The following is a 66,280-nucleotide window of genomic DNA, read 5'->3' as shown; positions in this document are numbered from 1 at the left end:
AGCTAGAATTGCGTCTTGGATCTCAGTAGTAACACCACCAAAATAAATTGAGCTCTTTGCTTGGTTAGCTTTAAGCCCAGAAGCACTAGAAAAGAGGTTAAAAGCATTGAAAAGTTGTCTTACAGAATCAATGTCTCCTCTGGCGAAGAGGAGAAGATCATCAGCAAAGAAAACGTGAATCAGATGAAGTCTTTTGCATCGGGGATGAAACTTAAAAGCTGAATTACTCCTCAACTCCAATAAGCACCTGTTAAGATACTCCATACACAGGGCGAAGAGATATGGTGAAATTGGATCACCTTGCCTAAGACCTTTACGAGCTTGAAACGGAATAGTCATATCCCCATTTACATTAAACGAATAAGAAACAGTGGTCAAACAAGCCATAACCCAACTGACGAATTGGAAAGGAAACCCCATCTCCAGCAATAAGAACTTAAGGAACGTCCATTCAACAGAATCATAAGCCTTTTGAAGATCAATTTTGAGCATACATCTAGGAGAAATACCCTTCCTACCATAACCTTTGATTAACTCATGGCTAAGGAGGATATTATCGAAGATAACTCTCCCTTTCACAAACGCTGATTGGCTTTCACTAATAAGATGATCCAAACAGAATTGCATTCTGTTAGTTAAAGCTTTAGAAATGATCTTATATAACACGGAGCAACAAGCAATAGGCCTAAAGTTCTTAACAGAGGAAGCATGAGGAACTTTGGGTAAGAGAGTACCATAAGTGCAGTTGATAGCCTTAGGCATGAAACCATACCTAAAGAATTCCTGTACTGCATTAATGACACTTTCACCAATAATATTCCAAGTGCACTTGAAAAAATGCACGTTATAGCCATCCATACCTGGGGCCTTCGAGGAGTCCATGCTGAATAGAGCTTGCTTTATCTCCTGAGGTGAAAAGGGGGAACAAAGATGAACTTGTTGATGCTGATCAAGAATAGGACCCCTCTGCACAATTTGTCTATCAATCATAGGAATAGTGTCTGCTGCACTCCCCATGAGCTGAGCATAGAAGGCTCTAATTTCCTCTTTAATGAGCTGATGAGTTTGTAACCTGGAACCATCATCCTTGATGAGAAGGTTAATAGCATTCTGGCTTTTCCTCTCTTTGGCATGAGCATGAAAAAACTTAGTATTTGAATCACCAAGTTGAATCCAATTTATTCTCGATTTCTGCTGCCAAATCCTCTCTTCTATGACACACCATTTAAATCTCTAGGAATAGGTCCATAGGTCCAATAGAATTCGTCGCACCATGAGGAATCAGGGCATCAAGAGGCGTAGCATCCCCTTTCTCCCTCGATTGAGAGTTAGAAGTTGCCGGTGTCAACTTCTGCAACTGTGGCTGTGTCGGATTCTTCTTTGGGCGTCCTCTCTTAGCCATAACAATGGCGGGCGTAGGATAGAAAAACACTCTACACTGCGCCGAGAGAAGTCATAGAATCGCTTTTGTCTTAATCAACCTTTTTTGTAAAACATTTATTATTTATATTTATTATTTATTATTTCTTATTTCTTATTTCTTATTTCTTATTTCTTATTTCTTATTTCTTATAATAAGAAAAGTCCAGACCAGACCAGATCAGACCAGATCAGACCAGACCAGCATGACTTAGATCAGACCAGATCAGACCAGACCAGCATGAATTAGATCAGACCAAACCATCAAAATGAAAAATCAGACCAGACCAGACCAGACGAAGAGAACAAATCCTTAACTTAAATGAACCGCTATTTCATTCAGCTGCTCACTTGCAAACGAAATCAAAAAAAAAAGCTCTTCCTGCGTTGTCATTCATCTGCTCCGGTCCGACGGTGGACGTCACTGTTTTTTTGCGACTACCAACAAATCAGTCGCAATTTATTTTTTGCGACTGCAAAAATCAACGGTCGCAGCTTAGCCGCTGATTTGCGACGGAATCTAATATCTGCGACGCATGTGCAGTTGCTAAGCCTTAAAATTTATAATTTGGTTTATAATAAAGTTTTGCGACAACTTCAATTTTTTCGTGACTTGTCATTAAGAGCCCACTACCACTTTTTAGAATTTGTTTTAATTAAAATCTAATATACATATATAAAGGAGGCATATTTGCTGAACTATTAGAGCGCCACCTAGGATTACTAATGGTTTCGGCCAATGAAAAATAAGATTTCTAATTTATTTTTGAATTAAAAAAATCGAGTGCCACGCGTAGATAATTAATTAGGTGCCACGTAGATATTTAAATTAATTAATTAATTACTAATATATACAATTTCATCAAAAATAAAACGCTCTAATAATTAAGAAATAATTACTAATATATACAATTCCATCCAAAATCAAATGCTCTAATAATTAAAAAATAAATCTAAAATAAAATTCATCCAAAATCAAACACTAATTTAAAATAAAATTCAATCCAAAATCAAACATTAATCCAATATTAGAGCTCCACGTAGGAAATCTAATGGTTTCAGCCAATGAAAAATAAGACTTCAAAATTATTTTTGAATTAAAAAGTCGAATACCACGTAGATAAATAATTAGGTGCCACGTAAATATTTTTATTAACTAATTATTAATATTTCTTATATAATTTCATCCAAAACCAAACACTATAATAATTAAAAAATAAATCTAAAATGAAATTCAATCCAAAATTAAAAAATCAATTTAATATAATATATAAAATATAGTAGTTGATATATGTAGGAGTTTTATTTTAACGTAACAATTTAATAGAAACCGTGCATCGCACGAGCTAAAATCTAGTTTCATAAAACAAGAAACCCACCCCTAATTATACCCCACTACCCAAACGACCAAACCTAAGGGGGCGTTTGGTTGGGGGTTTTCAGGAAAGGGAAAGGGAATGATGGGGTTTCATTCCATTTGTTGTTGTTTGTTTGGTAGTTTTTGTCATTCCCTTTACCCTATTTTCTTTTTCACTTACCCCCAAATCCCTCTAAATTGATACCCTACCACCCCCAAAGGTTTGCCATTCCCTTTCCCTTGACCACTCTCTATAAATAATAAATAATAATTAATAATTAATTATTAATTATTAATTATTAATTATTAATTATTAATTATTAATTATTAATTATTAATTATTAATTATTAATTATTAATTATTAATTATTAATTATTAATTATTAATTATTAATTATTAATTATTAATTAGTAATTAGTAATTAGTAATTAGTAATTAGTAAGTAGTAATTAATAATTAGTAATTACTAATTAATAATTAATACTTAATAATTAATAATTTGATACTTAATAATTAATAAATAAAATTAATAATTAATAATAAAAATTAATAATTAATAATTAATAATTAATAATTAATAATTAATAATTAATAATTAATAATTAATAATTAATAATTAATAATTAATAATTAATAATTAATAATTAATAATTAATAATTAATAATTAATAATTAATAATTAATAATTAATAATTAATAATTAATAATTAATAATTAATAATTAATAATTAATAATTAATAATTAATAATTAATAATTAATAATTAATAATTAATAATTAATAATTAATAATTAATAATTAATAATTAATAATTAATAATTAATAATTAATAATTAATAATTAATAATTAATAATTAATAATTAATATTTAATATTTAATAATTAATAATTAATAATTAATAATTAATAATTAATATTTAATAGTTAATAGTTAATAGTTAATAGTTAATAAGTAATAATTAATAATTAATAATTAGTAATTAGTAATTAGTAATTAGTAATTATTAATTACTAATTATTAATTAATAATAAATATAAACAATGAATAATAAATAATAAATAATAAATAATTAGTAATTAATAATAAATAATTAATAATAAATAATGAATATTAAATAATAAATAAATAATAAATAATAATTAATAATCAATAATGAAGAATAAATAATTAGTAATAAATAATAAATAATAAAAAATAAATAAAAAATAAAAAATATTTATTATTTATTATTTATTATTTATTATTTATTATCTTACTTAGGAGAGAGAGAGGGAGAAGAATGGACAAACCAAACAACATTCTTAAACAAAGGGTTTTCATTCCATTCTCCTTGATTCCCATTCTCATTCTCATTCCCTTTCCCCTTCTCCAACCAAACGGCCCCTAAGTATTTAAGCAAAACCCTATCCCCACTTCCACCATCCCAGCCGTCATCCCCTTCATACTTCTTCTCTTAGTAATTTTTATGAGGGGGTCTATCTCATTTCCCCCCTCAATAATAGAGCAAAAACACCAAATTTAAACTCTTAACATATTATATCCGATTATTTTCCAATGATTTTGGCATTAACCCCACAAGCTTTGCAAATCTCCAGTAATGAAGTGCAAGTTCTACAAAAGTACAGGAAACTAAAGCGGTAAATAAGTTGATTCTTGATCTTCTCTCTTCTTCTTAGCGGCGTACACCACAATCTAGATCTCCAATAATAAGTCCAGCAAGAGACGAATCGTTTTTCAGATACAAGTAATCAGATCTTCTCCTTGAATTTGTGGATACAAGTAATCAGATCTAGTTTAAATTAAGCATTGTTTTTTTTTTTTTTGTATAAATTGGTTAGTGCTTGAGTAAGTTGATTCTAATTTTGTAAATTCTAATTCTAATATCTATTTTTGGTCGTAAATTATGTTCTTCGATCTTTTTTATTTAGATAACTAGATCTGTAATCACTTCTAAATTTTTTGTGTATATATGTGATGGGATGAATAATACAGAATAATATTCTTCTTTAATTCGAGTTATTGTATTTATTTTGATATGGAAATCTTCTCGAAAATGAAATTAGCAACTAATTTTACTTGTTAATTTCTTTTTTTTAATTGACTGCCTTTCAGTAGCAAAAATTTGATGTTGGGTCGCAGATCCATAGTCGTAATGTAGTCGTTAATATCAGTCGCAAACAAATTGCTACTGCCATTTTAGTCGCAATAATTTTTTTGCGACAAGGGTTTCAGCTACGGACAACCTGCGACTGTTGTTCTGTCGCAAACCATTATTGCGACCGTTTTGCCCTTTTTTGCCCTTTTTTGCGACTAAACTAAGCAGTCGCAAAAATCAATATTTGTTGTAGTGTAATTTGCTAATGCCTCACACGTCTTCCGCCGACCACCTCTTGCGGTGGCTGAACGAAGGTAAAACCCTAACTTTTCATTTTGAAGTGACCTCTTGCGGTGGAATTCCGAAACCTTTTCAACCATCTTAGCGTCATCCATCCCTGCAGCCATCTCCTAGAGGCGAATTTCATCGAGGCAGGTAAACTAGCAGTTGAGTATTTGGTTTCGCGTGGATTGTTGTCTTCAAATGTGCTTCATGGCAAATATCAAAATGGAAATTTGAGAAATAATTATGAGTAAAGCAAACCGCCATTTGAGTTGGCGGTTTATACCATTGAACCACCAATTCAAATGGCGGTTTGTGTTAAAATAAAACCGCCATTTCAGTTGGCAGTTCTAAGCTGAACCGAGAAAAGAAAAAAATAAATAATTTTCTGTCTTCCATGCTGACGTGGACAATATAGAGGGAAATAAGTTTAAAAGTGGTTTATTTTGGAAATTATTGAATCTTTAAATAATACTTTCTCCGTTCATAAATACTCGTAACGTTTGTCACTTTCACGCATGCCAATGCATGCCAATGCACAATGTAGATCGTCAATATCTTAAATTTTCTTCAAACAAAAATTATAAAAAATTGATGTTTTAAAAATACGCATTGAGACGAATCTAATAAGATCCACGTGAATATGTTTTATTTGACCTATAGATCACCAACAATAGTTAAAGTGGAATATGTGAATAATGTTAAAATATCAAACGTTGCGAATATTGACATATAAATCGCTCAATAAAATTCAGCCAGAAATGAAAAATGTGAAGTTTGAGTAAGTAGAATTTTTTTTTTGGTGTTAGTACCCGGTTCACCCTTAGGGTTAATCCAGATTCGGGGCGAGTTCTGGGTGGATAGGTTCCAATCCCCTCCCAATTATTGTTGCGGGAGATCGAATACGAGTTCTCCTACCAAGTTCAGCCCCAATCACCACTGCACCAACCGTCAATTGGTTGAGTGAGTAGAATTAACTCCGAAAGAGGTCCGCCTAGAAAACGCAATTTACGGGCAAAAGAAGTCAAAAAAGGACCGCAGAAAGCAAAGCAGACACTAATCAATAAAAAATGTCGAAGCTAATCGAAATAGGGACGAAGATAATCTGCGTTGGTCGTAACTATGCTAACCACGCCAAAGAACTTGGCAATCCGATCCCCAAAGAACCTGTTCTGTTTATGAAACCAACATCTTCTTATTTAGTCAATGGAGGTACCATTCAAATCCCATCTTCTATGCAACATCTTCACTATGAAGCTGAACTTGCTGTCGTTATTGCCAAGAAAGCTCGCGATGTTCCTGAATCTTCCGCCATGGATTACATTGCAGGTTTTTTATCCGGATTTTTTTTGGTATTTTTTTTTGGTATTTTTGTGCTTGATTTATTCATTTATTAGTAGATTCATTGCAGTTGAGTAATTTCTATTAAGAAATGATATCGGATTAGAATATTAATTGAAGGGTATTCTGCTTTTTGTTCCTTGTGGCATAAATAAGAGTATAATTGATTTGGGAAATTTTCAACTTTTGAAAGTTTTTACAATTGGAGCTTCTGTACTTGGATGATTATGTAATTTATTTATGTGCTGGAAGAAGTAGAACTGTTGTTTAGAGTATCCATAAGAGGAAGTTGAACAATTTCTGTAAATTTCTACTTTGTTGGATCCTTTCTTTATAGGGTACTTGATGATACCTTCAGAAGAAATAAGCTGGGTTTTCTCGGTGAGCGAGTTGGCATATTGCCTATGATGTTAGATGTTTCTTGATCGTCTTCTGAGATTTTATAAAGTGCAACGCTAGCTGATCCTGTGTGGAAATTGATGTATAATATTTTCATTTTGTTGTTTTCAATAGTGCTTTGTTTGTTTCCTTAGATTTGCATACCTAGGGGGTTTTTGTTTTATGGGAATTCCTCAATTCCTAGGGGGACCATACGCCCATTTCTACCTACCAAACGCCCCGCTATTGGATTGAGTTTGCAGGAAATTGTTATTAACATGCCTACAAATAATTGTTATACTCCAACCTAAAAGTCAGGTATTGAAATTTGTGATATCAAAAGAAGGAATTATACGAAGTATGTGATTAGACTGAAGAACAGCTTATGGGTGAGCGTGGAAATGTAGGTTTTTTTTTTGGTAAAATATTAATTTTGTTAACCACAAGGGAAGTTATACACAAACATCATACAAGCAGGGGCCAAACACCAAAAGGCTGGCACAAACACTCAAACACGAGGGCCCCTTCGGTATCGTTTTTTGTTTTCAATTTTTTATATTTTATAAAACTAAAAACCAAAATATGAAACCACAAAAAGTAGTTTCCAGTTTTCAAAATTAAAATGGTTACTTTATCCACGACAAATGTGAAATGAAGAAGATTAAGGAGTTAAGGACATCATATTCCCAAATGGTTTAGGGGGCTAGTTTTAGGTGCCTGGATTCCTTAAAACTTCGCTTGTTGATGGTTTTATGTTCTAGGATATGAAGAACTTATGTTGCAAAGCAGATATGCCTTCACATAATGGTTTGGAGTTCTTGCAAATTGGAGGGCAATTCAGAACAATGTGAAAGAGAATGGAAAAAAATGTGGTTGAGATATTTTAGTATTTTACTATTATGTGAAAACTGAAAAGACAAACTCCTAAAAGTTAAAGAAACCAAGTAATGAGCAATAGGCCTCACCAAGCATAAAAAGATATATCCCTAATATAAACAAAAATACCTAATTTTACATGGATGTCTTAAATACTCTTAAAATAAAACATATGGAAGTAAATTTCTTCTATGGTGTTTTGTGAGGGTAGATCGTGATTCTTGAACTAGTCATGATCATTTGTTTTTGGCATCATGTGAAGTGATTAAACCTGAATTCTTGTTCAATATTCGGGGTAAGAATTGGGGTCTGTGTGATCTGCCTCTCGTTGGTTAAAGTCAATTGGGTTGGAGCACCCCCCACCCCCCCCCTCCCCCCGCCGCCGCCTTCTTCAAAATGTTCAAACAATTGACTTGTGTGTTAGCAAGGACGTCAACTTTGACGGAGGTTCTGACTATGACACTTTGTTGCCTTTTGAGTTTCTTCGTTAACAGTGAGATTCCAATTTCCCCTCCAACTGTCTAATACTCTAATGTAACTTTTCTTCGACACATTCCCTTAAATTGTTGTCGTGAATCTGCTCTCCAACTCAGATTAGCGATTAGGATGATCTCCAATCCACCACTGTGTTGTGGTCAACTTATGCGTTAAGCGTCTTGATTACGTTTGGTGAGGAGTTTATTCTAGCTTGCTAGTCTTCTATCTGACCTGGAACAACTGTTTGTTTTTTCCCATGAATACTTTCTTTTGTAGCCTAATGATCTAGCACAATGCTTCTTCTTGGGCTTGAAAGAATTTTTTTGACGTAATCTTGACTTTCAGGTTATGCTTTTGGACTTGATATGACAGCGAGGGAACTTCAATCATCAATTAAGGTAAAATTATTATTATTGACAATCTGTCCGAATTTTCTATTCTTATTATCTCAGATGTTAACTCTAATATCACCTCCAACTTGTAGCAAAGAAAGTTTTCTGGTAAGGAAGGTGTTTTTCCTTCCTGCTTTCATTTCAATGTGGGGCGGGATATTTCTTTTTGTTCAATCTTTGCAAGATCATGATTTGTAACAAAATAACGTAATAAGTGTTACCATCCAATCATCCATCTACTAACTTCGCTATACACACGATAGCTGATCTGAGTTCCAAAAAATAGAAAAGTTCTCATCTTAACACATGCGCATGTCACAGTTTCAATTGTCTATGAATCCAAACCTAGGTTTCACTTCCTGTTGTAGAAACATTTATAATGTATTGCTTTCTCTGTTTCAAATCTAATGACCTCTATTAAGACATGTACCACATCAATGTGAGAAATTTAATTTATTTTAAATTTTTTGTTGTTTATTTGCTAGTGTGTTGGGGTTGGAGAGGTAAGTGGTAGATGTAAAGGAATTGCAAAAGATAGATGGGAGAATTAATTATCTTATTCAATGCAACAGAAAAGCACAAACACAAGTTTTTAAATAAGACTTCAAAAACAAACTGACAACTAGAAATTAGGAACGTGAGATAGACATGGTCCCACTAACTCCTAATACTTCTAAACTACGATATAAGCATGCTGTTGACTAAGCAAAGCACTAACCCATTAACTACAACTAATGCTAGAAAACAGGAAACACAAACAACTAATTTGAAGCAATATCAAACACCCCCCCCCCGCTTCAAATATCTGTAACTCCCATCTGCAGCCGGAAAAAATAACGCTTAGCCTGTGATAGAGACTTTGTAAGATCATCAAGAACTTGTTGGTTTGTGTTGCAATATATCAGGACTATCTTTCCATTGGTAACCAAATTACAAAGGAAAAATTGACAAAGGCGGTTCCAACTATGACCATTCATCTTTAAAAGGTCCCAAGTACAGGCAAATATTACTGGCAGGTCCCAACTAATGGGGGTGTTGATTTCGTGTGGTCCTTTTTACCGGTGACCGGTTTTGTAAGTCAAAACTTTTCGAATTGTTTATTTTTTTAATTTATCTTTATCTTTACTATTTGAATTTAATTGAAATAAAAATAATCTTCATCCTCCCTCATCACTTCTCCAGTTCTCCCTCACCTAGAGAAACTGCGTAATCCAAAGTCCCAAACCCACCGCTTACACCGCTCACCCTGCCACCGCGACCCCAACCCCATCCACCTTGCCGCCGACTAACCTACCAAATCCCACCTATAACCATACACACCCAGCCCAAAACTTACCACCACCGAAATAAAAATCCACCTCCGGATTCCCCTCTCTCTTCCGCACATTCCAGCATTCATATCCATCACGATCACTTAAATGGTTGGGATCAGGCCGCCGGAAAAAGCCCAAACGAGAAAAACCACCCACCCACGAAAATTTCCGAATTACTCGTGTAGTACCACATTTCAACAAATTGAACTGCGACTCAATTTTGACTCATGGAAAGAAATCGACTGGGACCTAAACTGGCCACAAACTCAAACGAAAAGTCGTAAATTAGCCACCATTAATGGAGAAGTTTCTTAGGAAGAAATCGGTGGAGTGGAGGTGTTGTATTTTGTCAAGAGAGGATTAACCCCCTTCTGTGTGGAGCAGTGCAAATCACAATGATGAGGTTGTCGGCGTACGCTAGGTGGTCGACACTGGATTAATTGTTCAATGGTGCTGGGCGGATATTTTTCACTTTAGCTTTGATCTAAGGATTCTTCAGTATATGATCGTTATCATGAAGTGCTCAATTTGAGTTTCTTATTTGTTCTTATTTAAATGGGTGGGTTTTACTCAACTGAGTGGGATTTAATTAAATGGGTGGGTTTTAATTAAATGGGTGGGCTTTTTAGTAAATGGGTGGGCTTTTTAAAATTGGCATGTGACTTTTTTAAATTACCTGACACGTCATCATCTTTCACTCACATAACCGGTCATTTTTTTAAAAAGGACCACGCAAAGTCAACACCCCCTTTAGTTGGGACTTGCCAGTAATAATCCGTACTTGGGACCTTTTAAAGACAAACGTTCATAGTTGGGACCGTCTTTATCAAATTTTCCAATTACAAATGAAATGAAAATGAATATCTATGTGCTTACTCCTGCTGTGAAATGCTGGATGTTTTGTCATCGCGATTGTTGCTTTGTTGTCACAAAAAATTTCAGTTGGACCTTCTTGTACTTGGAGAAAATCCACCGAACACCTGCAAATGCGATCATGCTCCTCGCCATCCCAACAAGCGTCCTGCTACCCCGATTTGCTGTAGAGTATAAACTATAAAGTGCAATGAGCTCCTGCGAAGGCCATACATCTCAGGATATCTATTAAAGTTGCTAGATGTAAATTCACCACCTCTGTCTGTACGGAGCACCATAATACTGTAGCCGCACTCATTTTCCACAGGTGCCTTGAACTTATTGAAATACTCGAAAGTCTCTGATTTGAACTTCAAGAAGTATACCCAACTCAAGCGGCTATAATAAACCGTAAACAACAGAAAATACTTACTTCCTCCGGTAGACTCTACACTCATAGGATCACACAAATCTACATGCACAATTTCAAGACAAGCGCAAGCCCTATAGGATTTGTTTACAAGAAATCACACCCCTCACAGAAACTGATATCGCCTACACTAGGCAACCCCACGACCATTTTCTCCCCGCAACAATTTCAGTCCTTTTTCATTCAAGTGCCCAAAACACAAATGCCACAATTTTGACTCGTCATTTTTTTGGAACCAAAGCACAAATTTTCACATCACTAACATTCAGGGGAATTATTTTATTTTGTGCCATTGGTATGCTAACTATTAGGCTACCAGTTTTCTTAATGAATTGAACATGCACCATTGTGAAACACAAACACACCAGATTATCCACTACCCAACAATTGTCCAACTCTCAAGATTATGAGCTAAATTTGGAACATATTGAACATCATTGAGAAATTTTACATTATCCGAGGTTGTTTTGATGCCAATAGTTCCCTTGCCATCTACTGGCATGAGCTTGTTATCTCCAATACGAATTTCACTCTTCTTAGACTCGTCTAACTCCTTAAACATCATCTCCATGCCAGAACATATGATTTGAGCATCCGCTGTTCACGAACCACAACTCGTTATTCGTGTCTTGTGTAGGAGATTGAACCTCAAATTGCTTGTTTTCGTCGTAGATGTTCTCATAATCTTGCAGCTTTTCATCCTTTTGCTTGGCCCAACCATCAAAATCCTTATGGCCATTCCTCTTGCAATACCGGCACTGAATGAACCTCTTGTTTTGACAATCACCAAATTGACCACGACCTCGACCACAGAAGCCGCCTCTTCCCTGTCCACGGTCTCCAAAATTCTCTGACTTCCCTTTGAATGAAAACTCCCCCTTCGCTTGAAAAGCCTTCTCCTCCACCTTGGTGCTAGATTTCTTCAACCTAGCTTCATGAGATAACAAAGAACTCATCAATTCATCAAAAGGTGTATATGGACAAATACTTTGGTTCCTCAATTGCCGGTACAACTCGATCGAAGGTTTCATTTAAGGTTCTCAAAACTTTTCTCACAACAATTGATTGCTAATGTCTTCTTCAAAAGACCTCATAAGGTAACAATTGCAGGCACTCTTGCCAATAATCTTGAATAGGTTCCTTCTCTCCCATCTCCCAAGCTTCACGTGCATTGTTAGCTAATGAAATTTGAGGAAAATAACATCATCTGATGCTAATTGAATGAAGAACAACGCCTTAGCATCTCTCTTGCGGTTCTCCCTCAATTGCTGATCAGGAATGGCCGGTGTCGGGTCGGGTTCGTCATAGCCGTTCTCCAGGGTTCGTCATAGCCTTTCTCCACCAAATCCCACAACTCTTGGGACCTAAACATGGTCTTCATTTTGAGACTCCAAAGATATCTTTCCCCTCTGAAAATGGGGATCAAAGGTTGAGCCGAGGAAGCTACACCATTGTTAGGCGTTGCTTCCTCTCAAGTTTTTAATTCTCTCTCTTACTTTACTCTTTCTGGCTCTGATACCAAAATATGTTGGAGATGTAAAGGAGATTTGCAAAAGATAAATGGGATAATTAATTATCTTATTCAATGCAACAGAAAAGTACAAACACAAGTCTTTAAATAAGACTCCAAAAACAAACTGACAACTAGAAATTAGGAACGTGAGATAAACATGATCCCACTAATTCCTAATAGTTTTAACCTACTTCCTTCATTCTTATTTACATGACACAATTGGGTTTTGGACACTATTCACACAAGCTCCTTTGACTACCTTTTCTGATTTATATTTAAGAAAAAACATAGTCGTGTGACGTCTTGTTAGATTAGCCTCAATAAATATTTTTTCAATATCAACTTCTTATACGTTTTTCTTATCCATAATTAAAGATATTTTGTTTGAAATCGTGCATTGGTAAACGTGACTAAATAATTGTGTCATGTAAATAAGAACAAAGGAAGTACAATATAAATATGTTGTTACTAAGCAAAGCACTAGCCCATTAACTATAACTAATGCTATAAAACCGGAAACATAAACAACTAATTTGAAGCATTATTAAACAGTAGAGCCTTGAAAGTTTATTTATGCAATTTCAAAAGAGCGGCCAACCTTGATTGATAGTTTGACTATCATTCACTTGAAGTTTGTGGAAAATGCCACATCATATATATTTGATTTGAAACAAATTAAGAATAGTAACTTTTAGTGGGAAGTTTGAGAAAAAACATCTTTTAAAACACTAATTTGTGAGATAGCACCTTTTCGAAAATGTTTTGTGAGGAAACACCTTATAAAATGTTTTTGTTACTATGTGAAACATTTTTGCCGGAATAGGTCAATTTTCCAATTGCTTGCTTCAACTTGTTCCTTTGTTTTTTTGCGTGATACACACACTTCTTTTTCCATTTATCCTTTATCCCACCTTTTCAACCAATCTCCATCTTGTTTTGCATCCGCTGGGAAAACAGTTCCAGCTTCAATAGCTGGTGAGTGCTGAATTGATAACAACTTCAAATTGATTGATAATCAATGTTCCTTATTTGCATCTTGTATTCTCTCTCATCCAATTTTTGTTCAAGCCTTCCGTCTTTTATTGATCATATTTTCTCAAAGTTAATTTTGTGCTAATTTATATACGTAACAATTATGCATTCAAATTTGAAAAGTATTATGTTGGAATTAAACAAAGACGAACTATCATATGGACATGACTAATGACTACCCATATTATCAACATAATTCAGAAAATTGTCCATAGAATAGGACAATTTAAGAAAAATGGAAGAAGATGAGAGAAAGAAAGATGATGAAGTCAGGAAGAGAGAGTAGGAGATGTCAAGAAGACAAGAACAATGGTTAAAGGGAAGAAGAAGAGAAGATCACAGGGAAAAGGGGAAAAAAACAGCAGAAAATAGTAAAATGGAGGTTAACTGTTCAAAAGTTTACTCATTGGCCGGAATTTTGGCCGGATTCCATAAAACAAAAACGTTTCATAAGATGTTATACAATTTTTTATGTGCTGTAGTGTTTTGAAAGGTGTTTTTTCACAAATTCCCCTTTTTAGTAAGAAGATTGCACCTTTATATTAGGTTTCTTTTTTTACAAGTAGGTTAATCTGCATCCTACTGAGTACTTACCCCAACTTGTGTTACGAAGTTAGTAAGTAAGCAATAAATCCAGCAAAAATATCTGCAAAGCCATAGCTCGGACCAATTTTGTGCCAGAGGGCTCTATTTAATTGTAATCTTTTGCCATCTTTTGATTTGAGACAGCAGAGTTGCAGACTATACTTGAAGCAAATAGAGCCCTGTTAGAAAAAATGTGGTTTCCACTCCAAAGGTGAGATTAAGGTTTGCTTATTACACTGTTTTTGGAAACAAGAAATTTTAGATTGCCAAATCTAGGGCTTTCTTTTATAGTACCGAGTTGTTCCCTTATGCTCAGTACCGTTTAGTCTATGCCGATGGCAATTTTTTCAACTATTCTATCCTACAGTGACGTGAGGTTGTGTGATCTGGTGGGCAGTGGCATGATATTTCAAATTTTTGTACCTTAACGTTTAAAGGCTCTTTCAATGTCATGCACACGTAGTCACGTACTAAGTAGACCTCACCCTTGTCAAGATTAAAGTGCTGGAGAAACACAGCACGTAATTTATTGTGCACTCTTTAGTTGCTGTGCAGAACATAGATCTCCTCTGTTGAAGAGAATCTATTCATTAATCCTAAATCTTAAGTTTATCAGATAATTGAAATTGGGATCCTGGCATAGCACATAGTCTCCAACACCCGATATGCACTGAGGCACAAAATATAAGAAAATAACTGGAATTTATTTCGAGATAGTTGGAGCTTTGTACTCAGAAAGTTTAATACAGAACTTCATGTTGTTAGCAATGGTTCCTTTCAAAAAATTGCAGATGTTTCAATAACATTATGTTTTCATGTTCTCCATCTAGGCTGCAGGCCTTCCATGGTTATTGGCTAAAGGACAGGACACGTTTACACCCATCAGTGAAATGGTAAGATATGATTTGTGCTATTCATGTTCTCCTACTCTTTATCAAATTGAATGAATAATCATTTGTTTTTCAATGTCCTGTAGATTCCCAAATCTGCAGTGCCTGATCCTCACAACCTGGAGTTGTGGCTTAAGGTGGGTCCATTAAACCTACTTTGTTGTGAAGTATTTGCCAGTAAACATTATCATGTATACTAAAGCCTTGATTGTGACTATTTAATGAAGTTCTAAGACAGTTTATATTTTGCAAAAGGTCAATGGAGAAGTGAAGCAGAAGGGATCAACAAAAGATATGATATTCTCGATCCCATTCCTCGTCAGCCATATTAGTTCTTTTGTCACCCTTCTGGAAGGAGATGTGATCCTAACAGGTACTGCATTCTCTACGGTTTATTTGTTAAATTGCTGTATCCCTAACATCCTAATTTTAGACAATTCTGCATCGTGCATTCTCTATCATTGATCGGATGTTTGGTTGCTACAAGTCAACAACTCAGGGAATTGTATTTACGACAAATATTTTTCCTAGTCATTGGGAGACCCCTCCCAGTCTCAACCCAACAAAGAGAGATTAAATGCAAATTTCCTAAAAGTATATGTATTAGTTTAGGAGTGTGATCAAGAAAATTGACAAATAACTGTAGGGAGTTTCATTTCATGATCTCATCACGTTGCATTGTTCACTATCCAATTCATTTATTCTCCACGTCTGGAAAAAGAGTTATCATACTCTGTACTAGTTTAGGAAAAGTTATCAAATTTCCCTACTAAGTAATGCAGAGTATGTAAATCAACTATTCTCTCCATTTCACAATGTTCTAAAATTTCTACTCACTTTTGCTTTAATTTGTTTTTGTCCTACAAATTTTACCACTTTACCCTCATTTTTCCACGATATTTACACCAATCACTCTCTCTTAATTCCTATGTCCCACATTACTTGTTACACTTTCCTTTTTCATCCGTACTACATTGCTTGTTACACTTCGAAATTCGTAATGACCCACAATTATTATATTGTCTCTCTCTTCCCACTAACAAAAGTTTGGGTCCCACATCCTTTCTCATTCAATTAAAAAAAATATCCACTAACTTCCATCGCATCTATTTTTTAAATTAAATAACATTTGATAATCAAACAACCAATTATCGCCTAAAAATCTACCCCCCCAACCACCCTCACAAGTCCCAACCCCAAGTTCTCTAGGACCCTAAATCCTTGCCTTCACGTAGCAAACATGATTGACTTCAGCTAAAACTGTCTCTTGATTAACTTCTGCAGGCACTCCAGAAGGTGTTGGTCCAGTCAAACCAGGTGAAAAGATAACTGCTGGTATAACAGGTCTCATAGACGTTAATTTTAATGTTGAAAAACGGAGCGTGCCTGTAAGTAATTGATTGCCAAAATTTGGCGTATTACTTCTTGTGGAAGCAATAACAGAGTTTATTACTGAACTCTTCATTGAGCGAGACGTTAGCTAAGATCTTTCAATAAGATAGAAGATAGCTCAGTTTTTTGGGTCATGTAACAAAATCTTCTCTGTTTTAAGGATGATACTAGTACAGTAAACATGCGATGTGCGGTTTGTAATCTAATATATACATATATAAAGGAGGCACTTTTGCTGAGATATTAGAGCGCCACGTAGGATTAGTAATGCTCTCGGCCAATGAAAAAAATATTTCTAATTTATTTTTGAATTAAAAAATTCAAGTGCCACGTATGTAATTAAGTAGATGCCACGTGGATATATATCTAATTTTTAATTTAAAAAAAAAAAACGTTAAACGTATTTGATAAAAGTAGATAAACGTTTGATGGGAAGAGTCCAAAAAACAAAAAGTCCTAATAATCCTACTCAATACCATTTTTGCATAGGTGACAGGGTTGTCTTATAAAGTTTCTACGGGTTGTAGTATGTATTTGCCTTTGTGGTCAACTGATTTTGGCCATGAGATTGGGGATTGATAAGTATTGTAATCAGTTTAGGTTAACAAAAAGTCCTAATACACTAGATATAACCTAAACGTTTAAGATAAACGTATACTAATACACTACAATTCTTTAAGATATAAAGTTCTAATCATATTCAAATTTATAATTGATGAAATCCTATAAATTGGTCGTATTGTTCAATTCATAACTCATACACAATCACATCTTTCACTTTTAAGTTTGGCAATCAATGGCTACTTCTTTGATCCATGATTTAAATTCCAGTATGAACGACTGTAAAGTTAAAGTTCGTGTTTCGCGCTTGATTGATGTGGTGAACTTCCGCAAACAAAATAATTTAATTAGTTTGGACATGGTCCTCATCGACGAAGATGTATATAATTCTTCTAATATTTATGATTTTACAATACACTTTTTAAATTAACTGTTATAATTTAACTGCAGGGTGATTATGTGCATGCCTTTATTAAATCCAGTTTTGTCCAGCACTTTCGTCCAAAATTAACTAAGGGAAAAATCTACACAATCAGATATTTTTCGGTCCAACCTAATAAGGAACAATGCCGTATTGTTGGCGACAACAAGATAATGATATAACTTTTTCAAAATGCCGTTTTTTTTTTCTCTTTTTAGATGTCGTTGGTATGGTTGTGAATGAAGTTGGAGATTCTATCGAAATAGAAGACCAATGGTGTTGGTATGGTTGTGAATGAAGTTGGAGATTCTATCGAAATAGAAGACCAATGGTACATATTTTTTTCTTCTTCTATAGAGTTAATTAAATATATTATTTATGATGTTATTATTTATTTAGTTTTCTTATCTAAATTATTGCAGGGGACAACGAGCCCAATTAAAAATTTGGAGCAACTGTTTTGCTGAATATTCCCAACAAAGAACCCAACTTGGTGATTCTACTAAGCCTTTTGCTATAGTTGTTACGTCTACCATCGTAAAAGAATTTTTAGGTAACTATTGGTATCACATATTATTTCTTAAAAATTGTTTTATGAACTATTTATATTTTTTTATTTTAGGATCAAAGTGGGCAAATCAAATATGCAGACAACATTGATTCTGATGCTGAAAAGTTCATACAAAAATACCATAAGAAAGAAGAAGAAGATGTTGACGCTGAAGTTGAGAAATTCATCCACCACGAACACCTCAAGTTTGAACATAGCAAACGGATTGTTTTTTTTTTTTTTTTGCTAAGTAAGTAAGGAATATATTAGCTTAAAACAGAATACAACCTAAGCTTAACTCTAGGAAAACAAACCAATTAGGTTGGACCATTTTGCACTAGAGCAAGCAGACACCAATATCAACTAATTACAAATTCAAGAACCACTGACTATCCTTTCTACTTACAGACTTAGGCATGACAAGCTTAATTCGACTTCTAACAGTCTTCTTCAAACTAGATAGAGTGTGCTGCACAGTAGGCACAACTCCATTCCAAAAACTACTATTTCTGCTTCTCCAGATGGTATACACAGTAGCAGCAATGCCAGCATAAATCACCTGTTTTCTGAATTTTGAGTGTTTACTATTCCCTATCTTCTTGATTAGCTGCTGCAAATTGTATTCAGGCAACTGAATACCTAACCAAACTTTCACCTCAGCCAAACATTTACTACTATAAGGACAGGAGAAGAATTGGATGACCATGATTTTCTATCCCTTGCCCACACAGAAGGCAAGAAGAAGAGGAACTGACACCAATACTAGCCAACTTGGCAGTTGTTTGTAACCTTTGCTGCACAGCTAACCAACAAATGAACCTGTGTTTAGGAGTGTTCAAACGATTCCACACCATTTTGTCCCAGTGAACTTTTGGCTTGACACCAATCATTTTCTCATAAACTTGCTTGACAGAATAATGCTGCATGGAACACAATTCAGCAAAGGTGAAGTGTAATTTCAGCTTTTCTTTAACTGCACAAACCTTCTTCCAATACCAACTCACAGAAGCACTAGGTTGGTATTAGATGATGGAGATTGAATACCAACAATCAACTACATAATAATGCCTGTCATTTTAATTGTCACTTTCAATCTTTTGAAAGATTCATCTTTACTTTTGGGTTTTTTGAAATCTCATTGACTAACAGAGAAAACCGAAAACTGTCTTTACTAGGTATTACATAGTACATACATGCTCCCACCATCCTAAAAAGAATGCAACTTCAAAGGCTTAGAAACAATTAAGTAAATGCTTAAAATTCCTATCCCAAAGAACTCATCCCTGTGCGTGATATACAAAACAGATATTGGCCTAAAAAATTGGGGAAACAGTTTAGGAATCAGTTTCTATTTCAAGTAAGCAAGTCACTCAATTGATTGACAAAAGCACATCAATGGTCATTTGTTCAGAAATTTGAGAGCTTATTGTACGGGGTGTCCTACCGGCACCACGTGGTACCGGCAGAACTCCCCGTAGGTAAACTTAACCTGCAGGTAATCTGGTCATATCAGGAACAGAAGGGCTACCGGCAATATTGGAAAGACCCCTACCGGCACTATCATGAAGATAACCAACCATGGGTCACTATCAACAGGTCGCTATCTAAACACAAGGGACCCACCTGATCGTACCCTGGGATTGGTCTATATAAGGAGCACCTCATTTATTGCTATGAGGTACACAAACACTTAAACACACTTCTTTCTTACTCTCTAATCATCTCTTAATCATCTCTTAATCTCTCAGTAATCTTACTTAAGCATCGGAGGGGGGATCCTCGAACCACCCCCGAGGCTAGTTAATCCATTCTGTTGTGCAGATACCAACCGGCACTCTCAACAGGAATCCAGTATCCCACAGTCAGCTGTTCTCATTCCACACCCGGAACAATTGGCGCTAGAAGGAGGGGACCTTATCCCTTGAAACGGTAGAACAGTCAGCATGGATTTCTCACAGAAAGACGGTAAAAAATCAAAGAAAAGTCAAGAAAAAGCAACAACCCCGCAACCGGCGACAACCTCCAAGTTCCAACCCTCACTTCTAAACCCCGCCCATCCGTCACAAGCACAATCAGTTATAAGCCCAGCAACAAAAAACACCTCGATACCGGCACAAAGGGAATTTACAGTGGAGGACGATGATGAGTTAGAAATAGAAAGCCCTGCCAGAGAGCAACCGAAAACTCCGCTGGAGCAGACGCTGCAGGAGCGCCTGTCTCCCCTGTCGGAAGTATTCACGGGAGAGCAATTGAAAACACTGTCAGCGGTGATGGCCGCTTTGTCAGAGCTACCAGCCTCGCAGCAGCTAGGGTCAGTCGGCAGTCTAAGAAAGACCAGGTCGGCAGTTCCCCAGTTACCTGTTAGGGATCTCCTAACCGCCCTGAATCAAGAAAACACCCCAGAAAAAAGAAAGCGCTCGGATCCGGCGGAAACAGAATGGCCTGAAACAGAGCAAGTCCCCATCGCGGAATATGAACGAAGAGCGCCGGTTCTACAGATAGCTAGACGGCAGACAATCCAGCCAAAGGATTCTCCTCTTTGCCGAGAAATCCTAGAAGAAAGGATGGAAAGGATAAAAATCCCGACAGGGAGATACGATGGGACGACGGATCCGGAGGATCACTGCACCACATTCGAACAGCACATGATGCTGTACACTGATTCTGATGCCATGTGGTGCAAAGTATTCCCATCTACACTCCTAGGAGTTGCAGCGAGCTGGTATAAGGGCATAGAGGCACACTCCATATACAGTTTTCGACAGCTGCAGGCGTCGTTTTTGTCACGATTTGTGAGCAAACAGAAGAGAAAGAAATCATCGGGAGAGTTGATGTCGTTCGCTCAAAGAGATAGAGAGCCGTTAAGAGATTATCTCACCCGCTTTAACAACGAATCAATCACTATTCCCAATTTGCAGCAGGAGGTTGCTGTTCTGGCTCTGATGAGGGGAATGCAAGAGTGCGAATTCAAGAAATATCTCAGCCGGAAGTCATACACCAATCTGGGTGACGTCCTGCACAAGGCCAACGAGTACATCAGGGGGGATGAAATGATGAAGATCTCCAATGTGGTAGTGGCAACCGGCGGAAATGTCGGGTACAATCCAGGCTATAACCCACAGACGGGAAAAGGAGGAAACAATTTTCATCAGAGCAATAATCAGCAAGGGGCAGGCCAGAGAAACCAGAATAACAGAAATGCCAATCCACAAGGGCAGAGAAGCCGGCAAGACAGAAGGGAGTCCAGAGGACTCTTTGATAACTACTCTCCGCTGAACACACCGCGGACGGCAATTTATAACATAAACAACAAGATGGACGGCTGGAGAAGGCCGCCACCAATGCAGAGTAGGGAAAGGAATGTCAAGAAATTCTGTGACTTCCATAATGAGCACGGCCACCTAACAGAGGACTGCAGAGACCTCAAAGACAACATTGAGGATATGGTCAGAAAGGGGTATTTCTCACAGTATAGGGCGAGGCAAGGAAATGGTAAAAACAACTCGGTGGGGGGGGGGGGGGGGGGAAACCCTACCAATTCATACCGGCCACAACAGCAAAATCAACAACAATACCCTAGAATCGAGCAGCCATATCAGCCGCCTAGAATCGAGCAAAAACAGCCGGAAACCAGTGCCAGAGCAGAACAGAGGGATGGCGGGAAAAAACCACCCGTGTATGTAATTTCTGGCGGTCCAGTCCACGGAGGGACAATAAGCGGCGCCAGTAGAAGCTTAGAGGAACACAGGCACATGGTAAACTTTCATAACACAAGAGTGTGGCCTAACCCACCCATCATACCAGTGATGACGTTCTCGGAATCGGATTGCAGAGGCATCATTTTCCCGCATGATGACCCACTAGTTCTTACAATTGATATAGCAAATGCCGATGTGAACAGAGTACTGGTAGACGGCGGCAGCTCAGCAAACATCATCTTCTGGGAAGCCTTCAAACAATTGCGCATACCAGAGGACGAGCTTCAAAGGGTGAACTACCCAGTAATCGATTTCTCAGGATCTACAGTGTACCCAGAGGGTAGTATAAGGCTGCCGGTGAAAATCGGAGAAGGATCTGAAATGCGAGATCTCATGGTGGATTTCCTAATCATTAAAGTACCAGCGGCCTACAATGTGATCATCGGTCGCCCATTCATACATGACGTGCAGGAGGTAGTCTCCACCTATCACTTGACAATGATATATATGTCGAACCTGGAAAGGCCGGCAAAGATAAGGGGAAGTCAGTTGGCGGCAAGGTCCTGTTACTTGACTGCTTTGAGAACACCGGGAAGAATGGTCCCAGAAGTGAACTTGACTACTGAGCCGGCAAGGCAAGAGGTACACTTGACTACTAAGCCGGCAAGACAAGAACAACTGTAAAAAAGGAAGAGCTGCACAAAAAGGGGTCGAACCGACCTGAACATGGAACACTTTGATGAGAGGCCGGTATCAGCACCAAGACCAATGCCAGATGGTCTGACAGAAAATATCGAGCTGGAGGTTGGAAACATGGATAGAACAGTCGTGATCGGTACAGAAATGGGGAGTGACATGAAGGTTAACCTCATAAGCTTGCTGAGGGAGCACGCGGACATCTTCACATTCTCGGCGGATGAGATGCCTGGTATCGATCCAGAGATAATGGTCCACCGGTTAAACGCCGACAGAAATGTTAGGCCTGTACGGCAGAAAAAACGTAATTTCTCCATGGAAAAAATGACAGCAATACAAGAAGAGGTGGATAAACTGCTGGCGGCAGGTTTTATTGAGCCATGTGACTACCCTGAATGGTTGGCAAACGTAGTAATGGTAAAAAAGTCAAGTGGGTCATGGAGAATGTGCGTAGATTTCACCAACCTTAACAGAGCATGTCCGAAAGATTTCTACCCATTACCACGGATTGATAGGCTGGTAGACTCCACTAGCGGTCATGCAATGCTCAGTTTCCTAGATGCTTTCTCAGGGTATCATCAGGTCAGCCTGCATAAATCAGACAGGAAGAAGGCGGCCTTTATCACGGATGCAGGAGTTTTCTGTTATAAGGCGATGCCGTTCGGGTTGAAAAATGCAGGGGCAACATATCAAAGGCTGGTCGACAAGGTGTTTGCCGACCAAAAAGGCAGAAACGCGGAGGTCTATGTAGATGACTCTATCGTAAAAAGCCGGAAGGAGGAGGATCATGTTAGCGACCTCCGAGAAACTTTTGAAACTTTGAGAAAATACAGGATGAAATTAAACCCAAAAAAATGCGTCTTCGGAGTAAGGTCGGGAAAATTCCTGGGTTTCTTGGTCAGCGAGCGTGGCATAGACGCTAACCCTGAAAAAGTAGAAGCAATCATCAGTCTGCCGCAACCAAAAAGTGTAAAAGACATACAGCGGTTGACAGGAAAAATGGCCGCCTTAAACAGATTTGTGAGCAAGTCGGCAGATAAGCAAATGCCCTTCTTCACAACCCTGAGGCAAAACAAGAAGTTCAAATGGGGGCCGGCAGAGCAAGAGGCTTTTGAAGCTCTAAAAAGTCACCTAAATAACCTGCCAACAATAGCAAGGGCAAAAGAGGGCGGCAAATTACAATTGTACATATCGGCGTAACAGTTGCAGCAGTACTGGTGGCCGAAACAGAAAACAAAGGGCAGCAGCCGGTATATTTTGTGAGCCATGTGCTAAATGGCCTGGAAACAAGATACACTTTGGTGGAAAAAATTGCATATGCAGTCCTCATCGCGGCTAGAAAGTTAAGACCATACTTCGATGCGCATACAATCGAAGTGCTAACAAATTTTCCTCTCGAAAAAGCCATCAGCAAGCTAGATACATCAGGCCGGTTGCTAAAATGGGCAATAGAGTTGTCCGAGTTTGACTTGGAATTCCGGCCAAGAACTGCAATCAAAGCCCAGGCATTGGCGGACTTCATAGTTGAAGCGTCATACCAAGAAGATGAAGTACAAGCTGAAGTATGGGATGTGTCAGTGGATGGTTCAGCTGCACAGACAGGCAGTGGGGCTGGAATAATCATGAAATCGCCAACAGGAGACATTTTTGAGTATGCTATAAAGTTTACGTTCAACGCGTCAAATAACGAGGCAGAATACGAGGCAGCAATTGCCAGCATCCAAATGTGCCTCGCAGCAGATGCCAAAAGAGTAATACTGACAACAGACTCCCAGCTGGTAGCAAGTCAATTCAGCGGAGAATATGAGGCCAAAGAACCTTCAATGGTCAAATACCTGGAGAAGTTGAGGTCGGTGTCGGCTCAGCTAGAGAAATTCAGCATTAATCTGGTACCCCGAGCAGAAAACACACTGGCAGACGCACTATCAAAGTTAGCAAGTTCAAATGTCGCCGACTTGAAAAGAACAGTCATGATGGAAGTCATGAATAAGCGAAGTACGGAGTCGGAGGTAATACGGGTCATGGCCATCACAACTACCTCAGAATGGTACGATAATATCCAAACATACATACAGACTGGAGCCCTACCAGCAGATTTGGCAGAAGCCAAAAAGACAAGAAGGGACTCGGTTTGGTACATCATCCTGTGGGGACGGTTGTACAAAAAGTCATTTAGCCTGCCATTCTTAAGGTGCCTGACAGCATTCGAGTCAGCAAGGCTGATCGAAGAGATGCACGAAGGAACATGTGGGAACCATGCCGGTGGAAAACCCCTTGCCATCATCTGTCAAAGGCAAGGCTATTACTGGCCAACAATGTTAGAAGATTGTCGAGCTTATGTAAAAAAGTGCGAGAAATGTCAAAAGTTTTCAGCTGCGATAAACTTGCCGGCCAATGATTTGATGCCCATTCTGAACCCAATCCCATTCGCACAATGGGGAATGGATATTGTTGGACCATTCCCAATGGCGGCTGGAGGGCGCAAGTTCTTAATAGTAGCAGTGGACTACTTCACCAAGTGGATAGAAGCAGAGCCGGTAGCAAAAATAACGGCAAACCAGGTGAAAAAGTTCATATGGAAAAATATAATAACAAGATTCGGGCTGCCGCAGGCAATAGTTTTTGATCATGGATCACAGTTTGATTGTGCACCCATACAATTCTTCCTGGGATTATACAGAGTAAAGTTAGCTCACTCGCCAGTATGTCACCCACAGAGCAATGGGCAAGCAGAGGCGGCGAATAAGCAAATCCTGGCTGCACTGAAAAAGAAGCTAGAAGACTGTACAGGCAAATGGGCAGATCTTATGCCAGAAATTCTGTGGTGCAACAGAACTGCTATCAAGGAGGCTACCGGCGAGAGTCCATTTAAATTAAGCTTCGGGTCTGAGGCTGTCATACCGGCAGAAATGGCTCTGCCAACCATGCAAATCCAGCATTACGATGAGGAGAGAAACGATCAGCTGCTGCGACATCAGTTGGATTTCATGTCAGAAATCCGCATGAAAGCAGAAGTCAATTCGGCAGCATACAAAAGCAGAATGAGCGGAGCATACAACAAGAAAGTGAAACACCGACCTCTAGGAGTAGGAGACCTGGTACTGCGGAGAACGGCGGCAACAGGAAAAGGAAATGCTCAAGGAAAGCTGACAGCCAATTGGGAAGGACCATACCAGATATGGGAGGAAATTGTTCCTGGATCATACCAGTTAATGCAAATGGATGGTACCGCGCTCAAGAACTCCTGGAACGCCAGTACTCTTAGAAAGTACTACGTTTGAAAAAACTGTAATGATGATGTATGAGCAGACTGATTGCAATAGCAGCCTGCATTTTGCTGATTATGTATAATTAGGGCGGTCCTCAAATACGACCAGTCCATAAATGAAGGAAGAAAAAAGCAAAAAAACAAACGCTGCATAAATCAACACGCAAAGGTAATGTATGGATGTGATCAGTAACAGTAAAGAAAATAAATGCCGTTTGGGCACTTTACTGTGAAGCGTAGCAGTCCATAATAAGTTGATGTGATTAGTAGCTTTGGAGAGAATAAATGTCGTTAAGGGGCACTCCATTGCGAAGTGTAGCATTCAACGAAGTGTATGGATGTAATCAGTAACAGTAAAGAAAATAAATGCCGTTTGGGCACTTTACTGTGAAGCGTAGCAGTCCATAATAAGTTGATGTGATTAGTAGCTTTGGAGAGAATAAATGCCGTTAAGGGGCACTCCATTGCGAAGCGTAGCATTCAACGAAGTGTATGGATGTGATCAGTAACAGTAAAGAAAATAAATGCCGTTTGGGAACTTTACTGTGAAGCGTAGCAGTCCATAATAAGTTGATGTGATTAGTAGCTTTGGAGAGAATAAATGCCGTTAAGGGGCACTCCATTGCGAAGCGTAGCATTCAACGAAGTGTATGGATGTGATCAGTAACAGTAAAGAAAATAAATGCCGTTTGGGCACTTTACTGTGAAGCGTAGCAGTCCATAATAGGTTGATGCGATTAGTAACTTTGGAGAAAATAAATGCCGGTAAAGGGCACTCCATTGTGAAGCATAGCATTCAGCGAATTATGTGGATGTGATTAGTAGCCGTAAAGAAAATAGATGCCGTATGGGCACTTTACTGTGAAGCGTAGCAGTCCATAATAAGTTGTTGTAATTAAAAATGTTAGAGAAAATAAACGCTGTTAAGATGCACTCCATTTCGAAGTATAACATTCATTTCGAAGTGTATCGTTCGACAAGTTAACAATAGAGAAAGGCCGACAACAAACAAGAGTTCATGCTAATAAAATGGAAGTATCATACGCAAAATGAAGTAAACATACAATCAAAAACTACTTGTTATAAATGCATGATTACAGCAGAAAAACACTAAAAACCGACAGCCATCACCAAAAAATCTTGCGAAGTGATTAGCTGATCACAAGGCACAAAAGATGTCGGTTAAAAACCGACACCCTTACAATAAAACGATGTTCTAAGATATGTTACATCAACAATAAGTGCCCTAACAGCATCTGGCAAAAAGTCAAAAGCCAACCGCCTAAACTAAAAAACCCTAACATGTATGAGGCCGGCTGGGAAAAGTAGAGGATCCGCAAGAGGAGGAGGGTGATGACTGCCAAGACCGTCAAACGGCATGCTCATCACCAGACCAGTAGGCATCTTCTGGAACTTGCAAGGGGGGCAAGGTTCTTTGATTGGCATTGCAAATCACAGCCTCGGGTAGCTCCTGAGGCTCAAAGCCGGTAGCAACCTTGTACAGCTCTTTCTCCTCATACCCATCCTCAAATTCTTGCCACCCATCCTCATCCAGCTTCTTCACATGGCAAACGACCCGATGAGCAGCGCACCAACCACCGTTATGGCGCAGAGTAAGAATATCATTAAACCAGTCAGACTGGAGAAGCTTATCAACAGCCCTCTTGGCGGCAGTCTTCTTCACCACAGGCAAACTCTGGTTAAGATCAGTCAGCTCCTGAGTCAGACCGTCTGCCCTCTCAGTTTCAGCCTTCAGCTTCGGCTCAACCTCTTCCAGCCTTTGGTTCGCCGCCTCCAAATCCGAAGAAGCACTCTCCAACTTCTTCTCGTTAATCTTCAAAGCAGATTCAGCCGCCTCAGCCCGCTTCTTCAGCTCGGCAATATCAATGCTATTCTGCGTCAGCTGCATCTGGTTCCAACGATAGACATAATACAAATCCATGCTGGATTAAACAGCCTAAGAAACAAAACAAAAAGCAAGTGAGTAATCAAAAATAGCCGGATAGAAAGTTGTAACAAACTAAGCAAGAAATACCTTGTACAAATCGTTGAAATGTTGAGCAGCAGGGGCGTCAATCTGACCCTGTGGCCTGTCAGCAGAAGTTATCAGATCCCGAAAAGCACGGTAGCCCAAATCCCCACCGTCCTTAGCAGAATCGGTCGCCACCGACTCCCCACACAACAGATCAATGTGTGGGTAGAACTGATCGGTGGGTTCGCCGCCAGAAGACCCGAACCATGATTTCATTGCTTCCGGGATCTTAAAGGGGGTATCCTCAATCCAACCGCCGGTACGAAGCGGCAGATGATAATTCAGTCGAGAATCACCAGATCGATTCTCACTATGACTAACAGGAGGCATACTAGAATTACCCCCTGTCACTGCGGCCGACGTGGCACAGTGCTGAAACGGAGCCTCATTCTCGCTGCCACCACCTTCCACGTCCAAAATCTCAATGGACGGCTGCGGAGACGGGTGAACCGCAACAGCAGAATCAACCGTCTTTTTGAAAACATCGTCAGCAGGGATTTCGTATTGGTCAACAGCAGCCGAAACATCATCGCCGCCAGCGGCCTTAGACTTCTTAGTGGGGTCAGAACGCCCACTAGTAAGTGACAACCTCTTTCGAGTCTTCCCACCACGGCCGGTTGGATTAGATTGCATAGTGGGCGGTTGCACAGTTTTTGGAATAGAGACAGACGAAGATTTGGATTTAGAACCGCCGGCAACACGATTCTTTGCAACAGTAGCAGTTGAGCGACGGGAGGAGGCCCGTGTGGAGTACGTTGATATGGTGTCGTACTTTCCCTTAGGTGGCGGAGGCTGCGTGCACACAGGTCTCCAATTCTCGTCAAATCCGAGAATTTCTCTATCCAATGTTTTAGTACCTGCAAAGACAACGACTCAATTAAAACCGGCAAAAAACTTATGCAATACACAAAGCTATAAATAGCAATAATAAGTACATCCCATTCAGCTAAAAATATGTTTACCAAAGCAGTGGGTGTTGCAAAGGCCGACAGCGGACAAGGGTTGATTACCCAAAATATAATAGGCATTAGGGAGCCAATTCCGATTAACAGCCTGCTTTTTGCTGAGGCCGACATCTAAAATGTCACACGCCAAATAATCAAAAGCCTTTCTCTCCCGCCGGCCCAAACCACGCTGGTTATACTGCTCCATTCGAGGCCGGGGTTTAGTAAAAGTCCGTCGGAGTAAAAAGCCGTCAGGAACTTGAACGAAGTAAAAGCGATCCTGCCAATCTTTACAGCTCGACAAAGGAGGATGCACAGTCTTTCTCTTCGTTGCGCTATACGCCGACATCCACCCCGTCTCTCCATCCTTCTTCAACCATAACAGCCGCTTGAATAAATTCAACGTCAGCGGCCATTGTTTAAACAAACACAACCAGGCATATGAGATAACAGTTCTGATGGTAGTAGGGGTAACTTGGGCCAAGCAGACATTCCAAGCCCGGAATATTTTCTCAACAAAAGGGTGCAGAGGAAAGCTAAGCCCAAAATCGAAATGCTTCGCATACACAGCAATATGGCCGGGAGGACAGTCAAATATAGTTGCACCTTCATCCGGCACTACCAGCTTATACTCAGCCGGCAATCCAAGAAAAGTCCCTCCATGAACCACATGATTCTTCTTTATGATCAGATCGCGCCAAGACGTCAAAATCGCGGTTGTACGAGGAAGACTTTTTAAGGGAGGGAGTTCTTCTTTCCTATGAACATCCGTGGAGTCGTCGGTAAAATAAGGCTGCTCTTTAGCCTCATCCGCAAGAACTTCAGCGACTATCACGTCGGCCGGATCGTCATCATCTGAACCAATACCGTCGTCTCCAGTGTCTGCGTCATTCCTACCAGAAACGCCAGCATCATCACCATCATCACCCCTATGATCATCAACATCCTTGCCGGCGGAATCCTCGAAGATGGAATCACCATCGGAGTATTCGCCGGTAGCCATATCAATATCATCATTAACAGGCTCTTTACCAGGGCGGCGGCCACTAGTGCTAGCCGGTTGTTCGGAAGCCATCCTATCAGCCTGACCAAAAGAAACACCGAAGTTGCCAGTATTAGTTCCATACTGCCCGTGGCCACTGCCGGCGGAATCCAAGAATTCCCGGTAATCACGAATATAATACCGCACCGAAAGGGGAGAAACATCTAAAGCAGGCTCAGAAGCCGGAATAGGATGCTCATGAGACCTCATTTCCCGTATCATTCGAGCCCGCAGATGATGTAGGGCATAACAACGCTCCCTCTCAGCCTGATTCAAACCCTCGTCATAAACCTCACGAATGGCAGTCCGTCTTAAATTAGATTGAGAGTACGGCTCCTCCCGGGCCCAACTACAATTACTCTCTTGAGGAACACTCCAACCGGTAAACCCAGAAGGCTGAGAAGAAGGGTTGTCCCCACCCAAATTTTTGGTCATTTTTTTTAAGGCGGCGGATAATTAAAAAATTTGACACCACAGAAAAGCAAAAACAAAAATATATGTATAGCAAAGAGTAGCAAAATAGAGGAGGGGGTACCTACTGTTTTTCTGGAGTTTGAAATACAAATGAAGCACGCGAAAGAGAAAAAGAGGGAGAACCTACAAAAAACACAGAAACGAAAGAAAATCAAGCACAAAAATAAAAGAGAGGAAGAAAAACCCGAAATTCAGCAACAACGAAAAGGGAGGCTAATAAACCTTGGAAAATTCAAACCACAACAACAGCAAAAGCTTGAGAATCAAACAGCAACAAAGTTCAGCGAAAAACCCCAGGGGAAGAGAGAGAGAAAGGTCGGAAGTTCAAGAAAAAAGTGGGTGAAATAAAAAATCTCGAAGAGGTTAAGGGCTTTTATGGGTCAAAGGGGGGTATGCAAAACGTCACGACCCGTAAGTCAAGCAGTTAAAAGGTCAGTTACACTCAAAATCAACGACCCAGATTAAGCGCACCAAATAACGCTCGGGATGAAGGCCACGTGGGAGAACGTGGGTAACAATCTCCCGCCACTTGCAAGATAAAAATTCAAATAATGCCTAGTCACCCACAACATCTTCAAGGTGGCCAGTCGTCCAAATCTTTAATCAAGGGGGCTAGTTGCCAAAAATTTTCTAAAGGAGCCAGTCGTCCTAATATTATCAAAGTCGCCCTAATATGTTATCAAGGGGGCTAGTTGCCGAAAAATATTTCTTTTCTAAAGGGGCTAGTCGTCCAAATCTTTAATCAAGGGGGCTAGTTGCCAAAATTTTTCTAAAGGGGCCAGTCGTCCTAATATTATCAAAGTCGCCCTAATATGTTATCAAGGGGGCTAGTTGCCGAAAAATATTTCTTTTCTAAAGGGGCTAGTCGTCCTAATATTTTTTCTTATTAGGGGGCTAGTCATCCAAATGTTATCTAAGGGGGCTAATCGTCCAAATATTCTTTCTCAAGGGGGCTAGTCATCCAAATGTTTTTTTTTCCAGAGGGGCTAGTCGTCCAAATATTTTTTCTTAATTAGGGGGCTAGTCGCCCGAATGTTTTTTCCAAAGGACCTAGCAATGTAATTCTTCATTCAGAGCGAAGGCAGTCGCCAAACTGTTCACGGTCTTTCCTCAAAAAACACCAGCAACACAGTCTACGCCCGCACTTCACTCTGAGGGGGCTAGTTGTACCACCAGGTATCAAAATAGTACTTATTTTTTCCGGTTTAATCAGAGCAAGCGCAACAATTGTCATATATGCGCTTACTCTGAGGGGGCTAGTTGTACGGGGTGTCCTACCGGCACCACGTAGTACCGGCAGAACTCCCCGTAGGTAAACTTAACCTGCAGGTAATCTGGTCATATCAGGAACAGAAGGGCTACCGGCAATATTGGAAAGACCCCTACCGGCACTATCATGAAGATAACCAACCATGGGTCACTATCAACAGGTCGCTATCTAAACACAAGGGACCCACCTGATTGTACCCTGGGATTGGTCTATATAAGGAGCACCTCATTTATTGCTATGAGGTACACAAACACTTAAACACACTTCTTTCTTACTCTCTAATCATCTCTTAATCATCTCTTAATCTCTCAGTAATCTTACTTAAGCATCGGAGGGGGATCCTCGAACCACCCCGAGGCTAGTTAATCCATTCTGTTGTGCAGATACCAACCGGCACTCTCAACAGGAATCCAGTATCCCACAGTCAGCTGTTCTCATTCCACACCCGGAACACTTATCAAACACAGAAAAATTAAAATAGATCGACTATATTGCAATCGGAGCTAGATCTAAAACAACATCAACGAAGCATCAAACAAATCACCATAATTAAAAAACAGTACCAACATTCCAACTATCAGATTTCGATTGTATGACGCATAACAATTTAAACACAATCCAATTCAAATTTCAGGAATTGGATCATATTTAGGAAAAAACATTGAATTAGTCAAAAAATTAAAATTAATTTCAAAGAAGCAAAAATTTGAAAAATAAATGAATTGGAAATTTAAATGAAAAATGGAGACCTTCAACACCGAAAGAGGGGAGCAAAAGATGTTATACACATAATTCTGTTTCTGTGGATTCAATCCTTGAATCCCGTGATAATTGGGATGTGCTTCTTAATTTTGATTTTTATTGTCGGATGATCACACACCCACCTGAAGAGCTTTCTCACCTTGATCAGTTTAAGTATTTCAAATGGGCTCTTTCTAGCGATGATTTCGAGATCAGTGATTTATTTCTCTTTTCTGTCTGTCCTAATTTTCGATTTTTTTTTTCCAACGCTTAAAAATTAAAACTTACTTTTATTCCATTAACGTACACTATGTTTTATTGTTTTAATAGTCCGTTTTTGTACTCTTTTTTTTTTCCTACAAAAATTTTAGTCCTAAAATAAGTGTAACAATAATACCTATAATAAATACAAAAAAAAAGAGATATATTATTCGATTAGCATGGTTGACCAGTACATCGCACGGGCTAATCATTAAATTATTAAGTTAAAATAAAACTCATATATATCAACTGCTATATTTATATACTACCTCCGTTTCAAGAAGATCTTTAAGTTACTATTTGCACAAACTCTAATGCAATATTTACAAATTAACTTAATTATTACTATGTAGTTGTTAATAGTTATTAATTGTCTTAAGAAAAAACCACAAAACGACACCATCCATTCACCGTAACGCAACCTCATAACATAAATACAAAACCTTTACTAAAAAGAGAAAATCAAACAAACCCGTGCATCGCACGGGCTTTAAAACTAGTCTAAATATAAATTTGTATGAAATTTAAACTATATATGGTGGTACACGATTATCATCAAAGTAAAGTGTATAGGTACCCTTTAGTTAAGATAATATTAATGATGGATAATTTTTTTATTGCCCCATTCGGTATCGTATTTTATTAAAAAGAAATTAAAACAAATAAGTATCCAAAGACAAAAATTATTTGCATATTCATTCATCACTTGTGTCAATCATAAAGTTATTTTCATCCACCCACCCTACTCACTTATTATTCGGCCTACACTTCATTATCCTATCACTTCACACTATCCCCATTCATTCAGTTAGAGATGATTTTGAGGCGGGATGGAGTCTGCATACCCATATCCGCTTAAAATTTTCATCCATATTCCAACCATCCCAATCCCTATCCAGAGGGGTAAAAGATATTATTCATCTCGCTCCTTCGCCCACCCTTGTATCCACTCTTGCCTTAAACCCATCCCTAGACTCAACATTCTTTTGTTTTGGTAAGAGTTTTTAATTTTAAAAATTTATTCTAAATTTTTCGACAATTGGGTTGTCTGATTAGAATAATAGAGTAAATAGACAAATCATTATAATATGTAACATAGTAGTAAAAGATATTGATATATTCATAATAAATTAGATGAATGATAAGCGAGGAGGGCCTATCCAATATAAAATTCATCATCGCTCAGTCATCCGCGGCGATTACATTTTTTTAACCCCAACACCCACCAAACTTTCCTCCATCTCGCCCACTTAATTGGGCTGATGGGGGAGGGGGTGGTTTTCTCAAATAAAAATCAATGACAATCTCACATCCCTATATTCGATAAATAATTCACGTGTCTTTCAGCTAACTTTTGAATATTGACATAATTTTATTATTAAAGTTGATTATATTTGTTATAATATTGACAAAAATATTTTTAAAATTGACATACATAATAAAAATTGGGTGAATGTAAGGATGTCAATGGGACGGCGCGGGACAGATGCGAATGCAGATGTAGGTCCTTCCATCCCCGTTCTCACCTAAAGTTTTTATCCCCATCGCCCATGAAGGGTACAAAACTCATCCCCATCCTCGCCATAACGGTACAACCTAAAATCTATCCCCATCTAGGGCTGCAAATGAGCCGAGTCGAGCCGAGTTTTACCTTGTTTGAGCTAAGCTTGATAAGGATTTTAACTGTTCGAGCTTGACTCGAGCTTTACCGAGCTTTGCAATTTGTTGTTCGAGCTTTGTTCGTTAAGCTTCTTACCTTCTCGAGCTCGAGCTTAATAAACGAGCTTTGGAAAGAAATGAACTTGTTATTTTTATTTTTATAGAGCAGGCAAACAATTACCAAATTAAAGGAATATTTATAATCAAGAGTTCAAATTGAAGTAAAATAAACAACCAAGCAGAGCACCCAATTGTCTAGCCCTTAAAATAAATCCTTGGTTTTGCTTGAAGGAGAGTAATGAATTTGTAGGTGTATCATTGAGATTTGAAGGGAAGTAATAATAATTTAATGAAATTGGAAACAAGGAAAGCCCAGAAATTCTTCCTCTGAAAGTTGGGAATTGATCGATCAATCAAATCCTCAAATTGGGGTAAATTATATAATCATGGAGAAAATTGACATAATATATGATTTGGATGAAATGTTCTACGGGATTACGGGATATTATAATATATGATTTTTCCACTTTCTTCAAATAATATATTTGTTGACATTTAAGGGTAAGAATTTTTAAGAAAACTTATATTTTATTTCATAATAAAATTATATTTTCGAGCTTGAACGAGTCATAAACGACTCATAAACGAGCTTATAAACGAGTAATTAATGATATAAACGAGTACTCGTGAACATTAACGAGTTGAACGTGATGTTGTTCGAGCTTAGCTTGTATATTTATCGAGCCTAGGAATTTTGTTCAATTCAAGCTCGTTCATTACTTAATAAACGAGTTTTGACCGAGCTTTAACCGGGCTTGTTCGCGAGTTGTTTGCGAACGTATCGGCTCATTTGCAGCCCTATCCCCATCCCACCACCTACTTGGATATCCATCCCCGTTTCATCCTCGCTCCATATGCACACTAACATTCGTCTAATTTTTCTTATATAGACGACATTTGAAAACATATATAATGAAAATTTTTCTCTAGATAAAATACGTGACAACTAAAAACTACATATCTCCAAATTACGCAATTGTTGGTAAGGTGGATGTGGAGTATTTTAATAGTATGTTTACTACGCCAAATCCTCCGTTTGTTGCACATGTTATCTAGGATTTTCATGCTCGAGTTACAAATGATATGAATGACATTTTACGGGCAGATTACACGGAGGAGGAGGTCAATGTCGCAAGCCAAATGCACGTACCCTATCAAGGCTCACGGTCCTGATGGTATGTGCCCCTTGTGTTTTCAGTCATATTGACACATTGTTGGACCATCCGCGACTTCTACAGTCCTAGATGTTAAGAGGAAATGCAATGCCACAATATTTAAACAAAACTTTCATCGTTGTTGTTATCCGAAAAAAGAGTAATGTTGATCGTATGCATGACTTGAGGCCTATTTCTTTATGCATTGTGGTTTCACTCTAGGGCGCTTAATTGCTGATAATATTCTTTTTTGCGTTTGAAGTGTTCTATTATTTGAAGAATTTGCAGCAAGTTGAGGGGTGTATGGCGATGAAGCTTGGTATGTCAAAGGAGTATGACATGATTAAGTGGTCCTTACTAGGGTTGGTGCTTGAGAAGTTCGGGTTTGATGGTAAATGGAAGAGGAGGTAATGGATTGTGTGACTACAATGACGTTCTCATTGTTGGTTATGGTTGTCCTATGGAGGAACTTTATCTTGGCCGCGGAATACGACAAGGGGATCTTATATCTCTATATTTGTCTTTTTTTGTGTGCAAAGGTGTACTCTCGTCTTATTAGGAAGGTGGAGGAGGGTAATTCTCTCCATGGTATCCGGATTGCCCCTACCACGCCTCATACTATTCATTTTCTCTTTGATGGCGATTGTACATCTCTAAAGATTCTTTGCAGGATGTGAATGCTATTCAAGAAGCTCTTCATCTCTACGAGTTGTCGTCTGGTCAAAAAAATCAACTTTGACAAGACAACTGTCTCTTTTAGTAAGGGTGTATCGAATTTTAGGATAGTGGAGCTAGCGAATAAATCGGGTGTATGACAGGCTAAGGTCGTAGCACCTTATCAAAAATAAACTTAAGTCTACTAACTAACTAGCAAGGGAAGTTAGGATCAAATTCATAGGGATACAACGCACTTATTACTACCAATTAACAATTCCAGACTATAATTAACCAATGAAAGGATTTGATTTATACGATTCAAACTACGACGATAATTAAATCAAGGGTAAACACAAAGTTAAAGAGTTTGGGGCGACGGTTCACCACAAAAAATGTAGGCTAGCTAGGATTGGACAATGGACAACAATAAACAATCAATTACCATAACTAGGGATAACATGCATCTTTCGAGTCTTTTGAATCCTTAGGAAATACGACTAGCAGGATCTCGCAATTTACTAGAAATAATCCGATCTAATAGTCCTAGCTCAAAAACATCAAATTTATACATCTCGACGATAATCCAAGGTTAACCAAACTCAATCAAATTAGTCCGGCCGAACAGACTTCACGAACCATTAAATCAGCCTATAGAAATCCCGATTAACAAGTAATATTAAAACCAATCCAATCCCAATTATATATTAATGGAACCCCTGAACCCTATAAATAAACTACCCACGCATAATTGAATTTTAACAATTATTAAATTAAGGACAAAATTGTTTTTTACCACCTATAAAAATTGAAAATTTGTTTTTTTTTTTGGCAGGCAAATAAGGATTATATTGATTGCACAAAAACAGTATTACAACCTAGCTAGCAACCCAACAGCTGCAGCCAACAGAGAGGCTAAGAACACTTAGCCAAAGAGACCAAACTAAGCTAGAAAGCCTAGAGAAAGCTATTACAAACACTGGAACCAATCAAGATCCCTAGTGCTAGTTTTTCTACTTAACAGGTTCATCACCCTACCCTTCACTTCTGCTTGAATGACTTTAACTATTGACTGGACTGTGGGGATGTGCAAGGACCAAACAACAGCATTCCTTGCCCTCCAAATATTGTAAACCAGACTAGCCTGCTGTAAATATGATAAATCTCCTACCCTTGCTTCTGCTATACTTCTGTATCCCCCTAAGGAGACTGAACACAGTGACCCTATTGAGTTGAACCCCTAACCAAGATAACACCAGAAGTTTACATTGTTTGCTGAGTTCACACTCAAAGAATAGATGCTCCACCTTCTCAGTTTGCACACCACAAATGGGACACTTATCATCTGTACTGATTCCCACCTTGAATAATCTATCTTTAGTTTTTAATCTGTCCAGCATAGCAAGCCACATAATGAATCTATGCTTTGGGATAGACAGCCTGTTCCAAACATACTTTTGCCAAGGAACCTTAGTTCCCAAGCATCTTAGCTGAGTGTATGTCTCTTTGATAGAATACTTGGCACTGTGAAGCCACTGGTAGCCAATTTGTTAACTGAAGGAGTTTTTCACCTTGCACACAAACTTTACCACCCAACTAGCAGCAGTAGGGGCAGTAAACTGATCCCAGGAGAGATCTTTGACATAAACAGCATGGATCCATTTAACCCACAAATTGTCTTGCTTTTGAGCAATAGCCCAAGCTTGTTTGCCTACTGCAGCTTGATTCCAAAGCAGCAAGTTCCTAAAACCCAATCCTCCACGTGTCTTAGGCTGACACAACTGATCCCAAGCAACAGAACCAGGTTTTTCACAGTCAAAGGTGCCAAACCATAAAAAAGCTCTACAATTGGCATTGATTCTCTTTAGCACAGCTTTGGGGAAAAGGAACATTTGAGACCAGTAGACACAGATGCTCATCAATACAGAATTGATGAGTTGAGCTCTTCCAGCAAAAGACAAATGTTTTGAACTCCATAATTTAATCATAGCTGTCATCTTGTCCACCAATTGATCACAGTCACTAGCCTTGAGCTTACAAGAGCTAACAGGAACACCCAAGTATCTGAAAGGGAGCAAACCATGTTTGAAACCAGTCAGATTGGTGATCTCAACCACCTTTTGATCATGCATACCACAACAGTAGATGGAAGACTTAGCAGAGTTAACAGCCAGACCAGTAGTCTTTGAAAACAGGAGAAAACCATCCATCATCAGTTGCACTACCTCCTTATCTCCTTTACAAAACATGAGTAAATCATCAGCAAAACACAGGTGATTAAGCTTTAGGGTTCTACACCTAGAGTGAAATTTAAACCTTGGATGATCACCAACAGTATTCATTGCTCTAGAGAAGTATTCCATACAAAGAGTAAACAACAAGGGGGAAAGGGGATCACCTTGCCTCAGCCCTCTCTTTGGGTGGATAAGCTTTGAAGGCACCCCATTGATCATAATGGAATACTGAGTAGTGGTTAAGCAGGTCATGATGAGATTAATGAAAGTAGCAGGGAAACCTAGATACTGCATAGCTTCTTTAATGAACTCCCATTCCACTGTGTCATAAGCTTTTTGGAGATCAAGCTTCAAGAAACAGTTGGGTTGAACTTGACTTTTCTGTACATCTTAATAATATCCTGGCAGATGAGAACATTGTGCAGAATGGATCTCCCAGCCACAAATGCACCCTGATTCTGGGAGATGATATCAGGCAACACAACTCCTAATTTTTCACACAATAACTTAGAGATGCACTTGTACAGCACAGAACAACAGGCAATAGGTCTGAAATCCCCTACTGTGGCAGGTACACTCACCTTTGGCACCAGAGTGATAGAAGTAACATTTATTTCCTTTAACATCTTGCCTGTTCTGAAGAATTCAGCAACTGCAGCATGTATATCATGTTTAACTGTTTCCCAAGCAGCTTTGAAAAAATGGCTATTGTAGCCATCCAGCCCAGGGGCTTTGTTACTAGGAATAGCATCCAACACTCTTTTGACATCATCCACACTAAAATCACAGTGCAGCAGAGTTCTATGATCATCAGTTAACTTGGACCCCCTATCCATGATGATAGGGTCAATACTAGTTCTGTTAGCCATTTGAGAGCAGAAAAGAGAGTTGTAAAAAGATAGGAAAGCTTCCTGAACTTTATCTGGAGTGGTTACCCATGCCCTAGCAGAATTCTGGATAGAGTGGATAGCATTGTGCTTCCTTCTCTGTTTGATGCTTTGATGGAACAGTTTAGAGTTTTCATCCCCTTTCTCCAACCAATGAACCTTGGCTGTTTGATGAAGGAAAGACAGGAAGTTATCATTAGCCATTCTATAATTCTCAGCATAGCTTTTTTCTTCTGAAATGAGAGTAACATTAGTGGGGTCTGAGTGCAGCTTATTCTGCACCTCCAATAGTTCCTTGTGTCTAGCAATTTTCAGCATTTCAACATCATTGTACCCTTTTTTGTTCAGAGATTTGAGGTCAGTTTTTATCCATTTGAGCTTCTGCACAACTCTGAACATGCAGCACCCATAAACATACTTCTGCCAATGGTTTTCAACAATAGGCATAAAATCAGTGGAAGAAGTCCACATGTTATAGAATCTGAAAGGCTTTTTCTGAGCAGTGTGGACTGTAGTGTGCAGAACCATTGGGCTATGATCATAAGTTCCTTCTGGGAGGAACATTGCCTCTGCAGCAGGGAAATTATCATCCCACTTAGAATTTGACAGCACTCTGTCAATTCTAGTATACACCCTTGCTTCACCATCTTGCTTATTGTTCCAAGTGAAGTGTCTACCAACTGTCTTGACCTCAGTAAGCTGACACAAGTCCATGCATTGTTTCATAGGCCTGATGTCATTGAATCTGATAGGAGAGCCAATTCTATCATCCATACTCATGATGGCATTAAAGTCACCCATGATTATCCAGCCTACATTGCATCTGGTGGAAAAGGAAGTTAAGCTAGCCCACAGCTCTTCTCTCTCAACAGGAGTGTTCAACCCATATACAAAGGAACAAAAGAAACCAGATCCTGTGTTCCTAGGAGTAATGAAACAATGAATAATCTGGCTTAACATGGAGATGATGTTCACTGTAAACAAGGAAGGGTCCCAAGCCAGCACAATCCTACCATTCTTGTGACAATTGAGGTTAGAAGTGAAGCACCAATTAGGGCAAACAGAAAGGTATAAGTTGCCCATTTTGGAAGCCTTCACCCTTGTTTCCAGGAGACTAAATAGACCAATGTTGTGAGACTGAATCATCTGTCTCACTTCTTTTTGCTTATCTTGTCTATTTAGTCCCCTTACATTCCAGCAGAGGATGTTATCCATTAGGCATAGGGGCTGCCACACCCCTGCCTAATGATGAAACACCCATTAACACATCCCCTTCCACCACCTCTGCAGGTTCCCTTTCACACTCAAGCACAGACAAAGCTTGAAATGAGTTGGTAGTGATCACTGGCCTAAGTTGCTGACCCACCACTTTGCTGAACTTAGTTGCTTGAGTGAAGCTGGTAGAATTCTGAACCACCCTAGTAGCCACTTGCTCTACAGGTTGTGATGGCTGCACCTGTTTCCTCACCCACATCTTCTTAGTGTGGCCATTCTTATTCCTAGTGCAGTTGAGTTTGTCATGACCCATCCCCCCACAGTGAGCACAAGTAAGAGGAATCCAGTCATAGTTGACTTTTTGGTCAACTTTTGCACCTTTCTCATTTTGGAAATGAATCACAGAGGGGAAATCTTGATCCACTTTGACCTCAATCATCACCCTTGCAAACATTAACTTGTCTTTATTCTTTGTTGCCTGATCCACCTTCATCATTGTTCCCACAGGACTCACAATCTTGGATAAACTTCTATCCCCCCAATACTTCACATCCAACCCAGACAACTGGATCCATATTGGGACAGTTTTGACAATTTCCTTAGTGAAATTCTCATCAGCCGACCATGGTTTCACTACCAGGGGTTTGGAATCAAAGAAATAAGGGCCATTATTCAAGATTTTAGAGCAGTTTTCCATGGTGGTAAATCGAACCAAATAGATTCCCCTACCCACCTGTGACACCTTATCCACCCAAGTTTACCCCAAATTCGTTTCACATACCCTTCCATAACATTCTGGGGGGGATTAGACCCTAACACATAACATACTACAGCTGATTCCCAAAACTCAACTTCTTCCCCGATATCATCAAAATCGATCGAAACTAAAACAGGGGATGACTCCAACTGAGCAGCTTTATTATTCAAAATTGGGGGTTCACCATTAATAATCACTTCAGAATCATTTGCAAGCATCGAATTAGGCATAGAATCAGGCAAAACAACATTATTCGCGCCAAATTTTGAATTTGATTGAAAATGGGTTCGAACATCCTTACCACTGTGGAGGGCACTCAACCAGGATTGAAGTCGCCTCGCACTTGTGATTGTTGTTGTAGATGTTGCAGACTAGCTTTAGGTGTCAAAATTTCATTGAAATCGAATTCTCGAACATCTGGGTGTTCCTCTGAGTGCGACGAAAAATCGTCATCAATCGCCATTACAGGGGATTTCTCAAGGTTTAGCTGTGGCTTAGGTTTAGTGTGGACCTTTACATTCGACTGTGTAGACTGGTTTTTACTCTTTCTACCTCCATTAGAGGATTTCATAGCTTTTGAACGTGTGTTTGCCATGGCGTCGAAGGAGGGAGAAGGAGGTCACCTCTTCGAACCCACGCAAAAGCTTTTAAATTTCACGAAAAAAAAAAAATTAAAACTTTTATTTTACCATCTAAAAAAGAATTAATACTTTTTTTTTACCACATGAAGCGAAAAAGTATATGAAACATTTATGTATGGCTACATAATTCAATTTCCCTCCATTTTTACAATCCATGTGTGATTTTCTTTAACTCTTTCACCATTCTCTCTTTACTTTCCATTAAATTTTGTCAATTTTCTGAATTAGTGGTGGTGAAAAATTATTTAAATTCATGGAACATAAGGAAGTTGGGGAAGATAAGATAGTTAAATACATGAAATCGTTGAAGAATAGAACATATAAGAAGTATTATCGTTATTGTGGTCCCCTATATAAAATTTTCATATATTTTCCATTTTTCAAGTGGTATAAAACAAGTTTTAATTTTTTTTCTTAGGTGGTAAAATACAAGTTTTAGTTTTTTAGGTGGTAAAAAATAATTTTTCGACTTTTTTAGGTGGTAAATGAAAATTATCATTAAATTAATGGAAAATATAATTAATAAACGACGAAAAATAAATTAACAGAAATATACCGAAGTGAATAACGAATCAAAGAATGAAAACTTGAATCTTGAAAAAACCTTGATAATGTATATAGCAAACATCTCAGAGGAAATAAAGTGCTTGAAATAAACTGAGGAATTGAAAACTAGAAAATAAGATGTTTTGGGCTTTGAAACCCTTAAGTATTTATCGGCTACTCCTAAAAATAAACGAAGAAAACAAAACAAACCGAGGAAACCAGAAGAAAACGGTCTTGCCCGATCAGGCGCGTCTATTTGTAGCAGTAGCACAACGTCATTTTTCTCCTTCGCCCGATGGCATCGGGCATCTCCGCCCGATCGGGCCCGACCGTGTAGGGGTTTCCAGTTAAATATATAACATGATAGCGGAATAACCCCAAAGCCAGGAAGCATGTATAAAGTACAGATCAAGCAATACTTATGTTTGTAGCGTGTTTTCCCTAGTTCAACGAATCACGAACACGAACAAAAACTCCAAATGTCGTTCCTCTACTTGGTTCACCAACACGTTCAGATCCGTCATGAGATTGGTGGCTTAAACGTCACTCAAGATTGTTTTCTTTTGGGATGAACACTTCTAACGGAGGCACAAAGAGATTTAGAGTTTCTCTTGCCTTAGGTAAGAATCTGATTAGGCTAGTGTAGAAAACAATTGTGTCTTAGGTTATTAAAATAACCTATTAAGTATGTGTGCCAACCGACCAAGCACAAGGCCTAGCTGGCCAGCCACACATACACACACACACACGCATGGGCCTGCACGACAGTGGGCCTTGGGCCGCGCCCTTGTCTGCTGCGCGCATCGCCTGTGCTGATGTGCTCGTGCCAGCGCTCACACAAGCAGTCGCGTGGCCTTGGGCCAGCACTGCTGTGTTGTTGCGGTTGTGCACATGCGCCCATGGGCCTCGAGTGCTTCACGCATTCGACTCGTGGGATGCACTCCGTCTTGCGTTTAAATTATCGTCCCATAATTTATTTATCGTGTCGTACGATACGATCTAACGTCGTACGATATGATTTTTCGTTTCACCTAGCTTACGAATATACGCAATACGATATACGATTCCGATCTAACTTCATATCGTATATTTATGTTTTCCAAACTATTTTCCCGAAAAGCTATTAAATGAATTTCTGATTAATTTAATCCAATGATCTGTTACATGCTAATGGTGTGACCGTATAGGTTCAGTCAAGAGTAAGTTGTGAGCCTAATTAGGTTTAGAACTCATTGATCGGAAGCATTGCTCCAGCCAGCTGATTCGATCACTTGATCTCACTGAATTAATTGTTCGTAATTAATATGAACCTTTGGTATTGGACCAATGCACCTTGGGCGAAGGACATATTTCCTTCAGTCTCCCACTTGTCATTCAGACAAGTGTGCATTCCAATTCCTTTGTCTCTTAGTGTTACTTACTGAACATAAGGTAAGATCCAAGCCATCCTTATTAGGTCCATAAGTGTTTCTCGAATTACTGATTTCAACTGTTAAACTTTTACAGAAGGATAAGCATTTTCACAGTATCTAACTCTTCAAGAGGCCTTGTACAACAAAAACACCATATCCTATCAAAGATAGGAGGAAAATCCCTTCTTGTAACTTATGAACAACTTACTTTGATTCATAGTACGCCCAATAACTGCTTTTATAGTCTCCTTTTACGGTGTGACGTTTAGCGAGCATCAAAGCGAACTAATTCTCAAACAAGCAGCCATAACTACTCAGGTTTTGAGGAATATGTTCCAATCACCATTAATCAGAACTACTTATGACATGACTTTAATATCTTAAAGTGTTCTCATGGTCAATCCGATACAAGATCCAATAAGTATCTATGCAAATGATTTCTGACATCCACTAGTTCAAGAAACTGAACTATAAATCAACTTGCAATCTAATCTTAATTAGTCATTGGTCGTCCAACCTTTCAATGACCTGGATTAGGGGTACTTTTGTGATTCAATATTCAAGTTCACTTATGGGTGTTTCTTTGTCAAAGGATCCATCTTGACATCCCATTTGAATGTTTTGAATCACTTGGACTTCATAATTTAATACTAAACCAAGATTAAATGAAATATGAAATATAATTTCATAAATGATAAATGTTTAAACCAAATGCTTACCAATTTGTGAGCCTCTAACCCAAAATCAAGCACTTAATGTTTTACAGATATAGGCCTTTCACCCAATACTTAAAAAATTCATGGAACACAAACTTGAATCCATTTCTGCATATGAGTGTTGTATCTCATTAGATGCAGAGGTTTAGTTTATCATACTTTGTTATTCTTAGCATCCTTTCTATCGAAAGACTTTCAATGTAAGATGAAAAGATCTTTGAATATGTTTATAGAATGATCTAGTCTTTCATTGCTGTTAGAATGATTCTCATATTTAAAATAGAAAATCATCCAGATAGCAGCCTTGTGATCAACCTGAGTTCATTGAAGAACTCCCACTAGAAACAATTCCCTTTCATTGCTTCTTAGGCAATAATGAATTCATTTCAATTATATAGAATTGAAAATTATGCTACCCTTTTGGAATACTCCAACCAGTTCACAGAGATGTCGGAGATTCATCTTTTGACTGAGAACTTGGGAACTAATCATTGATTCAGTTTCCCATGCATCACATAGGGTTTTGAACCTATGTTACCACCTTTTAATCACGACTCCTAGTTGCCCGTGTATGTTTGTGGTTTGCCTAACAACAAGATCTAACTTTTTTTTAGGCTATGCATGTAGCGTCAAAACTTTAGTTCATCTTCATTCCTCTTATCAAGTGATCATCCTACATGTCCAAATGTATTGGATGTTCTTGATATCATTCTAATGATCTTTAATATAGATAAATAGAGATTGGTATAAACTCGTCATAGTCCAACACTTATGATCTACCTTGGCGATCTATATATCACACTGTACATGATTGATTGTAATGCAAAAACCATTCGCATTTTAAAATCTATCCATGTAACTTTAGCTTATTCATTTTCCCAAGATACCGAATTTTGCTAACATCTTGGCGTTTCCATGTGATATAAAGTGAAGGTTCTTCTTCAAGTCCTTCATGTTTTAACTTTAGTAGTAACAACCTAGCTTTACACGTAGTTATAACATTCATTACTTAGATTTACTCATATGGATTAGGAGTCTCTTTTGAGTCTCTCAATTGTGTTTGATTTAGTAATTACTCTTACAGAATCCAAACAATGCTTTAGATCATATCCAATATATCTTTAACCCAGTATGTTCTAAGTTTCGCCATGGTTCTAATATCGACAAATACTTTCAAATCTATCCATTTAGAATTTGAATGTCATTTTCTGAAGGAAATAATGCCCTTGGTCCAAGTATGCATTCAATGATAAGTCTAATAAATGCGGTTCAGTATTAATTAACAAGTTAATAATTCAGTGAGATCAAGTGAGCTGAATGCCTAGCTAGAGGCCGCTTCAGTTCAAGTGGAATTAATGATATTAATCCACAGCTTACTCTTGACTGAACCCGTAGGGTCACACAAATAGTACGTAAACGGATCAAGTATTTAATGGCATTAAATACTCCATCTATGGATATTCGGAATCGACGGATCTTGGTTTCAGTGGGAGCTGAGATCGTCACAGGCAAGAAATGAATACTTCGGAAACGATGATATTGCCGGAAACGGAAATATGGATCGTATCGGAAATATAAATATTATCCAAGTCGTAGATGTTGCCGGAAACGGAAACATGGTACGTATCGGAAAATATTATCGGAAATAGAAATATTGCCGGAATCGGAAATATTGCCGGAAACGGAAATATTGTCTGAATCGGAAATATTATCGGAATCGGAAAATAATTCCGAAAACGGAAATATTAAATATTTGTTCGAAACGGAAATTAATTCCGGAATCGGAAATGTTAAATATTGTTCGTATCGGAAATGAATTCCGGAATCGGAAAATTAATCGGAAGCGCGTCGTACGAATTAGCATCGGACGAGCTTGCTAGACGAAGGCCCAGCACGAAGCCAGGCCCACGTCCAGCAAGGGAAACGCGCTCCACAACACGCCAGCCCAAGGCTGCGAAAGGCCCACCGCAAGGCAGGCCCAGCGCGCGCCCAAGGCTGCGGCAGTCGTGGGCTGCGTTGCTCGGGCTGTGCGCGCGCGCGCATGGGGCCCCTCGTGGGCTGCTGTGCGTGCGTGTGTGTTTGTGTTCACATACGAAACCTAAAACGTACAGGATTCGTATAATGATTAAATTCCTAATCCTATTTGATAAATTAATTAAATAAGAGTTTCATTAGGATTCTAATTTAATTAATTCGTATCCTAATAGGATTCCAATTATCTTTCCATACCCCTATAAATATGTGGCATGGGTTCACAATTTATAACAAGTTATTCAAGTATTCAAAGTGAATTTTAAGAGAAAAATTCAGCCACATTCCTTGCTCAATAGTGCCGAAAATTCTAGTACCTTAAGGGCGATTCTAGTTGGTCAATCTTAAGGCGGATCCGGACGTGCTGTGGACTCTACGGAGGGACGACACTTGGAGTCCTAAAGACTTGTTCTTGTTCGGTTCGGGCGCAGCTAGGGAAGGCACGCAACAAAGAGTATGCATCTAAATTATGCTATATGATTATGTGTAAATAATATGTATTCCTGGCTTAATGGTTGTTTCCGCATGATTTATGTATTGTCATATGTATCATAACCTAACAGTGGTATCACGAGCCTCTTATTATTTTCATAATCTAAATTGCATGAACATGGTTAAATATTACAAATTTGCAAGAATTAAAAGGGGTGATTAATTTTCGTAATTGTTAATTAATTGCAAATTGCGTTTATTTAATTATACGTACGCAGTTTTTCGGCAGTTTCTTCGTTACTCATCCAAATCGAGTGATTTTTGTGTCAATTCCGCATGTAAAAGGCATTCTAAAATTTTGACAAAAATAGTAATTTTCTGCCGAACCCAGAATTCTCAAATTCGAAGCCTAACTATGACTTTTCGAAGGTTTTAGTTTTTCGAATGCAAAATTTCGTAAATTTAAGATGTTAAATTAAATATTTGCGATTCTTGTTGATAAATCTTGAATTTTTGATTGACCTACTGTATATGTTTAACAAGTTTGAATGCCTAGCCTTGTTAATTATGCAATCTAATTTGTAATTATTTGTAATTATGATTAATTTGTTGAAAATTAGAATAATTTAGAATTAATTTGATTTTCATAATTAATTATAATTTAATTAGATACCTATGATTAAAAACCACCATAAAAATTGTAAATTTATGATAAATTTTAAATTTTTATGACCTAGACTTGAATCCATGTTAATCGGAAATCAATTGAATAATAAATTTTCGATTTTTCGCCCTAAAATTATGAAATTAATATTAATTTATTAATTTGTCATTAATTTTAAATATAAATTTTTTAAATTTTATGTGATTCGTTCATATAACTTGCACGCACAAAGCAATGGATGCTACGTGTTACCCTTAAGGGGTGTTGTATAGTGCGGGCATGCGACGACGAGCAAGGGAGCTCGTCGCCCGTGCGGCACGAATGCAATGAGCAAGGCATGGTGCACGAGCACAAGGCAGCAGCCCTGCCTTGTGTCGTGGGCCACGAGCTATGGACGAATGGGCATGGGCGAAAGGGGAGCCATGGCAGTCGCGTGTGGGCAGCAAGCGAGCTGCGCCACGACGAGCACTGCCTCGCGCAAGAGCGCCCAGCCTCGCGCGCAGCGAGCGCAAGCTCGCGTGCCACGAGCGCTGCGCCCAGCGTTGATCGCGCGCGATGGCTCGCGCGCAAAGCGAGCGATGTCGCGCGCACAGCGAGCAATGGCTCGCGCGCACAGCGAGCGATGTCGCGCGCACAACGAGCCATGGCTCGCGCGCACAGCGAGCGATAGAGCGCGCGCAGCGAGCACCAAAGCGTGCGATGGCTTGCAATGGTAGATGCAGCAGCTATGCGACGAGCGCATGGGCTGCGCGCACATGGCCAGCGATGGCTGTGTGCGTGCGGCCCATGGGCGTGCGATGCGTAGGGTGTTTGTGTTACGATTAGATCGTTTTGAATGTTTAATTTGAAATTTTTCAGTTTACGTAATTTTAATTAATTTTAAAATTAATAATTTAAATTATTTTCTAGGATTTTAATTTTGAATATTGTAATTATAATAAATTTTATTTATTCTAATTATTTTACTAAAATTAAAATCATGAATTAATTTAAATACGACTGAAATTAAATTAAACTTTTGGATTCAATTATAAATTTATATGAGCTTTAAATTTTAATTAAATTTGTATGTTTCCGGTTAGACTTGAAATACATTTTTATGTTTAAAATTAGTAAAGCATATGAATTTATTGGTTTGAGTGGGAGCCCTTTTAGTCATAAAACTCTTGATTAGGTCTACAAATCCTTAAGGTTAAAACAACTTGATTAGAATTAATAAGGACTGAATAATTAGTAGATTATTGGTGCCCTTGATTAATTGCTGCAAATGTTTATGTGATGCATAATGTGTTTTACTAACCAGCTATATGGGCCATTCATGAAAATGAATGGGTGAATGGTATATATATATTGTATATGTACTTTTTTGCAGGTTATGAAGTGACTAGTATGGCCCAAATAGGATAGAAAATATGGTCTGCGTACCATTAATTTGAATGTAATTGGTCTAAAGTACCAAAGTTATTTTTCAATTCAAATATGGTCTGCGTACCATCAAATAGTTGTAATTAGTTTTAATTATAGCTTATCCTATTTGAAGAAAATGGTGCCTCCCACGGAGATTTTCAAGACGGACTTTGAAGTTAAAGCTTCAAGATGAAGTCGGGCCATACTAGATCACATTTATCTTATGCATGCTTTAAGTTATTTATTGCTTTAAATATCTCTTAATTATGCATGAGATTGTGGCTTGATTATGTTGCATGATTAAGGATTTTAGTTCACTTAAAATCTAACCAACATAGTAAGAGCCTTAAGTTCCAAACTTAAAAATTGAGTTATAAGGTGCCATGCCAAAATATACACTTGCTTGGATATCCTTTACATCAATCTAGTAATAGTTTTCGCTCAGCGAGGTGTTACTTATTGGTCCTAAAGGGGCAAGGTACACAAATAATTGTGAGTACATGTTAGTTTTGGTGAAACTCAACGATATAAGTAAGGAGTCCTTTTATGTCGTGGCAAAATCGATAGGTTTACCTAATAAGTTCTTAGACGTACCTATCAACCAAGAATAGTTTCTAGACTATTAGCAAAAGGATTTTGCTTACCTAAGATGTTTTAGGATTAAGTCGACAAACTGTGCTTAGTTCTTCAATGATTTTAGGATCTTGGAATCATTTTATTCACACCTGCCGGAACAATAAAATCGAATAAAATGCTAATAACTTGTTTGAATTGCATGGTTGCTTTAATTTCAAGTTATTATTCATGATAAATGTTTAGACTTTGCATGCTTCAATGTATGTTTTAAATTATTGTTTATAATTAAATATCTTGCACTGCAATAAATCCTTTTAGAAAGGTAACAGTAAATTTCCTCGATTGGTAGTGAATCCAAGAACGATTCACGGAAAAGAGAGAAAGTGAGCAATTTAAAATGTACGTTTCTTATATCGACTTTTATGGTTGTTTTCGAATATCAAAATCGAATGGCAAACCAATTGGTGCTTGTGAATTCAAAATACAATGTAGTTTTGAGATCATAAAGCATTGAGTTTAAACGTTCAGCTTTACCAATGGTTAACAACCTAATATCTTTGTCCATTTAATTCTCGAATGAGTCTAGTCACTAGACATTCGAATAGATCGATACTTAGAGAACTTTAGAAGCTTCTGGTAAGATCATCTAGTTGAAACAAAATATTCAACATAAATTAAAATGGTAAAGAACCTTGTTGGTGACATTGGACATGTCTAACAAAGTATAAAAGTCAACACTAAAGAATTCAATTCTTAAGACTATAAGAAAGGGTACAAGAAATAGGAAAACAAAGAAACATATGAAAGGAATTTACGATTCCGTTTCTACCTATAAGTTTATGTTTAAAGAGAAGTGACCTAGCAATCAAACTTCCTTGGTATCATATACCGCTTGAGGTTCTTACTTCGGTAATAACTCAAACAATGGAAGCTAGGATACACTAATGACCTACAAGTGGGAAATGAAGCATGGCAATGCTACATTAGTTGTAGGGTCATCTAGTTTGTTTTAAGTCCTTTCAAAGGCTGGAACTTAATGGCTATTTTGTTCCATAATCAACATACCTAAATTTCTGTTTTCAAACACAGAAAGACTCACATTCAAGAAAAACAAAAACAATGTTTGTTTGTTTATTTGAATGAAATGGTCAATTACAGGTTGAGTCAATATGCTTGATTAAAACAAACAACTCTTTAAAGAACTTTACTAGGTTCAAATCAACCCCTTGATTTGAGTTCCACTAATCTTTGGCATTGTTGCTTAGACCATATCAACAAATTAACATTCAAAAGCTCTATTTTGATGGACTTTGAAAGTTCATTGATTTCTAGATCAATTTAAGACAACTAGTCTTACTTGTTGAAAGTAACAAAAGATATGAACTATCGTTAGAACGCCTAGACAATAGAGTTCAAAGCTAAAGAAAGATTTTATGACTTTATTATTTCACATGGATTTGAGTGAATATAGGTTTATTTACTCAAAGTGATATAAGTTTGAATCTGTTTGACTAGTTCAAAGATTCAGAAGTATAAAATCCACTTGGCAAGAAATCATAAAGATCTAGGTTAGATCATGTTGATGATTACTTGAGACCAAATATGATCATCAATGATTGTGTGTTGTAATTTCACAATCTAGGTCCATAAGATATGGCATATCGTAGTTGGAATAATCGAAGTCAATTAGTACTTGATTCGATCAATGATGAATCATAAAGACTTTTCCTATAATTTCTAAAACAAAATGCTCAACTACCACCAAACTAAACCAAATTCGTCAAAGCTATTGAAAAGTAATTTCAGGATATCTTTTCAATTATATATATCTAAAGAGTTGCTAAACTCAGTGGGAGCTTAGTGTTTGTTATTCAACAAACTAAGGCCCAAGTCTAGATATATGTTTCATTGTGATTTATTCAAATGAGACACAAGGGTATTGTTTCTACCACGAATTTTTGAGAACATAATGTTTGTTTACTCGAAATAATGTCCTTTTGGAGATTCGTTTCCAAAATGACAAGTGGGAGAAAATAGACCTCGAAAGTCTTCGAGGCGAACAACAAACATAAACGGACATTCCGGAGGCTTTTCGAAGTGCTTCAAAAAAAACCGAACTTATTCTTTAAGGACTTTAGAAGTGGCTTTAAAGAATAGACATCTCTTAGAAGACTTTACAAGTGCTTCAAGGAGAACAGAATATTCAAAGGACTTTCAAGTGGCTATTGATATTCTATTGTTTGATGTTCTATACCCAAGTAGGCATAGAATTCAAGTCACTGAAACTATGCAATTCTTCTATTAGATAGTAAAGAAACCTACAACTTGCAGTCAAACTAAAAGAAATGACTTGTAAGAAAGCTATGACGAAACCCAGATTCCCTAAAATGGTTAGAGGCCATATATAGACTATATGTTTAATTGGTTAAAGGCCACAAAACATACTCAATGTTTTGATGACAAAATTGAAATTTTGTTGATTTGCAAGAATAGTTTCACACCTATTGGTTGCAAGTTTGTTTTAAGGATAAAAACCATCAAACATGGAATTATGTTCACACACAAAGCTAGATTAGTTGCTAAAGGTTAAAAGCAAATTCATGGCATGGATTGTGTTGAAACCTCATGCAAAATCGTAATGCTTAAGTCTATAATTCAAGCAATGATTGCATATTGGTACATATGGCAATTGGATGACAAAACGTATTCCTCAATCAAATGTTGGAATATAATATGTACATGGTATGTCATAGAATTTGTGGATCCAAATAAATGCTTGAAAAGGAAAGCTAGCTTATAAAATCTAAGTACAGATTTAAGCAAGCAATTGGGAATTGGAACTGTATTTTAAGTGAAGCTAATAAGCATTTTAGTTTCATAAAATATACATGATTCTTATAGATATATAAGAAGTTTAGTGGGAGTACTTAAAACTTAATTGGTCCTATGTGTATTACACACATATCTCTCTATTGTGAAATAACATTCAAATGCTAATGACTTAGATTTGAAATTATTCATCAATGATGGACCATGGCGAAACTTAGTACATACTGGGTATTAAGATCTATTTACAAAGATCTTATGATATTGTTTTGGATTAAGTAATGGCATTTACTAAATCAAACACGAAAGTCTCCATTGGAGATATTCGACCCATGTGAATAAATCTAAGTAAAGGATGTTTGAACTATGTATAAGCATTTACTAAGTTAAACATCAAAGGATCTAAATAAGATTCTTAACCTATATTATATGTCAAAGAATTTAGCTGAATTTAGTATCTACTGAAACTAGATAAGCTAAAGTTACATGAATAGAATTCAATTGGGAATTATTCTGCAAAAGAATTTATCATGTATGATATAATATGAGGATCGCCAAAAAAGTATCGTATGACTTTAGGCATGACGAACATATAACCAATCTCTATTGATCTAAGTAAAGATCAACTAGATTGAGATCAAGAATACTTATGGTACTTGAAAAGGTACATAGGAATAGTTCTTGATTCAAGGAAATAAAGATATGCTAAATATTGATGCTACACGCATAAACACTGGCAAAGGATCAAGCAAGACCCTTTGGAGTTAACCATTGATAAGGACGAGCTATAGAGCATCGTGTTTAGAAAATGGCAACATGGGTTGGAGACCATGAGTTGTTGCGTGGGAAATTAAAATAATAATTTCTATGTTCTAAGATATAGTTGGAGAATCTTCCACATATCTATGAACTGCCTGGATAGGTAAATCCAAACAAAGCATCACTAGCAACCTATACAGTTGAAGTAAAAGTAATTATTGCCTAAGAAGCAATAAAACAGGGTTGTTTAAAGTTCTTCACTGAACTTGGGTAGATCACCTATTTGCTGGCTTGATGGTTCTTCATTGAAAAATGCGTAGAACCACTCTTGAAGCAAGAAAAACGTCTGCTAACTTGATGGTTCTTCATTGCAAAATGAGTAAAACCACCATCGAAGTAAGAAAGACTAGATCACATAATAAACAAACTCGAAAAGATCTTATCATCATATCTCGAAGAACATTCGATGAAAAGGATATTAAGATTGGCAAAGCATGATAACTAAACCTATGCAACAAGTGAGAAGCAACACTCACGTTGTAGCACTGGAAATCAAGCATAGCTTTGAATTCCATGAATTGTTTTAGAAGATGGGTTTGAGGCCCATGGTTATAAAACATTGGGGTTGAACATTTATCATATATGAAATGTATTTTCATATTCCATTTAATCTTGGTTTAGTATTAAATGATGATTCCCTTCAAATTTGACGATATATTCAAGATAGACTGTCAGGACCAGTCCTGTGACTAAGAAATGTCTATCAAGTGAACTTGAATGTCAAAGGTTGAAAATGGTCCCTAGTCGAAGTTTTCTATAAAATTGGACGCATAGAAAACGTTAGACGATTAGAATGCAAGATGACTAGTAGTTCTGTTTCTTGAACTATGTGGACATGGCAATGTCATAATCATTTGCATAGATACTTACTTTGGGAAGACTAGTATCGGACAAGACCTATGAAACTTTACTGTAAGAGATGAAAGTCTGTCATAAGTAAATTTCATTAAATTATTAGACACTAAATCCTCAATACCTGAGTGATTTGAGATTACTTGTTTGAGAACTGGTTGCTTTGACGTTGACCAACCGTCGCACCGTAAAAGGAGGCTATAAAGGCAACGCTCAGGTAATCACCTATCAAACGAAGTCTAATCTCAAGATCGCAAGATTGGGATTGTCCTCCCATAAATCGGGATGAGATGCTTAAAAGTTGTACAAGGCCACTCGGAGAGCTAGAAACTGTGAAATGCATGGCCGTGCTTGGATGAATCATAGGCTATGATTATCTGTTTATTTGATCAGTTGAACTCTGAAACCGAGAAACACCTCTGGACATAATAAGGATGACAACTCTTACCTTATGTTCAAGAGCAAGCATCGAGCGACAAAGGAATTAGGAAATGCACACTTGTCCCTAAGGACAAGTGGGAGACTGAAGGAAATAATGCCCTTGGTCCAAGTATGCATTCAATGATAAGTCTAATAAATGCGGTTCAGTATTAATTAACAAGTTAATAATTCAGTGAGATCAAGTGAGCTGATTGCCTAGCTAGAGGCCTCTTCAGTTCAAGTGGAATTAATGATATTAATCCACAACTTACTCTTGACTGAACCCGTAGGGTCACACAAATAGTACGTAAACGGATCAAGTATTTAATGGCATTAAATACTCCATCTATGGATATTCGGAATCGACGGATCTTGGTTTCAGTGGGAGCTGAGATCGTCACAGGCAAGAAATGAATACTCCGGAAACGATGATTTTGCCGGAAACGGAAATATGGATCGTATCGGAAATATAAATATTATCCAAGTCGTAGATGTTGCGGGAACGGAAACATGGTACGTATCGGAAAATATTATCGGAAATAGAAATATTGCCGGAATCGGAAATATTGCCGGAAACGGAAATATTGTCTGAATCGGAAATATTATCGGAATCGGAAAATAATTCCGAAAACGGAAATATTAAATATTTGTTCGAAACGGAAATTAATTCCGGAATCGGAAATGTTAAATATTGTTCGTATCGGAAATGAATTCCGGAATCGGAAAATTAATCGGAAGCGCGTCGTACGAATTAGCATCGGACGAGCTTGCTAGACGAAGGCCCATCACGAAGCCAGGCCCACGTCCAGCAAGGGAAACGCGCTCCACAACACGCCAGCCCAAGGCTGCGACAGGCCCACCGCAAGGCAGGCCCAGCGCGCGCCCAAGGCTGCGGCAGTCGTGGGCTGCGTTGCTCGGGCTGTGCGCGCGCGCGCATGGGGCCCCTCGTGGGCTGCTGTGCGTGCGTGTGTGTTTGTGTTCACATACGAAACCTAAAACGTACAGGATTCGTATAATGATTAAATTCCTAATCCTATTTGATAAATTAATTAAATAAGAGTTTCATTAGGATTCTAATTTAATTAATTCGTATCCTAATAGGATTCCAATTATCTTTCCATACCCCTATAAATATGTGGCCTGGGTTCACAATTTATAACAAGTTATTCAAGTATTCAAAGTGAATTTTAAGAGAAAAATTCAGCCACATTCCTTGCTCAATAGTGCCGAAAATTCTAGTACCTTAAGGGCGATTCTAGTTGGTCAATCTTAAGGCGGATCCGGACGTGCTGTGGACTATCTACGGAGGGACGACACTTGGAGTCCTAAAGACTTGTTCTTGTTCGGTTCGGGCGCAGCTAGGGAAGGCACGCAACAAAGAGTATACATCTAAATTATGCTATATGATTATGTGTAAATAATATGTATTCCTGGCTTAATGGTTGTTTCCGCATGATTTATGTATTGTCATATGTATCATAACCTAACATTTTCAATAGAGAGATATGTATCTCACATGTAGAACCAATAAACACGACTTAGCTCCCACTAAACTCCTCATCTAAAAGATGATCCATGTTTTCATAAAGCTATGATTGCTCAATAGCCTTGTTTGAAAAATATGGTCCAATTCCCACTTGCATGCTTTAATCTACGAATAGATTTCTTAAGCTTTCTATTTTATCTAGCATCCAAAACATTTATATGGTGTAATTTACAAATTCCTTTCTACAAGTACAATTGAGGAAGGTGTTTTCTTTTTCCAATTGCCATATCGCCATATGCAATGATTGCTAGATTTAACCAAAATAATTCAAGCATTCAAACTTGGTGAAAAAGATTTCAACATTATCAATTCCGTGGAGTTGTTTATAATCTTTAACCACCAATATATATATATTTTCTTTTGTATATGTATACAATATCATCTTTGTATGTTCTGAAAACATGTTTCCAATCAATGGGAGTGAACCCTTTATGCAAGTCAACCAAATCATAGATTTGATTCTTTAAGATGACCATATTTCAGATGTAATGGCCTCAAACCATTTTATGGAATCAAACCATTTAATGGACTCAAACCATTTTACATGGCCTTAAACCATTTTGCATGGCTTCAAACCATTTTTGGGATTTTTTAGTTTGTCGTAGCTAATATGTAAGTCGTATGTTCTGGAAGCATGTCCAAAGTCTTCATAGTCTCCACTCCTCAAGATATCTATGTATCTATCTTGGTTGAATTCTATTCCTTATACGATTTACCTAGGTATTGAACATTAAACGTTAGTGTCTATAAAGACATTACTCAAGTCCTTTGAGTATTAGGATTCTCTTGAAGCCCTTCCAAAGTCTTCCTTAATCTTTTCCAAAGACTTCATGTGTGGAGCTCTTCCAAAGGCTGCTAAGTATCCTACATTTGTTTGTTGCTTGACTCGAAGTTCTTTTGAGGTCACTTCGAGGTCATTTTTCTCCCACTTGCCTTTTTGGAAATATGATGGTTACCTAAAAGACATTATCTAGAGCAACAACCACATGTTCTCAGATTTGTGGTAGAATCAATACCTTTTGTTTCTATGAACCGCTCAGAAAGAAACATATATCTATTCTTGAGTTTGTTTAATGTAAACACTAACTCCCACTGGGTTTGACAACCCTAGATATATATACCGAAAAGATGTATTGAACCAAAGTTCAATCCTTATGACATCTTATCCTTAGCTTTGACAACTTTGTTTAGTGTGATAGTCACTTGAGAGGGTAATTAGAAACTATATAGGAAATAGTCGAGATTATCATTGATCGAATAGATATATATTCCTCCATTTGGACATATTATATTCTTATGGAGCTTTGATTGTTATATTGCCATATAAACAATCTTGATAATCATTCTTGGCTCATCCAAACATCACCTTGACCCAGTCTAGATGTTCCAAACTTCTTGCCAAGTTGATTTTATACCCTTTTGTGAATCGCATTAAAGCATTTCACATATTTCACCATGAGTAAATATAGCCATATTTTCTCAAATTTCTTGTGAAACAGGTAAGTCATAAAATCCATCTTTGGACTATGAACGTAATTGTCTAGAACCTTCTAACAATAGTCCATTTCTATGTCATGTTCAACAAGTAAGACCCATGTGACTTAAATTAGTCAAATGCCATGGAATCTTAGAATGTTGTCTTGTTGATATGGTCGTATGACATTGCCAAAGATACGTGGAACACAAATAAAAACATTTGATTTGAACCTTCTGAAGTTTGAATGTCAAGAGAATTGTTTGTTTATTAATCAATCATATGACTCAACCCACAAATGACAGTTTCATTCAAATAAACACTCAACGATTGTCTTTGTTCACTTTGAATGTGAGTCTTTCTGTTGTCTAAACATAATTTTTTTTATGATGATTAATGGAACAAAATGCCATTAAGTTCCAGCATTTTGAATGAAATTAAAAACAAACAGATGACCCTACAACTAATGTAGCACAACTTTACTCCATTTCCCACTTGTAGGTGAATAACCAGACTTAGCTCCCGGAATTTGAGTTCTTAATAAAAGTTAGAACCTCAAGAGGTAATCTAATACCATAGGAGTTTACTTGCTAAGTCGTTTCTCTTTAACACAAATTTCAAGGTAGAAATGGAATTACGAATTCATTTCTTTTGTTCCGGTTTCCTATCCTTTCTAGCACCTTTTCTTATAGTCCTAAAAGATTTTACTCTTTGCTTGATCTTCTTACTTTGTATGTTTAAAAAGTCCTTTTCCTTTTATTCACTTTGAATGACCACATCCAATGAGTCTAGTTCATTATTGAATCAAAAGGAACTTGGTTGTTAACCATTTGTAATACATGAGTCTTTAACTCAATACTTCATTATTTCAAAACTACCCAGTATTTTGAATATATGAAGTCCAATTGGTCTACCATTCAAGTTTTAGCTTGAAAACAAACATGAAGATCACTATAAGAAAAATAGCATCTAAGATACGCTCCCAGTCTCCTTTCCTTTGAGAATTGCTCTCAAAATTAGTTACCAATCAATCGAGGAAATATCGCAGTTCTATTATTCGAACACAATAATATTGAAGATATGAACTATAATTAACATTCTACAAAGTGAAATAGAAAATAAAACATTTATCATACTTTAATAACTTGAATAAAAGCATTCACGCAATCATTAAAGCTATTAAACATTTCATTCATGCAATAATAAAAAAAGGTCCATAATAAATGAAACGATTCCAAGACCCCAAAAGTCTCAAATACTTAAGCATGCTTTTATTTGTCTTAAGTCTTTTAAGATTTTAGGTAAGCAAACCTATGCTAGTAATTCCACATTACTCTTGGTTAATAAGCTAATGTCATAATTTATTCCATTGCCACAACATATACCAATGTTGTTTGAGTTGAAACCACAATCAACATGCTCCTTTGGGATGCCTTACCATCTAAGTATACTAAAATAGCACCTCACTTTGGCGGAAACCTACTATCTTAGGTCCTTAGGTTTTTTTTAAGTGCTTGATTTGGAAGGCAATTTTGAAACTCAATATTCCTTGGACCTAATTGTTTCTATGTTGGTATGATTATTTAGTGAACTAAATCTTAATCAAACATACAAACAACGCGCGCATTCATGCATAATATACATATACCAATATATAAAATCATAAATTATTTGGTGAACTAGTATGACCCAAAAACTTGTTCTTGAAGCATCCAATCTTCTCTTCACCTTGTTAGCTTGGCATCATCTTGAACTCCATTCAAAAGCTAACTTAAAATTTTAAATAAACTAGAAGAACTTGAATTAATAATCTAATTATTACATCAAATCGTCATGGTACGCAAACCATATTTAAAACTTTACATTCAAAGATAAAACGGTACGCAGACCGTATTTAACTATCTAGATTGGCCATACTAGTCACCTTCAATACCTGCAATACATAAAATAATATCTATGCATTCATCCATTCGTGTCCTAAAACGAATGGCCTAAGTAAAATATGCAAGTATTTACATGATTTATTAAAAAATCACGTTCATGTAAACGCTTCCTAAAAGATTAATCAATTCCAAATAATTATTCCTTAGAATTATTCTAATCAAAAATTAATTTAATTAAAATAAATGTGCCCTACGAAAAATAATTATTTTAAATAATTTCATTTAAACGGCTCCCACTTAAACCAATATTTAATTTGGACCTTATAATTTTAAATATTTAAACCCGCGGCCCGGCCCAAGTCAAATAAAATAAAATAATCAAAAAGTCCACCGTTAGCCCCTTCGTGCAAAAATAAGCCCAAAGCCCAAAAATTAGGCCTTGAAATGAAACGAAGCAAAAAATGCACAATCATGTGCATCGTGGGCTAGGCAAGCGCCCAACCCATCGACGCGCAGTTCCATCGCACCAACGCAACCACGCGAAGACGCAAGGCCCAAAGCGCAGGCACGAAGGCATCACATCGCACAGGCACTAGCGCCCATGCCGCTGCTGCTGCTCTCGTCGCTACTCAGTGCCTCGGCCCAGCGCTCGCTGGCCTTGGCGTGTGGCGTGCTGCGAGCTCGCCCGAAGGCTTCGCCCAGCTTTATGCGCATGCCACCCCTTTGCTCGCACCAAGCGTGCATCGCACACAAGGCCAACGCCCATTGCTGCCTTCGTGTGCGCGCCTTCCCCTTTCGACTCGCACGGACAACATCCCTTGCTTCGTGTAAGGGGTTGCTCGTCCGATTATATTAAAAAAAATCAATTTTTAATATCCGGAACGAAAAATTGCACGAATTTTTTTTTCATAATATTAACAAAATTAATCGTTTTAATTACGAAAACTAATATAATTGGTGATTTTATTAAATTTCAAACAATCCAATTCGTGAAATTTATAAATCTTGGCTAACATATATTCAAATTTAATTTATGATGAACATCAACAAAAATTTGAATGATTTTGATAATCCAATCCAAAACTTTAAATCGATCTAAACATTTAAAAATTAGATTTTTATCAAATTTGATTTAGGTGATTGATTAAAATTAACGAATCCAATCAAAATTCTAATCCATGAATTTTTAAATTTTCCATTTAAACATGAAATCATATTCCCCTTCTCACCTAAATAAATTTTCAGATCTAACCAATTAATAAAATTAATTTTCCATCTAAAATTCATTAAATTAGGTAAAAATAAAATTAGGGTTCATAGTTAATATTCATGAACGAAAAAAAAATTCCATATGTTCATAATAATATACCAAAGAACATTAGGGCAAAATTTCAATTAATTCCGAGTTCATTAGGTCGAGCAATTAATTGATTTTTTTTCCAAATTTAACGATTTAACTCGTTAATTAACAAAAACGCCCGAAAAATCGCACTTTGGGGCCTGTTTTTGAGATTCTGTTCTCATGAGTTGATCTTAAAACACCGTTTTAAATCAGATTAGGGTCAGAAAAATCGAATTTCCGACATTTTACGAATTCATAATCACTTTCTACGACTTATCCAATAATCCAGAAATAATTCGAAAATTCACAAAAAATATTCAGAAAAATTCGACAATAATCACAAACATATAAAAACATGCTGATAAGTACTTTGAATACATGTAGCTCATGATACCATTGTAAGGGGTTTACAGTTAAATACATAACATGATAGCGGAATAACCCCAAAGCAAGGAAGCATGTATAAAGTACAGATCAAGCAATACTTACGTTTGTAGCGTGTTTTACCTAGTTCAACGAAACACGAACACGAACAAGAACTCCAAATGTCGTTCCTCTACTTGGTTCACCAACACTTTCAGATCCGTCTTGAGATTGGTGATTTAAACGTCACTCAGGATTGTTTGCTTTGGGGATGAACACTCCTAACGGAGGCATAGAGAGATTTAGGGTTTCTCTTGCCTTAGGTTAGAATCTGATTAGGCTAGTATAGAAAACAATTGTGTGTTAGGTTATTAAAATAATCTATTAAGTATGTATGCCAACCGCCCAAGCACAAGGCCTAGCCGGCCAGCCACACATACACACACACACACACACACACACACACACACACACACACACACACACACACACGCATGGGCCTGCAAGGCAGTGGGCCTTGGACCGCGCCCTTGCCTGCTGCACGCAGCGCCTGTGCTGCTATGCTCGTGCCAGCGCGCACACGAGCAGTCGCGTGGCCTTGGGCCAGCGCTGATGTGTTGTTGCAGCTGTGCACATGCGCCCATGGGCCTCGAGTCTTCCCGCATTCGGCTCGTGGGATGCACCCCGTCTTGCGTTTAAATTATCGTCCGACAATTTATTTATCGTGTCGTACGATACGATCTAACGTCGTACGATACGAGTATTCGTTTCGCCTAGCTTACGTATATACGCAATACGATATACGATTCCGATCCAACGTCCTATCGTATATTTATGTTTTCCGAACTATTTTCCCGAAAATCTATTAAATGAATTTCCTATTTATTTAATCCGATGATCTGTTACATGCCAAAGGTTCAGTCAAGAGTAAGTTGTGAGCCTAATTAGGATCAGAACTCACTAATAGGAAGCATTGCTTTAGCCAGCTGTTCCGATCACTTGATCTCAGTGAATTAATTGTTCGTAATTAATCTGAACCTTTGGTATTGGACCAATGTGTGAGGGGGTCGAAAAACACGAAGGGGCGCCTCTAGAAAGAGTATACGACCCGCACGATTTTTCCCCTCTGGATGTGGCAAGCATATTATGTAAATAGGAACTAACTGTGGGGGTTAGCCTCTTTTTACTAGTCTGTAGGAGTCGCCATTCAGTTTAACAAAACTGACAAAACCTGGTTATCGTGATATGCCTGGAGGGAAAACATATTTGACTTACAACGGCCATAGGTTCGGGGGACGTTTACTAATACGGGGAGTGCCCAGCATTAGCCCACGCGGCGCGGTCCTTACTAGTTCAATTGTGACGATGATGGGACATGCGTTATGCGCATTACTACTCTTGATTGATTTTAATGGACATATATTACTAAACAGACGTCAAAGCGCTGATTTAGATAAATTTAAGGTGCCTAATGATATGTGTGTTTTATATGGAGTTTTACCCTCGTCCCTTAGTACTTTTATGCATCAAATGAGCTCTTAGGAGCCGTTTTTAGTACTAACCTGTGTTATTGAGTGTGCCTTGAGTTTCAGGATTTCTTAGTGAGAAATTGGTCTTGTTAGACCCGTTTCATGGTGATTTAGGCCACTACATGAGCCCGAGGAAGTTCGGGACAACTAGCGTCGAATTTCGAGAGCCTTAGATGCTTACGGTTGACCCCCGGGACTTAGACTCGGTGATATGGGCGAAGGATGATGACTTTTGCAAAATCGCCTTTTGAGCTGAGGGCAAAGTGAGAGGGAAAAATAAAAGAGCCTTGAATTCGTCAACGCGCGCCCGAACGGGAGGGCTTCGCCCGGTCCGGATCGGGCGGTCATTCTGGGTACCTGCTGTGGACTTTTCGCAACCGCCCGATCGGGCGGAATTCGGCCCGATCGGGCCGACTATCGAGAAGTTAGCCCGATCGGGCGACGCCAACCCCTAATGCTTTTTCGCGTTTTTATTTTGGTTTTTGGCTTGTATTTTGGGCAAACTATAAATACTAGCCCTTTTATTTTTAGTAGATATATTATTATTCTAGTATTAGCACTTAGTTTTATCTTAGTTTTCTCTCAAATTCTCTACACTTAGTTTTATTATTTGAATTTAAAGCTCCAACTTTTGAGTTCTTATTTTGTTCTTCATTTAGGTACTATTTCAATCTAAAGTTTGTTTATTCAATTTAATTGCTTTCACTTACTTTACCAATTATTCTAATTATGTCTCCATTGATTAATATTTTTTTAGCTACCTTTACTATGTGCGAGTAGTTACTTTTCTAGGGTTTTGGGGATCCATGAATAATTATGAAGGGATGATTGAATAATTGTGATTGTTGGTATTGTGATTGATTCCTATTGATTGGTTTATTTCACTATGCAATTAGATTTTCGCAGGTTTAATTGTGATAGTCATGCAATTTCAAGTTAAGATTCGAGAGATGCAATTTGATATTTAGGCTTGTGTCAATAGGTGGAATTAGGATTAATACGTAGCGAGAGCCCGTTGATTCTAAGTCTATGATTAGTATCGATTCGAGAGAGCATGCTAGTCTAATTAATTGCGTTATTGATTATTGCTAATCGTTTATCATCCTGGATTGTTATTTGTTGGTGAACCTATGCCCTAGATTCTTTAATATCTGATTTCTTAATTGTTTAATTATTGTCGTAGTTTTAGTATACAAACCAACCAACTCTTGTTTCCCAATAGTCTAGATTAGTTGATTAATAGTAGGAAGAACGCCTGTTTCCCTGTGGATTCGATCCCGACTTCCCTTGCTACCTAGCTAGTGATTTTAGTTTTATCTTTGATTAGGTGATACGACTTAAGCCTGTCAAATTTTGGCGTCGTCGCCGGGGAAGCGGTTTTATTTTCTGTTATTAATTTTTATTTCTAGATTATTGTTTGTTACTTATCAAGGAACTCCCGTTCCTTGAGATCGGATCTCACGACTGTTTTCTAGTTTTGCCTGTTTATGCCCAGGACTGTCCATACCAGCGATCTGACTTCATTCGATCCTGAACCTGAACGGACCTTCCGTAGACGGCGTAGATTCGTTGAACAGTTGAGAGACTATTCGGACTCTGAATCCGACCATCTGAGTGGCAATCTATTCCATACAGATTCAGAGATGGGTGACGAAACACCACCACCTGAGCCAAGGCTTACAGACTATTCTAAGCCAAGTCTGTCTGTGCTTCCCAAGGTGATCATGCCTTCTATTGCAGCCGAGAATTTTAAGATTGAACCCCAACTGATAAATATGATTGAGAGGCACCAATTCGGTGGGGAAAAGGGTAAAGACCCTAATCTCCATATTCAGTCTTTCATTCAATATTGCGCTACTGTTAAGCAGAAGAATCTAACGCCAGAGCAGACTATGGAGATGCTCTTTCCATTTTCATTGAGTGAGAAGGTAAAGCTTGTTAGGTTATGATACATATGAATAAACATAAATCATGGGGAAAAACCATAAAGCCAGGAAACATATTATTAACACATAATCATTTAGCATAATTCAGATGCATACACTTTGTAGCGTGCCCTCCCTAGCTGCGCCCGAACCAAACAAGAACAAGTCTTTAGGACTCCAAGTGTCGTCCCTCCGTAGATAGTCCACAGCACGTCCGGATCCGCCTTAAGCTTGACCAACTAGAATCGCCCTTAAGGTTCCTTAGATTTTCGGCTATTTGGGTGCAAGTGTTTGGCTGATTTTTGCTTAAAAATCTTACCTTGAAGACTTCAATAATTGTCTGTTAAATATGTGACCCAAGGCCTATATTTATAGAGTTTATGGAAAGGAATTATAATCCTACTAGGATATGGATTTATTAATTAGAATCCTATTTGAACTCTAAATAATAAATTTAATCTATTAGGATTAGGATTTAATCATTGCACGAATTCCGATAGGATTAGGATTCGTTACGAACACGAGTGTCGCACGACCACGAGGGACGCACGCACCCGCGCAGGCCTTGCGGCCCACACGAGTGGGCGCTGCCTCGCAGCCCACGAGCATACGCTCCAGCGCGCGCGCCTACGGCCTTGCTGGGCCTGGCCTTGCGCTGGGCCTGGCGAGGCTGTGGCCTTCTGTTGGGCGCTTGGCTTGCTGGGCGCGGGCCTGGCTTCGTGCTGGGCCTTCGTCTAGCAAGCCTCGTCCGATGCTAATTCGTACGATGCACTTCCGATTAAATTCCCGGTTCCGGAATTCATTTCCGATACGACCAATATTTAATATTTTCGACTCCAGAATTAATTTCCGTTTCGAACAAATATTTAATATTTCCGTTTCCGTAATTATTTTCCGATTCCGATAATATTTCCAATTCTTACAATATTTCCGTTTCCGGCAATATTTCCGATTCCGGCAATATTTCCATTTCCAATAATATTTTCCGATACGTACCATGTTTCCGTTTCCGGCAACATCTACGACTTGGATAATATTCATATTTCCGATACGATCCATATTTCCGTTTCCGGCAATATCATCGTTTCCGGAGTATTCATTTCTTGCTTATGACGATCTCAGGTCCCACTGAAACCAAGATCCGTCGATTCCGAATATCCATAGATGGAGTATTTAATGCCATTAAATGCTTGATCCGTTTACGTACTATTTGTGTGACCCTACGGGTTCAGTCAAGAGTAAGCTGTGGATTAATATCATTAATTCCACTTGAACTGAAGCGGCCTCTAGCTAGGCATTCAGCTCACTTGATCTCACTGAATGATTAACTTGTCAATTAATACTGAACCGCATTTATTAGACTTAATATTAAATGCATACTTGGACCAAGGGCATTATTTCCTTCAGTCTCCCACTTGTCCTTAGGGACAAGTGTGCATTTCCTAATTCCTTTGTCGCTCGATGCTTGCTCTTGAACATAAGGTAAAAGTTGTCATCCTTATTATGTCCAGAGGTGTTTCTCGGTTTCAGAGTTCAACTGATCAAATAAACAGATAATCATAGCCTATGATTCATCCGAGCTCGGCCATGCATTTTACAGTTTCTAGCTCTCCGAGTGGCCTTGTACAACTTTTAAGCATCTCATCCCGATTTATGGGAGGACAATCCCAAT

At 38.0% G+C, this 66,280-nt stretch overlaps 5 protein-coding genes across 6 annotated transcripts; 2 read left to right on the top strand and 3 right to left on the bottom strand.

Moving 5' to 3' along the window:
- The first annotated feature begins 6,146 nt into the window (after positions 1–6,146).
- LOC110776106 (probable acylpyruvase FAHD1, mitochondrial) lies at positions 6,147–16,867 on the top strand. Its single transcript, XM_021980664.2, has 6 exons — positions 6,147–6,484; positions 8,573–8,625; positions 15,175–15,237; positions 15,321–15,371; positions 15,490–15,607; positions 16,519–16,867. Exons 1-6 carry the CDS (start codon positions 6,226–6,228, stop codon positions 16,632–16,634), a joined length of 660 nt encoding a protein of 219 aa, XP_021836356.1. The 5' UTR covers positions 6,147–6,225; the 3' UTR covers positions 16,635–16,867.
- A 3,234-nt stretch (positions 16,868–20,101) lies between these two features.
- On the top strand, positions 20,102–22,540 carry LOC110776109 (uncharacterized). The gene has a single exon (XM_021980668.2). The coding sequence runs from the start codon at positions 20,102–20,104 to the stop codon at positions 22,538–22,540; it is 2,439 nt and encodes an 812-aa protein (XP_021836360.2).
- Positions 22,541–26,863: 4,323 nt separating this feature from the next.
- On the bottom strand, positions 26,864–28,981 carry LOC130462086 (uncharacterized). Of its 2 annotated transcripts, none has more exons than XM_056830442.1 (2): positions 27,856–28,981; positions 26,864–27,777 (listed from the first exon to the last, which is right to left on the bottom strand). In XM_056830442.1, the coding sequence occupies exons 1-2, from the start codon at positions 28,483–28,485 to the stop codon at positions 27,769–27,771; spliced, it is 639 nt and encodes a 212-aa protein (XP_056686420.1). In that variant the 5' UTR covers positions 28,486–28,981; the 3' UTR covers positions 26,864–27,768. The 2 variants fall into 2 exon arrangements, with proteins under 2 accessions (XP_056686420.1, XP_056686421.1); XM_056830443.1 differs by having other exon boundaries at positions 27,856–28,969.
- On the bottom strand, positions 28,795–32,576 carry LOC130461493 (uncharacterized). The gene is made up of 2 exons (XM_056829615.1): positions 32,332–32,576; positions 28,795–30,435 (listed from the first exon to the last, which is right to left on the bottom strand). Exon 2 carries the CDS (start codon positions 30,271–30,273, stop codon positions 28,795–28,797), a length of 1,479 nt encoding a protein of 492 aa, XP_056685593.1. The 5' UTR covers positions 30,274–30,435; positions 32,332–32,576.
- A 7,863-nt stretch (positions 32,577–40,439) lies between these two features.
- On the bottom strand, positions 40,440–41,434 carry LOC110776108 (uncharacterized). The gene is made up of 2 exons (XM_021980666.2): positions 41,276–41,434; positions 40,440–41,180 (listed from the first exon to the last, which is right to left on the bottom strand). The coding sequence occupies exons 1-2, from the start codon at positions 41,432–41,434 to the stop codon at positions 40,440–40,442; spliced, it is 900 nt and encodes a 299-aa protein (XP_021836358.2).
- Between the last annotated feature and the right edge of the window lie 24,846 nt (positions 41,435–66,280).

This window comes from Spinacia oleracea, chromosome 5 (assembly GCF_020520425.1).
Source record: "Spinacia oleracea cultivar Varoflay chromosome 5, BTI_SOV_V1, whole genome shotgun sequence".
In the NCBI taxonomy this organism is placed as follows: Eukaryota; Viridiplantae; Streptophyta; class Magnoliopsida; order Caryophyllales; family Amaranthaceae; genus Spinacia; species Spinacia oleracea.
Note: the sequence above shows the minus strand (reverse complement) of the source record. Positions and strands in the feature narration are given on the sequence as shown.

Coding starts and splice junctions, on each gene's coding strand:
- LOC110776106 (XM_021980664.2), top strand. CDS start 6,226: ATGTCGAAGCTAATCGAAATAGGGACGAAGATAATCTGCGTTGGTCGT. Junction 15,372..15,489: donor ACCTGGAGTTGTGGCTTAAG/GTGGGTCCATTA, acceptor ATTTTGCAAAAG/GTCAATGGAGAAGTGAAGCA. Junction 15,608..16,518: donor AGGAGATGTGATCCTAACAG/GTACTGCATTCT, acceptor TAACTTCTGCAG/GCACTCCAGAAGGTGTTGGT.
- LOC110776109 (XM_021980668.2), top strand. CDS start 20,102: ATGGATTTCTCACAGAAAGACGGTAAAAAATCAAAGAAAAGTCAAGAA.
- LOC130462086 (XM_056830442.1), bottom strand. CDS start 28,485: ATGCAATCTAATCCAACCGGCCGTGGTGGGAAGACTCGAAAGAGGTTG.
- LOC130461493 (XM_056829615.1), bottom strand. CDS start 30,273: ATGACCAAAAATTTGGGTGGGGACAACCCTTCTTCTCAGCCTTCTGGG.
- LOC110776108 (XM_021980666.2), bottom strand. CDS start 41,434: ATGCCTAATTCGATGCTTGCAAATGATTCTGAAGTGATTATTAATGGT. Junction 41,181..41,275: donor AGTTTTGGGAATCAGCTGTA/GTATGTTATGTG, acceptor AAGGTGTCACAG/GTGGGTAGGGGAATCTATTT.